Here is a 70,215-nt window from a genome sequence, read left to right as displayed (position 1 = left end):
GGCGTGCCGCGGCAAAAACCGGGCCGGATCCGGCCTGCGAAATGGCGTGCGGCGGCAAAACCGGGCCGGATCCGGCCTGCGAAATGGCGTGCGGCGGCAAAACCGGGCCGGATCCGGCCCCCGGAATGGAGTGCGGCGGCAAAACCGGGCCGGATCCGGCCTCCGAAATGGCGTGCGGCGGCAAAACCGGGCCGGATCCGGCCTCCGAAATGGCGTTTCGCGGAAAAACCGGCCCGGATCCGGCCTCCGAAATGGCGTGCCGCGGCAAAACCGGGCCGGATCCGGCCTCCGAAATGGCGTGCCGCGGCAAAAACCGGGCCGGATCCGGCCTCCGAAATGGCGTGCCGCGGCAAAACCGGGCCGGATCCGGCCTCCGAAATGGCGTGCCGCGGCAAAACCGGCCCGGATCCGGCCTGCGAAACGGCGTGCCGCGGCAAAAACGGGCCGGATCCGGCCTGCGAAACGGCGTGCCGCGGCAAAAACGGGCCGGATCCGGCCTGCGAAACGGCGTGCCGCGGCAAAAACGGGCCGGATCCGGCCTACGAAACGGCGTGCCGCGGCAAAACCGGGCCGGATCCGGCCTCCGAAACGGCGTGCCGCGGCAAAACCGGGCCGGATCCGGCCTGCGAAATGGCGTGCCGCGGCAAAACCGGGCCGGATCCGGCCTGCGAAATGGCGTGCCGCGGCAAAACCGGGCCGGATCCGGCCTGCGAAACGGCGTGCCGCGGCAAAACGGGCCGGATCCGGCCTCCGAAATGGCGTGCGGCGGCAAAACCGGACCGGATCCGGCCTCCGAAATGGCGTGCGGCGGCAAAACCGGACCGGATCCGGCCTCTGAAATGGACTGCCGCGGAAAAACTGGACCGGATCCGGCCCCCGGAATGGCGTGCGGCGGAAAAAGCGGGCCGGATCCGGCCCCCGGAATGGCGTGCCGCGGCAAAACCGGGCCGGATCCGGCCTGCGAAATGGCGTGCCGCGGCAAAACCGGGCCGGATCCGGCCTGCGAAATGGCGTGCCGCGGCAAGACCGGGCCGGATCCGGCCTCCGAAATGGCGCGCGGCGGCAAAACCGGGCCGGATCCGGCCTCCGAAATGGCGTGCCGCGGCAAAACCGGCCGGATCCGGCCTGCGAAATGGCGTGCCGCGGCAAAATCGGGCCGGATCCGGCCCGCGAAATGGCGCGCCGCGGCAAAACCGGGCCGGATCCGGCCCGCGAAATGGCGCGCCGCGGCAAAACCGGGCCGGATCCGGCCCGAGAAATGGCGCGCCGCGGCAAAACCGGGCCGGATCCGGCCCCCGGAATGGAGTGCGGCGGCAAAACCGGGCCGGATCCGGCCTCCGAAATGGCGTGCGGCGGCAAAACCGGGCCGGATCCGGCCTCCGAAATGGCGTGCCGCGGCAAAACCGGGCCGGATCCGGCCTGCGAAATGGTGTGCCGCGGCAAAAACCGGGCCGGATCCGGCCTCCGAAATGGCGTGCCGCGGCAAAACCGGCCCGGATCCAGCCTGCGAAATGGCGTTGCCGCGGCAAAACCGGGCCGGATCCGGCCTGCCAAATGGCGTGCCGCGGCAAAACCGGGCCGGATCCGGCCTCCGAAATGGCGTGCCGCGGCAAAACCGGGCCGGATCCGGCCTGCGAAATGGCGTGCCGCGGCAAAACCGGGCCGGATCCGGCCTCCGAAATGGCGTGCCGCGGCAAAACCGGGCCGGATCCGGCCTCCGAAATGGCGTGCCGCGGCAAAACCGGGCCGGATCCGGCCTGCGAAATGGCGTGCCGCGGCAAAACCGGGCCGGATCCGGCCTCCGAAAGGGCGTGCCGCGGCAAAACCGGGCCGGATCCGGCCTGCGAAATGGCGTGCCGCGGCAAAACCGGGCCGGATCCGGCCTGCGAAATGGCGTGCCGCGGCAAAACCGGGCCGGATCCGGCCTGCGAAATGGCGTGCCGCGGCAAAACCGGGCCGGATCCGGCCTCCGAAATGGAGTGCCGCGGTAAGTCCGGACCGGATCCGGCCTCCGGAACGGCGTGCCGCTGAAAAACCTGACCGGATCCGGCCTGCGAAATGGCGTACCGCGGAAAAACCGGACCGGATCCGGCCTCCGAAATGGCGTGCCGCGGAAAAACCGGACCGGATCCGGCCCCCGAAATGGCGTGCCGTGGAAAAAGCGGACCGGATCCGGCCCCCGGAACGGCGTTTTGTGGAAAAACCGGGCCGGATCCGGCCTCTGAAATGGCGTGCCGCGGAAATACCGGACCGGATCCAGCCCCTGGAATGGCGTTTCGCGGAAAAACCGGCCCGGATCCGGCCTGCGAAATGGCGTGCCGCGCAAAAACCAGACCGGATCCGGCCTCCGAAATGGCGTGCCGCGGAAAAACCGGACCGGATCCGGCCTCAGGAACGGCGTGCCGCGGAAAAACCGGACCGGATCCGGCCTCCGAAATGGCGTGCCGCGGCAAAACCGGCCCGGATCCGGCCTCCGAAATGGCGTGCCGCGGCAAAACCGGGCCGGATCCGGCCCCTGAAATGGCGTGCCGCGGAAAAACCGGACCGGATCCGGCCTCCGAAATGGAGTGCCGCGGTAAGTCCGGACCGGATCCGGCCTCCGGAACGGCGTGCCGCGGAAAAACCTGACCGGATCCGGCCTGCGAAACGGCGTGCCGCGGCAAAACCGGCCAGGATCCGGCCTCCGAAACGGCGTGCCGCGGCAAAACCGGCCCGGATCCGGCCTCCGAAATGGCGTGCCGCGGCAAAACCGGGCCGGATCCGGCCTGCCAAATGGCGTGCCGCGGCAAAACCGGGCCGGATCCGGCCTGCGAAATGGCGTGCCGCGGCAAAACCGGGCCGGATCCGGCCTGCGAAATGGCGTGCGGCGGCAAAACCGGGCCGGATCCGGCCTCCGAAATGGCGTGCGGCGGCAAAACCGGGCCGGATCCGGCCCCCGGAATGGAGTGCGGCGGCAAAACCGGGCCGGATCCGGCCTCCGAAATGGCGTGCGGCGGCAAAACCGGGCCGGATCCGGCCTCCGAAATGGCGTTTCGCGGAAAAACCGGCCCGGATCCGGCCTCCGAAATGGCGTGCCGCGGCAAAACCGGGCCGGATCCGGCCTCCGAAATGGCGTGCCGCGGCAAAACCGGGCCGGATCCGGCCTCCGAAATGGCGTGCCGCGGCAAAACCGGGCCGGATCCGGCCTCCGAAATGGCGTGCCGCGGCAAAACCGGGCCGGATCCGGCCTGCGAAACGGCGTGCCGCGGCAAAAAACGGGCCGGATCCGGCCTGCGAAACGGCGTGCCGCGGCAAAAACGGGCCGGATCCGGCCTGCGAAACGGCGTGCCGCGGCAAAAACGGGCCGGATCCGGCCTCCGAAACGGCGTGCCGCGGCAAAACCGGGCCGGATCCGGCCTCCGAAATGGCGTTTCGCGGAAAAAACCGGCCCGGATCCGGCCTCCGAAATGGCGTGCCGCGGCAAAACCGGGCCGGATCCGGCCTCCGAAATGGCGTGCCGCGGCAAAACCGGGCCGGATCCGGCCTCCGAAATGGCGTGCCGCGGCAAAACCGGCCCGGATCCGGCCTGCGAAACGGCGTGCCGCGGCAAAAACGGGCCGGATCCGGCCTGCGAAACGGCGTGCCGCGGCAAAAACGGGCCGGATCCGGCCTACGAAACGGCGTGCCGCGGCAAAACCGGGCCGGATCCGGCCTCCGAAACGGCGTGCCGCGGCAAAACCGGGCCGGATCCGGCCTGCGAAATGGCGTGCCGCGGCAAAACCGGGCCGGATCCGGCCTGCGAAATGGCGTGCCGCGGCAAAACCGGGCCGGATCCGGCCTGCGAAACGGCGTGCCGCGGCAAAACCGGGCCGGATCCGGCCTCCGAAATGGCGTGCGGCGGCAAAACCGGACCGGATCCGGCCTCTGAAATGGCGTGCGGCGGCAAAACCGGACCGGATCCGGCCTCTGAAATGGACTGCCGCGGAAAAACTGGACCGGATCCGGCCCCCGGAATGGCGTGCGGCGGAAAAAGCGGGCCGGATCCGGCCCCCGGAATGGCGTGCCGCGGCAAAACCGGGCCGGATCCGGCCTGCGAAATGGCGTGCCGCGGCAAAACCGGGCCGGATCCGGCCTGCGAAATGGCGTGCCGCGGCAAGACCGGGCCGGATCCGGCCTCCGAAATGGCGCGCGGCGGCAAAACCGGGCCGGATCCGGCCTCCGAAATGGCGTGCCGCGGCAAAACCGGGCCGGATCCGGCCTGCGAAATGGCGTGCCGCGGCAAAATCGGGCCGGATCCGGCCCGCGAAATGGCGCGCCGCGGCAAAACCGGGCCGGATCCGGCCCGCGAAATGGCGCGCCGCGGCAAAACCGGGCCGGATCCGGCCCGAGAAATGGCGCGCCGCGGCAAAACCGGGCCGGATCCGGCCCCCGGAATGGAGTGCGGCGGCAAAACCGGGCCGGATCCGGCCTCCGAAATGGCGTGCGGCGGCAAAACCGGGCCGGATCCGGCCTCCGAAATGGCGTGCCGCGGCAAAACCGGGCCGGATCCGGCCTGCGAAATGGTGTGCCGCGGCAAAACCGGGCCGGATCCGGCCTCCGAAATGGCGTGCCGCGGCAAAACCGGGCCGGATCCGGCCTGCCAAATGGCGTGCCGCGGCAAAACCGGGCCGGATCCGGCCTCCGAAATGGCGTGCCGCGGCAAAACCGGCCCGGATCCGGCCTGCGAAATGGCGTGCCGCGGCAAAACCGGGCCGGATCCGGCCTCAGGAACGGCGTGCCGCGGAAAAACCGGACCGGATCCGGCCTCCGAAATGGCGTGCCGCGGCAAAACCGGCCCGGATCCGGCCTCCGAAATGGCGTGCCGCGGCAAAACCGGGCCGGATCCGGCCCCTGAAATGGCGTGCCGCGGAAAAACCGGACCGGATCCGGCCTCCGAAATGGAGTGCCGCGGTAAGTCCGGACCGGATCCGGCCTCCGGAACGGCGTGCCGCGGAAAAAACCTGACCGGATCCGGCCTGCGAAACGGCGTGCCGCGGCAAAACCGGCCCGGATCCGGCCTCCGAAACGGCGTGCCGCGGCAAAACCGGGCCGGATCCGGCCTCCGAAATGGCGTGCCGCGGCAAAACCGGGCCGGATCCGGCCTGCCAAATGGCGTGCCGCGGCAAAACCGGGCCGGATCCGGCCTGCGAAATGGCGTGCCGCGGCAAAACCGGGCCGGATCCGGCCTGCGAAATGGCGTGCGGCGGCAAAACCGGGCCGGATCCGGCCTGCGAAATGGCGTGCGGCGGCAAAACCGGGCCGGATCCGGCCCCCGGAATGGAGTGCGGCGGCAAAACCGGGCCGGATCCGGCCTCCGAAATGGCGTGCGGCGGCAAAACCGGGCCGGATCCGGCCTCCGAAATGGCGTTTCGCGGAAAAACCGGCCCGGATCCGGCCTCCGAAATGGCGTGCCGCGGCAAAACCGGGCCGGATCCGGCCTCCGAAATGGCGTGCCGCGGCAAAACCGGGCCGGATCCGGCCTCCGAAATGGCGTGCCGCGGCAAAACCGGGCCGGATCCGGCCTCCGAAATGGCGTGCCGCGGCAAAACCGGCCCGGATCCGGCCTGCGAAACGGCGTGCCGCGGCAAAAACGGGCCGGATCCGGCCTGCGAAACGGCGTGCCGCGGCAAAAACGGGCCGGATCCGGCCTGCGAAACGGCGTGCCGCGGCAAAAACGGGCCGGATCCGGCCTACGAAACGGCGTGCCGCGGCAAAACCGGGCCGGATCCGGCCTGCGAAATGGCGTGCCGCGGCAAAACCGGGCCGGATCCGGCCTGCGAAATGGCGTGCCGCGGCAAAACCGGGCCGGATCCGGCCTGCGAAACGGCGTGCCGCGGCAAAACCGGGCCGGATCCGGCCTCCGAAATGGCGTGCGGCGGCAAAACCGGACCGGATCCGGCCTCTGAAATGGCGTGCGGCGGCAAAACCGGACCGGATCCGGCCTCTGAAATGGACTGCCGCGGAAAAACTGGACCGGATCCGGCCCCCGGAATGGCGTGCGGCGGAAAAAGCGGGCCGGATCCGGCCCCCGGAATGGCGTGCCGCGGCAAAACCGGGCCGGATCCGGCCTGCGAAATGGCGTGCCGCGGCAAAACCGGGCCGGATCCGGCCTGCGAAATGGCGTGCCGCGGCAAGACCGGGCCGGATCCGGCCTCCGAAATGGCGCGCGGCGGCAAAACCGGGCCGGATCCGGCCTCCGAAATGGCGTGCCGCGGCAAAACCGGGCCGGATCCGGCCTGCGAAATGGCGTGCCGCGGCAAAATCGGGCCGGATCCGGCCCGCGAAATGGCGCGCCGCGGCAAAACCGGGCCGGATCCGGCCCGCGAAATGGCGCGCCGCGGCAAAACCGGGCCGGATCCGGCCCGAGAAATGGCGCGCCGCGGCAAAACCGGGCCGGATCCGGCCCCCGGAATGGAGTGCGGCGGCAAAACCGGGCCGGATCCGGCCTCCGAAATGGCGTGCGGCGGCAAAACCGGGCCGGATCCGGCCTCCGAAATGGCGTGCCGCGGCAAAACCGGCCCGGATCCGGCCTGCGAAATGGTGTGCCGCGGCAAAACCGGGCCGGATCCGGCCTCCGAAATGGCGTGCCGCGGCAAAACCGGGCCGGATCCAGCCTGCGAAATGGCGTGCCGCGGCAAAACCGGGCCGGATCCGGCCTGCCAAATGGCGTGCCGCGGCAAAACCGGGCCGGATCCGGCCTCCGAAATGGCGTGCCGCGGCAAAACCGGGCCGGATCCGGCCTGCGAAATGGCGTGCCGCGGCAAAACCGGGCCGGATCCGGCCTCCGAAATGGCGTGCCGCGGCAAAACCGGGCCGGATCCGGCCTCCGAAATGGCGTGCCGCGGCAAAACCGGGCCGGATCCGGCCTGCGAAATGGCGTGCCGCGGCAAAACCGGGCCGGATCCGGCCTCCGAAAGGGCGTGCCGCGGCAAAACCGGGCCGGATCCGGCCTGCGAAATGGCGTGCCGCGGCAAAACCGGGCCGGATCCGGCCTGCGAAATGGCGTGCCGCGGCAAAACCGGGCCGGATCCGGCCTGCGAAATGGCGTGCCGCGGCAAAACCGGGCCGGATCCGGCCTCCGAAATGGAGTGCCGCGGTAAGTCCGGACCGGATCCGGCCTCCGGAACGGCGTGCCGCTGAAAAACCTGACCGGATCCGGCCTGCGAAATGGCGTACCGCGGAAAAACCGGACCGGATCCGGCCTCCGAAATGGCGTGCCGCGGAAAAACCGGACCGGATCCGGCCCCCGAAATGGCGTGCCGTGGAAAAAGCGGACCGGATCCGGCCCCCCGGAACGGCGTTTTGTGGAAAAACCGGACCGGATCCGGCCTCTGAAATGGCGTGCCGCGGAAATACCGGACCGGATCCAGCCCCTGGAATGGCGTTTCGCGGAAAAACCGGACCGGATCCGGCCTGCGAAATGGCGTGCCGTGCAAAAACCAGACCGGATCCGGCCTCCGAAATGGCGTGCCGCGGAAAAACCGGACCGGATCCGGCCTCAGGAACGGCGTGCCGCGGAAAAACCGGACCGGATCCGGCCTCCGAAATGGCGTGCCGCGGCAAAACCGGCCCGGATCCGGCCTCCGAAAATCTTGGAAGGCAAATAGTGCCCTTTTGCTTCTTTATAGACTGCTATAAAATCCACTGTGCAGTATTTCTTGCTGTGGAAGTCTTTAATTACGAAGCAGGTATCCTACTGAACATGCGAACACAGCACAGCTTTGTCATCTGCATCTTGCTGGCTGTGATTATTCTGCCTGATGAACAGTAATAGAAACGTCCCATTCCGGCCTCCGAAACGGCGTGCCGCGGCAAAACCGGCCCGGATCCGGCCTCCGAAATGGCGTGCCGCGGCAAAACCGGGCCGGATCCGGCCTGCCAAATGGCGTGCCGCGGCAAAACCGGGCCGGATCCGGCCTCCGAAATGGCGTGCCGCGGCAAAACCGGGCCGGATCCGGCCTGCGAAATGGCGTGCGGCGGCAAAACCGGGCCGGATCCGGCCTCCGAAATGGCGTGCGGCGGCAAAACCGGGCCGGATCCGGCCCCCGGAATGGAGTGCGGCGGCAAAACCGGGCCGGATCCGGCCTCCGAAATGGCGTGCGGCGGCAAAACCGGGCCGGATCCGGCCTCCGAAATGGCGTTTCGCGGAAAAACCGGCCCGGATCCGGCCTCCGAAATGGCGTGCCGCGGCAAAACCGGGCCGGATCCGGCCTCCGAAATGGCGTGCCGCGGCAAAACCGGGCCGGATCCGGCCTCCGAAATGGCGTGCCGCGGCAAAACCGGGCCGGATCCGGCCTGCGAAATGGCGTGCCGCGGCAAAACCGGGCCGGATCCGGCCTGCAAAACGGCGTGCCGCGGCAAAAACGGGCCGGATCCGGCCTGCGAAACGGCGTGCCGCGGCAAAAACGGGCCGGATCCGGCCTGCGAAACGGCGTGCCGCGGCAAAAACGGGCCGGATCCGGCCTACGAAACGGCGTGCCGCGGCAAAACCGGGCCGGATCCGGCCTCCGAAACGGCGTGCCGCGGCAAAACCGGGCCGGATCCGGCCTGCGAAATGGCGTGCCGCGGCAAAACCGGGCCGGATCCGGCCTGCGAAATGGCGTGCCGCGGCAAAACCGGGCCGGATCCGGCCTGCGAAACGGCGTGCCGCGGCAAAACCGGGCCGGATCCGGCCTCCGAAATGGCGTGCGGCGGCAAAACCGGACCGGATCCGGCCTCTGAAATGGCGTGCGGCGGCAAAACCGGACGGATCCGGCCTCTGAAATGGACTGCCGCGGAAAAACTGGACCGGATCCGGCCTCCGAAATGGCGTGCGGCGGAAAAAGCGGGCCGGATCCGGCCCCCGGAATGGCGTGCCGCGGCAAAACCGGGCCGGATCCGGCCTGCGAAATGGCGTGCCGCGGCAAAACCGGGCCGGATCCGGCCTGCGAAATGGCGTGCCGCGGCAAAACCGGGCCGGATCCGGCCTCCGAAATGGCGTGCCGCGGCAAAACCGGGCCGGATCCGGCCTCCGAAATGGCGTGCCGCGGCAAAACCGGGCCGGATCCGGCCCCCGGAATGGAGTGCGGCGGCAAAACCGGGCCGGATCCGGCCTCCGAAATGGCGTGCGGCGGCAAAACCGGGCCGGATCCGGCCTCCGAAATGGCGTGCCGCGGCAAAACCGGGCCGGATCCGGCCTGCGAAATGGCGTGCCGCGGCAAAACCGGGCCGGATCCGGCCTCCGAAATGGCGTGCCGCGGCAAAACCGGCCCGGATCCAGCCTGCGAAATGGCGTGCCGCGGCAAAACCGGGCCGGATCCGGCCTCCGAAATGGCGTGCCGCGGCAAAACCGGCCCGGAGCCGGCCTCCGAAATGGCGTGCCGCGGCAAAACCGGGCCGGATCCGGCCTGCGAAATGGCGTGCCGCGGCAAAACCGGGCCGGATCCGGCCCCTGAAATGGCGTGCCGCGGAAAAACCGGGCCGGATCCGGCCTGCGAAATGGCGTGCCGCGGCAAAAACGGGCCGGATCCGGCCTCCGAAATGGCGTGCCGCGGCAAAACCGGGCCGGATCCGGCCTGCGAAATGGCGTGCCGCGGCAAAACCGGGCCGGATCCGGCCTCCGAAATGGCGTGCCGCGGCAAAACCGGGCCGGATCCGGCCTGCGAAACGGCGTGCCGCGGCAAAACCGGGCCGGATCCGGCCTGCGAAATGGCGTGCCGCGGCAAAACCGGGCCGGATCCGGCCTCCGAAATGGAGTGCCGCGGTAAGTCCGGACCGGATCCGGCCTCCGGAACGGCGTGCCGCGGAAAAACCTGACCGGATCCGGCCTGCGAAATGGCGTACCGCGGAAAAACCGGACCGGATCCGGCCTCCGAAATGGCGTGCCGCGGAAAAACCGGACCGGATCCGGCCCCCCGAAATGGCGTGCCGTGGAAAAAGCGGACCGGATCCGGCCCCCGGAACGGCGTTTTGTGGAAAAACCGGACCGGATCCGGCCTCTGAAATGGCGTGCCGCGGAAATACCGGACCGGATCCAGCCCCTGGAATGGCGTTTCGCGGAAAAAGCGGACCGGATCCGGCCTGCGAAATGGCGTGCGGCGGCAAAACCGGGCCGGATCCGGCCTGCGAAATGGCGTGCAGCGGCAAAACCGGGCCGGATATGGCCTGCGAAATGGCGTGCCGCGGCAAAACCGGGCCGGATCCGGCCTGCGAAATGGCGTGCCGCGGCAAAACCGGGCCGGATCCGGCCTGCGAAATGGCGTGCGGCGGCAAAACCGGGCCGGATCCGGCCTGCGAAATGGAGTGCGGCGGCAAAACCGGGCCGGATCCGGCCTCCGAAATGGCGTGCGGCAGCAAAACCGGCCCGGATCCGGCCTCCGAAATGGCGTGCCGCGGCAAAACCGGCCCGGATCCGGCCTCCGAAATGGCGTGCCGCGGCAAAACCGGCCCGGATCCGGCCTCCGAAACGGCGTGCCGCGGCAAAACCGGGCCGGATCCGGCCTGCGAAACGGCGTGCCGCGGCAAAAACGGGCCGGATCCGGCCTACGAAACGGCGTGCCGCGGCAAAACCGGGCCGGATCCGGCCTCCGAAACGGCGTGCCGCGGCAACACCGGGCCGGATCCGGCCTCCGAAACGGCGTGCCGTGGCAACACCGGGCCGGATCCGGCCTGCGAAATGGCGTGCCGCGGCAAAACCGGGCCGGATCCGGCCTGCGAAATGACGTGCCGCGGCAAAACCGGGCCGGATCCGGCCTGCGAAACGGCGTGCCGCGGCAAAACCGGGCCGGATCCGGCCTGCGAAACGGCGTGCCGCGGCAAAACCGGGCCGGATCCGGCCTCCGAAACGGCGTGCCGCGGCAAAACCGGGCCGGATCCGGCCTGCGAAATGGCGTGCCGCGGCAAAACCGGGCTGGATCCGGCCTGCGAAATGGCGTGCGGCGGCAAAACCGGACCGGATCCGGCCTCTGAAATGGCGTGCGGCGGCAAAACCGGACCGGATCCGGCCTCTGAAATGGACTGCCGCGGCAAAACCGGGCCGGATCCGGCCTGCGAAATGGCGTGCCGCGGCAAAACCGGGCCGGATCTGGCCCCTGGAATGGAGTGCGGCGGCAAAACCGGGCCGGATCCGGCCTCCGAAATGGCGTGCGGCGGCAAAACCGGCCCGGATCCGGCCTCCGAAATGGCGTGCCGCGGCAAAACCGGCCCGGATCCGGCCTCCGAAATGGCGTGCCGCGGCAAAACCGGCCCGGATCCGGCCTCCGAAATGGCGTGCCGCGGCAAAACCGGGCCGGACCCGGCCTGCGAAATGGCGCGCCGCGGCAAAACCGGGCCGGATCCGGCCTGCGAAACGGCGTGCCGCGGCAAAACCGGGCCGGATCCGGCCTGCGAAACGGCGTGCCGCGGCAAAACCGGGCCGGATCCGGCCTCCGAAACGGCGTGCCGCGGCAAAACCGGCCCGGATCCGGCCTCCGAAATGGCGTGCCGCGGCAAAACCGGCCCGGATCCGGCCTCCGAAATGGCGTGCCGCGGCAAAACCGGCCCGGATCCGGCCTGCGAAATGGCGTGCCGCGGCAAAACCGGGCCGGATCCGGCCTGCGAAATGGCGTGCGGCGGCAAAACCGGGCCGGATCCGGCCTGCGAAATGGCGTGCGGCGGCAAAACCGGGCCGGATCCGGCCTGCGAAACGGCGTGCCGCGGCAAAACCGGGCCGGATCCGGCCTCCGAAACGGCGTGCCGCGGCAAAACCGGGCCGGATCCGGCCTGCGAAATGGCGTGCCGCGGCAAAACCGGGCTGGATCCGGCCTGCGAAATGGCGTGCGGCGGCAAAACCGGACCGGATCCGGCCTCTGAAATGGCGTGCGGCGGCAAAACCGGACCGGATCCGGCCTCTGAAATGGACTGCCGCGGAAAAACCGGACCGGATCCGGCCCCCGGAATGGCGTTTCGCGGAAAAGCGGACCGGATCCGGCCCCCAGAATGGCGTGCGGCGGAAAAAGCGGGCCGGATCCGGCCCCGGAATGGCGTGCGGCCGCAAAACCGGGCCGGATCCGGCCTGCGAAATGGCGTGCGGCGGCAAAACCGGGCGGATCCGGCCTGCGAAATGGCGTGCCGGCGGCAAAATCGGGCCGGATCCGGCCTGCGAAATGGCGTGCCGCGGCAAAACCGGGCCGGATCCGGCCTGCGAAATGGCGTGCCGCGGCAAAACCGGGCCGGATCCGGCCCCTGGAATGGAGTGCGGCGGCAAAACCGGGCCGGATCCGGCCTCCGAAATGGCGTGCGGCGGGCAAAACCGGCCCGGATCCGGCCCTCCGAAATGGCGTGCCGCGGCAAAACCGGCCCGGATCCGGCCTCCGAAATGGCGTGCCGCGGCAAAACCGGCCCGGATCCGGCCTCCGAAATGGCGTGCCGCGGCAAAACCGGGCCGGACCCGGCCTGCGAAATGGCGCGCCGCGGCAAAACCGGGCCGGATCCGGCCTGCGAAAACGGCGTGCCGCGGCAAAACCGGGCCGGATCCGGCCTGCGAAACGGCGTGCCGCGGCAAAACCGGGCCGGATCCGGCCTCCGAAACGGCGTGCCGCGGCAAACCGGCCCGGATCCGGCCTCCGAAACGGCGTGCCGCGGCAAAACCGGCCCGGATCCGGCCTCCGAAATGGCGTGCCGCGGCAAAACGGGCCGGATCCGGCCTCCGAAATGGCGTGCCGCGGCAAAACCGGGCCGGATCCGGCCCTGCGAAATGGCGTGCCGCGGCAAAACCGGGCCGGATCCGGCCTGCGAAATGGCGTGCGGCGGCAAAACCGGGCCGGATCCGGCCTGCGAAATGGCGTGCGGCGGCAAAACCGGGCCGGATCCGGCCCCCGAATGGAGTGCGGCGGCAAAACCGGGCCGGATCCGGCCTCCGAAATGGCGTGCGGCGGCAAAACCGGGCCGGATCCGGCCTCCGACATGGCGTGCCGCGGCAAAACCGGGCGGATCCGGCCTCCGAAATGGCGTGCCGCGGCAAAACCGGGCCGGATCCGGCCTCCGAAATGGCGTGCCGCGGCAAAACCGGGCCGGATCCGGCCTGCGAAACGGCGTGCCGCGGCAAAACCGGGCCGGATCCGGCCTGCGAAACGGCGTGCCGCCGGCAAAAACGGGCCGGATCCGGCCTGCGAAACGGCGGTGCCGCGGCAAAAACGGGCCGGATCCGGCCTACGAAACGGCGTGCCGTGGCAAAACCGGGCCGGATCCGGCCTCCGAAACGGCGTGCCGCGGCAAAACCGGGCCGGATCCGGCCTGCGAAATGGCGTGCTGCGGCAAAACCGGCCCGGATCCGGCCTGCGAAACGGCGTGCCGCGGCAAAACCGGGCCGGATCCGGCCTGCGAAACGGCGTGCCGCGGCAAAACCGGGCTGGATCCGGCCTGCGAAACGGCGTGCCGCGGCAAAACCGGGCCGGATCCGGCCTGCGAAACGGCGTGCCGCGGCAAAACCGGGCCGGATCCGGCCTGCGAAACGGCGTGCCGCGGCAAAACCGGGCCGGATCCGGCCTGCGAAATGGCGTGCCGCGGCAAAACCGGGCCGGATCCGGCCTCCGAAATGGCGTTGCGGCGGCAAAACCGGACCGGATCCAGCCTCTGAAATGGCGTGCGGCGGCAAAACCGGACCGGATCCGGCCTCTGAAATGGACTGCCGCGGAAAAACTGGACCGGATCCGGCCCCCGGAATGGCGTCCGGCGGAAAAAGCGGGCCGGATCCGGCCTGCGAAATGGCGTGCCGCGGCAAAACCGGGCCGGATCCGGCCTGCGAAATGGCGTGCGGCGGCAAAACCGGGCCGGATCCGGCCTCCGAAATGGCGTGCCGCGGCAAAACCGGGCCGGATCCGGCCTGCGAAATGGCGTGCCGCGGCAAAACCGGGGGCCGGATCCGGCCTCCGAAATGGCGTGCCGCGGCAAAACCGGCCCGGATCCGGCCTCCGAAATGGCGTGCCGCGGCAAAACCGGCCCGGATCCGGCCTGCGAAACGGCGTGCCGCGGCAAAACCGGGCCGGATCCGGCCTCCGAAACGGCGGTGCCGCGGCAAAACCGGCCCGGATCCGGCCTGCGAAACGGCGTGCCGCGGCAAAACCGGGCCGGATCCGGCCTCCGAAATGGCGTGCCGCGGCAAAACCGGGCCGGATCCGGCCTGCGAAATGGCATGCCGCGGCAAAACCGGGCCGGATCCGGCCTCCGAAATGGCGTGCCGCGGCAAAACCGGGCCGGATCCAGCCTCTGAAATGGCGTGCGGCGGCAAAACCGGACCGGATCCGGCCTCTGAAATGGACTGCCGCGGAAAAACTGGACCGGATCCGGCCCCCGGAATGGCGTCCGGCGGAAAAAGCGGCCGGATCCGGCCTGCGAAATGGCGTGCCGCGGCAAAACCGGGCCGGATCCGGCTGCGAAACGGCGTGCCGCGGCAAAACCGGCCCGGATCCGGCCTCCGAAATGGCGTGCCGCGGCAAAACCGGGCCGGATCCGGCCTGCGAAATGGCGTGCCGCGGCAAAACCGGGCCGGATCCGGCCTGCGAAATGGCGTGCCGCGGCAAAACCGGGCCGGATCCGGCCTCCGAAATGGCGTGCCGCGGCAAAACCGGGCCGGATCCGGCCTCCGAAATGGCGTGCCGCGGCAAAACCGGGCCGGATCCGGCCTGCGAAATGGCGTGCCGCGGCAAAATCGGGCCGGATCCGGCCCGCGAAATGGCGCGCCGCGGCAAAAACCGGCCCGGATCCGGCCCGCGAAATGGCGCGCCGCGGCAAAACCGGGCCGGATCCGGCCCGAGAAATGGCGCGCCGCGGCAAACCGGGCCGGATCCGGCCCCCGGAATGGAGTGCGGCGGCAAAACCGGGCCGGATCCGGCCTCCGAAATGGCGTGCGGCGGCAAAACCGGGCCGGATCCGGCCTGCGAAATGGCGTGCCGCGGCAAAACCGGCCGGATCCGGCCTCCGAAATGGCGTGCCGCGGCAAAACCGGCCCGGATCCGGCCTCCGAAATGGCGTGCCGCGGCAAAACCGGGCCGGATCCGGCCTCCGAAATGGCGTGCCGCGGCAAAACCGGGCCGGATCCGGCCTGCGAAATGGCGTGCCGCGGCAAAACCGGGCCGGATCGGCCTCCGAAATGGCGTTGCCGCGGCAAAACCGGCCCGGATCCGGCCTCCGAAATGGCGTGCCGCGGCAAAACCGGCCCGGATCCGGCCTGCGAAACGGCGTGCCGCGGCAAAACCGGGCCGGATCCGGCCTCCGAAACGGCGTGCCGCGGAAAAACCGGCCCGGATCCGGCCTGCGAAACGGCGTGCCGCGGCAAAACCGGGCCGGATCCGGCCTCCGAAACGGCGTGCCGCGGCAAAACCGGGCCGGATCCGGCCTGCGAAATGGCATGCCGCGGCAAAACCGGGCCGGATCCGGCCTCCGAAATGGCGTGCCGCGGCAAAACCGGGCCGGATCCGGCCTCCGAAATGGCGTGCCGCGGCAAAACCGGGCCGGATCCGGCCTCCGAAATGGCGTGCCGCGGCAAAACCGGGCCGGATCCGGCCTCCGAAATGGCGTGCCGCGGCAAAACCGGGCCGGATCCGGCCTCCGAAATGGCGTGCCGCGGCAAAACCGGCCCGGATCCGGCCTCCGAAATGGCGTGCCGCGGCAAACCGGGCCGGATCCGGCCTGCGAAATGGCGTGCCGCGGCAAAACCGGGCCGGATCCGGCTGCGAAATGGCGTGCCGCGGCAAAAACCGGGCCGGATCCGGCCTCCGAAATGGCGTGCCGCGGAAAAACCGGGCCGGATCCGGCCTCCGAAATGGCGTGCCGCGGAAAAACCGGGCCGGATCCGGCCTCCGAAATGGCGTGCCGCGGCAAAACCGGCCCGGATCCGGCCTCCGAAATGGCGTGCCGCGGCAAAACCGGGCCGGATCCGGCCTCCGAAATGGCGTGCCGCGGCAAAACCGGGCCGGATCCGGCCTGCGAAATGGCGTGCCGCGGCAAAATCGGGCCGGATCCGGCCCGCGAAATGGCGCGCCGCGGCAAAACCGGCCCGGATCCGGCCCGCGAAATGGCGCGCCGCGGCAAAACCGGGCCGGATCCGGCCCGAGAAATGGCGCGCCGCGGCAAAACCGGGCCGGATCCGGCCCCCGGAATGGAGTGCGGCGGCAAAACCGGGCCGGATCCGGCCTCCGAAATGGCGTGCGGCGGCAAAACCGGCCCGGATCCGGCCTGCGAAATGGCGTGCCGCGGCAAAACCGGGCCGGATCCGGCCTCCGAAATGGCGTGCCGCGGCAAAACCGGCCCGGATCCGGCCTCCGAAATGGCGTGCCGCGGCAAAACCGGGCCGGATCCGGCCTCCGAAATGGCGTGCCGCGGCAAAACCGGGCCGGATCCGGCCTCCGAAATGGCGTGCCGCGGCAAAACCGGGCCGGATCCGGCCTCCGAAATGGCGTGCCGCGGCAAAACCGGCCCGGATCCGGCCTCCGAAATGGCGTGCCGCGGCAAAACCGGCCCGGATCCGGCCTCCGAAACGGCGTGCCGCGGCAAAACCGGCCCGGATCCGGCCTGCGAAACGGCGTGCCGCGGCAAAACCGGGCCGGATCCGGCCTCCGAAACGGCGTGCCGCGGAAAAACCGGCCCGGATCCGGCCTGCGAAACGGCGTGCCGCGGCAAAACCGGGCCGGATCCGGCCTCCGAAACGGCGTGCCGCGGCAAAACCGGGCCGGATCCGGCCTGCGAAATGGCATGCCGCGGCAAAACCGGGCCGGATCCGGCCTCCGAAATGGCGTGCCGCGGCAAAACCGGGCCGGATCCGGCCTCCGAAATGGCGTGCCGCGGCAAAACCGGGCCGGATCCGGCCTCCGAAATGGCGTGCCGCGGCAAAACCGGCCCGGATCCGGCCTCCGAAATGGCGTGCCGCGGCAAAACCGGGCCGGATCCGGCCTGCGAAATGGCGTGCCGCGGCAAAACCGGGCCGGATCCGGCCTGCGAAATGGCGTGCCGCGGCAAAACCGGGCCGGATCCGGCCTCCGAAATGGCGTGCCGCGGAAAAACCGGGCCGGATCCGGCCTCCGAAATGGCGTGCCGCGGAAAAACCGGGCCGGATCCGGCCTCCGAAATGGCGTGCCGCGGCAAAACCGGCCCGGATCCGGCCTCCGAAATGGCGTGCCGCGGCAAAACCGGGCCGGATCCGGCCTCCGAAATGGCGCGCCGCGGCAAAACCGGGCCGGATCCGGCCCGCGAAATGGCGCGCCGCGGCAAAACCGGGCCGGATCCGGCCCGCGAAATGGCGCGCCGCGGCAAAACCGGGCCGGATCCGGCCCGAGAAATGGCGCGCCGCGGCAAAACCGGGCCGGATCCGGCCCCCGGAATGGAGTGCGGCGGCAAAACCGGGCCGGATCCGGCCTCCGAAATGGCGTGCGGCGGCAAAACCGGGCCGGATCCGGCCTCCGAAATGGCGTGCCGCGGCAAAACCGGCCCGGATCCGGCCTCCGAAATGGCGTGCCGCGGCAAAACCGGGCCGGATCCAGCCTGCGAAATGGCGTGCCGCGGCAAAACCGGGCCGGATCCGGCCTCCGAAATGGCGTGCCGCGGCAAAACCGGGCCGGATCCGGCCTCCGAAATGGCGTGCCGCGGCAAAACCGGGCCGGATCCGGCCTGCGAAACGGCGTGCCGCGGCAAAACCGGGCCGGATCCGGCCTGCGAAACGGCGTGCCGCGGCAAAAACGGGCCGGATCCGGCCTGCGAAACGGCGTGCCGCGGCAAAACCGGGCCGGATCCGGCCTCCGAAATGGCGTGCGGCGGCAAAACCGGGCCGGATCCGGCCTGCGAAATGGCGTGCCGCGGCAAAACCGGGCCGGATCCGGCCTCCGAAATGGCGTGCCGCGGCAAAACCGGGCCGGATCCGGCCTGCCAAATGGCGTGCCGCGGCAAAACCGGGCCGGATCCGGCCTCCGAAATGGCGTGCCGCGGCAAAACCGGGCCGGATCCGGCCTGCGAAATGGCGTGCCGCGGCAAAACCGGGCCGGATCCGGCCTCCGAAATGGCATGCCGCGGCAAAACCGGGCCGGATCCGGCCTCCGAAATGGCGTGCCGCGGAAAAACCGGGCCGGATCCGGCCTGCGAAATGGCGTGCCGCGGCAAAACCGGCCCGGATCCGGCCTCCGAAACGGCGTGCCGCGGCAAAACCGCGCGGATCCGGCCTCCGAAACGGCGTGCCGCGGCAAAGCCGGCCCGGATCCGGCCTCCGAAATGGCGTGCCGCGGCAAAACCGGCCCGGATCCGGCCTCCGAAACGGCGTGCCGCGGCAAAACCGGCCCGGATCCGGCCTCCGAAACGGCGTGCCGCGGCAAAACCGGCCCGGATCCGGCCTCCAAAACGGCGTGCCGCGGCAAAACCGGGCCGGATCCGGCCTGCGAAACGGCGTGCCGCGGCAAAACCGGCCCGGATCCGGCCCGAGAAATGGCGCGCCGCGGCAAAAACCGGGCCGGATCCGGCCCCCGGAATGGAGTGCGGCGGCAAAACCGGGCCGGATCCGGCCTCCGAAATGGCGTGGGGCGGCAAAACCGGGCCGGATCCGGCCTCCGAAATGGCGTGCCGCGGCAAAACCGGCCCGGATCCGGCCTCCGAAATGGCGTGCCGCGGCAAAACCGGGCCGGATCCGGCCTGCGAAATGGCGTGCCGCGGCAAAACCGGGCCGGATCCGGCCTGCGAAATGGCGTGCCGCGGCAAAACCGGGCCGGATCCGGCCTGCGAAATGGCGTGCCGCGGCAAAACCGGGCCGGATCCGGCCCTGCGAAATGGCGTGCCGCGGCAAACCGGCCGGATCCGGCCTGCGAAATGGCGTGCCGCGGCAAAACCGGGCCGGATCCGGCCTGCGAAACGGCGTGCCGCGGCAAAACCGGGCCGGATCCGGCCTGCGAAACGGCGTGCCGCGGCAAAACCGGGCCGGATCCGGCCTCCGAAACGGCGTGCCGCGGCAAAACCGGGCCGGATCCGGCCTGCGAAATGGCGTGCCGCGGCAAAAGCGGGCCGGATCCGGCCTCCGAAATGGCGTGCCGCGGCAAAACCGGGCCGGATCCGGCCTCCGAAATGGCGTGCCGCGGCAAAACCGGGCCGGATCCGGCCTCCGAAATGGCGTGCCGCGGCAAAACCGGGCCGGATCCGGCCTCCGAAATGGCGTGCCGCGGCAAAACCGGGCCCCGGATCCGGCCTCCGAAATGGCGTGCCGCGGCAAAACCGGGGCCGGATCCGGCCTCCGAAATGGCGTGCCGCGGCAAAACCGGCCCGGATCCGGCCTCCGAAACGGCGTGCCGCGGCAAAACCGGCCCGGATCCGGCCTCCGAAACGGCGTGCCGCGGCAAAACCGGCCCGGATCCGGCCTCCGAAACGGCGTGCCGCGGCAAAACCGGCCCGGATCCGGCCTCCGAAACGGCGTGCCGCGGCAAAACCGGCCCGGATCCGGCCTCCGAAACGGCGTGCCGCGGCAAAACCGGCCCGGATCCGGCCTCCAAAACAGCGTGCCGCGGCAAAACCGGCCCGGATCCGGCCTCCGAAACGGCGTGCCGCGGCAAAACCGGCCGGATCCGGCCTCCGAAACGGCGTGCGGCGGCAAAACCGGGCCGGATCCGGCCTCCGAAATGGCGTGCCGCGGCAAAACCGGCCCGGATCCGGCCTGCGAAACGGCGTGCCGCGGCAAAACCGGGCCGGATCCGGCCTGCGAAATGGCGTGCCGCGGCAAAACCGGCCCGGATCCGGCCTCCGAAATGGCGTGCCGCGGCAAAACCGGCCCGGATCCGGCCTCCGAAATGGCGTGCCGCGGCAAAACCGGGCCGGATCCGGCCTCCGAAACGGCGTGCCGCGGCAAAACCGGGCCGGATCCGGCCTGCGAAACGGCGTGCCGCGGCAAAACCGGCCCGGATCCGGCCTCCGAAACGGCGTGCGGCGGCAAAACCGGGCCGGATCCGGCCTCCGAAATGGCGTGCCGCGGCAAAACCGGCCCGGAGCCGGCCTCCGAAATGGCGTGCCGCGGCAAAACCGGGCCGGATCCGGCCTGCGAAATGGCGTGCGGCGGCAAAACCGGGCCGGATCCGGCCTGCGAAATGGCGTGCGGCGGCAAAACCGGGCCGGATCCGGCCTGCGAAACGGCGTGCCGCGGCAAAACCGGGCCGGATCCGGCCTGCGAAACGGCGTGCGGCGGCAAAACCGGACCGGATCCGGCCTCTGAAATGGCGTGCGGCGGCAAAACCGGACCGGATCCGGCCTCTGAAATGGACTGCCGCGGAAAAACTGGACCGGATCCGGCCCCCGGAATGGCGTGCCGCGGAAAAAGCAGACCGGATCCGGCCCCCGGAATGGCGTGCGGCGGAAAAAGCGGACCGGATCCGGCCCCCGGAATGGCGTGCCGCGGCAAAACCGGGCCGGATCCGGCCTGCGAAATGGCGTGCGGCGGCAAAACCGGGCCGGATCCGGCCTGCGAAATGGCGTGCGGCGGCAAAACCGGGCCGGATCCGGCCCGCGAAATGGCGCGCCGCGGCAAAACCGGGGCCGGATCCGGCCCGCGAAATGGCGCGCCGCGGCAAAACCGGGCCGGATCCGGCCCGCGAAATGGCGCGCCGCGGCAAAACCGGGCCGGATCCGGCCTCCGAAATGGCGTGCCGCGGCAAAACCGGGCCGGATCCGGCCTGCGAAATGGCATGCCGCGGCAAAACCGGGCCGGATCCGGCCTCCGAAATGGCGTGCCCGCGGCAAAACCGGGCCGGATCCAGCCTCTGAAATGGCGTGCGGCGGCAAAACCGGACCGGATCCGGCCTCTGAAATGGACTGCCGCGGAAAAACTGGACCGGATCGGCCCCCGGAATGGCGTCCGGCGGAAAAAGCGGGCCGGATCCGGCCTGCGAAATGGCGTGCCGCGGCAAAACCGGGCCGGATCCGGCCTGCGAAACGGCGTGCCGCGGCAAAACCGGCCCGGATCCGGCCTCCGAAATGGCGTGCCGCGGCAAAACCGGACCGGATCCGGCCTGCGAAATGGCGTGCCGCGGCAAAACCGGGCCGGATCCGGCCTGCGAAATGGCGTGCCGCGGCAAAACCGGGCCGGATCCGGCCTCCGAAATGGCGTGCCGCGGCAAAACCGGGCCGGATCCGGCCTCCGAAATGGCGTGCCGCGGCAAAACCGGGCCGGATCCGGCCTGCGAAATGGCGTGCCGCGGCAAAACCGGGCCGGATCCGGCCTCCGAAATGGCGTGCCGCGGCAAAACCGGCCCGGATCCGGCCTCCGAAATGGCGTGCCGCGGCAAAACCGGCCCGGATCCGGCCTCCGAAATGGCGTGCCGCGGCAAAACCGGGCCGGATCCGGCCTCCGAAATGGCGTGCCGCGGCAAAACCGGGCCGGATCCGGCCTGCGAAATGGCGTTGCCGCGGCAAAACCGGGCCGGATCCGGCCTCCGAAATGGCGTGCCGCGGCAAAACCGGCCCGGATCCGGCCTCCGAAATGGCGTGCCGCGGCAAAACCGGCCCGGATCCGGCCTGCGAAACGGCGTGCCGCGGCAAAACCGGGCCGGATCCGGCCTCCGAAACGGCGTGCCGCGGAAAAACCGGCCCGGATCCGGCCTGCGAAACGGCGTGCCGCGGCAAAACCGGGCCGGATCCGGCCTCCGAAATGGCGTGCCGCGGCAAAACCGGGCCGGATCCGGCCTGCGAAATGGCATGCCGCGGCAAAACCGGGCCGGATCCGGCCTCCGAAATGGCGTGCCGCGGCAAAACCGGGCCGGATCCGGCCTCCGAAATGGCGTGCCGCGGCAAAACCGGGCCGGATCCGGCCTCCGAAATGGCGTGCCGCGGCAAAACCGGGCCGGATCCGGCCTCCGAAATGGCGTGCCGCGCAAAACCGGCCCGGATCCGGCCTCCGAAATGGCGTGCCGCGGCAAAACCGGCCCGGATCCGGCCTCCGAAATGGCGTGCCGCGGCAAAACCGGGCCGGATCCGGCCTGCGAAATGGCGTGCCGCGGCAAAACCGGGCCGGATCCGGCCTGCGAAATGGCGTGCCGCGGCAAAACCGGGCCGGATCCGGCCTCCGAAATGGCGTGCCGCGGAAAAACCGGGCCGGATCCGGCCTCCGAAATGGCGTGCCGCGGAAAAACCGGCCGGATCCGGCCTCCGAAATGGCGTGCCGCGGCAAAACCGGCCCGGATCCGGCCTCCGAAATGGCGTGCCGCGGCAAAACCGGGCCGGATCCGGCCTCCGAAATGGCGTGCCGCGGCAAAACCGGGCCGGATCCGGCCCGCGAAATGGCGCGCCGCGGCAAAACCGGGCCGGATCCGGCCCGCGAAATGGCGCGCCGCGGCAAAACCGGCCGGATCCGGCCCGAGAAATGGCGCGCCGCGGCAAAACCGGGCCGGATCCGGCCCCCGGAATGGAGTGCGGCGGCAAAACCGGGCCGGATCCGGCCTCCGAAATGGCGTGCGGCGGCAAAACCGGGCCGGATCCGGAAATGGCGTGCCGCGGCAAAACCGGGCCGGATCCAGCCTGCGAAATGGCGTGCCGCGGCAAAACCGGGCCGGATCCGGCCTCCGAAATGGCGTGCCGCGGCAAAACCGGCCCGGATCCGGCCTCCGAAATGGCGTGCCGCGGCAAAACCGGGCCGGATCCGGCCTGCGAAACGGCGTGCCGCGGCAAAACCGGGCCGGATCCGGCCTGCGAAACGGCGTGCCGCGGCAAAAACGGGCCGGATCCGGCCTGCGAAACGGCGTGCCGCGGCAAAACCGGGCAGGATCCGGCCTCCAAAATGGCGTGCCGCGGCAAAACCGGGCCGGATCCGGCCTGCGAAATGGCGTGCCGCGGCAAAACCGGGCCGGATCCGGCCTCCGAAATGGCGTGCCGCGGCAAAAACCGGGCCGGATCCGGCCTGCCAAATGGCGTGCCGCGGCAAAACCGGGCCGGATCCGGCCTCCGAAATGGCGTGCCGCGGCAAAACCGGGCCGGATCCGGCCTGCGAAATGGCGTGCCGCAGCAAAACCGGGGCCGGATCCGGCCTCCGAAATGGCGTGCCGCGGCAAAACCGGGCCGGATCCGGCCTCCGAAATGGCGTGCCGCGGAAAAACTGGGCCGGATCCGGCCTGCGAAATGGCGTGCCGCGGCAAAACCGGCCCGGATCCGGCCTCCGAAATGGCGTGCCGCGGCAAAACCGGCCCGGATCCGGCCTCCGAAACGGCGTGCCGCGGCAAAACCGGCCCGGATCCGGCCTCCGAAACGGCGTGCCGCGGCAAAACCGGCCCGGATCCGGCCTCCGAAATGGCGTGCCGCGGCAAAACCGGCCCGGATCCGGCCTCCGAAACGGCGTGCCGCGGCAAAACCGGCCCGGATCCGGCCTCCGAAACGGCGTGCCGCGGAAAAACCGGCCCGGATCCGGCCTCCGAAACGGCGTGCCGCGGCAAAACCGGGCCGGATCCGGCCTGCGAAACGGCGGTGCCGCGGCAAAACCGGCCCGGATCCGGCCCGAGAAATGGCGCGCCGCGGCAAAACCGGGCCGGATCCGGCCCCCGGAATGGAGTGCGGCGGCAAAACCGGCCGGATCCGGCCTCCGAAATGGCGTGGGGCGGCAAAACCGGGCCGGATCCGGCCTCCGAAATGGCGTGCCGCGGCAAAACCGGCCCGGATCCGGCCTCCGAAATGGCGTGCCGCGGCAAAACCGGGCCGGATCCGGACTCCGAAATGGCGTGCCGCGGCAAAACCGGGCCGGATCCGGCCTGCGAAATGGCGTGCCGCGGCAAAACCGGGCCGGATCCGGCCTGCGAAATGGCGTGCCGCGGCAAAACCGGGCGGATCCGGCCTCCGAAATGGCGTGCCGCGGCAAAACCGGGCCGGATCCGGCCTCCGAAACGGCGTGCCGCGGCAAAACCGGGCCGGATCCGGCCTCCGAAACGGCGTGCCGCGGCAAAACCGGGCCGGATCCGGCCTCCGAAATGGCGTGCGCGGCACGGAAAACCGGGCCGGATCCGGCCTGCGAAATGGCGTGCCGCGGCAAAACCGGGCCGGATCCGGCCTGCGAAATGGCGTGCCGCGGCAAAACCGGGCCGGATCCGGCCTCCGAAATGGCGTGCCGCGGCAAAACCGGGCCGGATCCGGCCTGCGAAATGGCGTGCCGCGGCAAAACCGGGCCGGATCCGGCCTGCGAAATGGCGTGCCGCGGCAAAACCGGGCCGGATCCGGCCTGCGAAATGGCGTGCCGCGGCAAAACCGGGCCGGATCCGGCCTCCGAAATGGCGTTGCCGCGGCAAAACCGGGCCGGATCCGGCCTCCGAAATGGCGTGCCGCGGCAAAACCGGGCCGGATCCGGCCTCCGAAATGGCGTGCCGCGGCAAAACCGGCCCGGATCCGGCCTCCGAAACGGCGTGCCGCGGCAAAACCGGCCCGGATCCGGCCTCCGAAACGGCGTGCCGCGGCAAAACCGGCCCGGATCCGGCCTCCGAAACGGCGTGCCGCGGCAAAACCGGCCCGGATCCGGCCTCCGAAACGGCGTGCCGCGGCAAAACCGGCCCGGATCCGGCCTCCGAAACGGCGTGCCGCGGCAAAACCGGCCCGGATCCGGCCTCCGAAACGGCGTGCCGCGGCAAAACCGGCCCGGATCCGGCCTCCGAAACGGCGTGCCGCGGCAAAACCGGCCCGGATCCGGCCTCCAAAACAGCGTGCCGCAGCAAAACCGGCCCGGATCCGGCCTCCGAAACGGCGTGCCGCGGCAAAACCGGGCCGGATCCGGCCTCCGAAACGGCGTGCGGCGGCAAAACCGGGCCGGATCCGGCCTCCGAAATGGCGTGCCGCGGCAAAACCGGCCCGGATCCGGCCTGCGAAACGGCGTGCCGCGGCAAAACCGGGCCGGATCCGGCCTGCGAAACGGCGTGCCGCGGCAAAACCGGGCCGGATCCGGCCCCTGGAATGGAGTGCGGCGGCAAAACCGGGCCGGATCCGGCCTGCGAAATGGCGTGCCGCGGCAAAACCGGGCCGGATCCGGCCTGCGAAATGGCGTGCCGCGGCAAAACCGGGCCGGATCCGGCCTCCGAAATGGCGTGCCGCGGCAAAACCGGCCCGGATCCGGCCTCCGAAATGGCGTGCCGCAGCAAAACCGGCCCGGATCCGGCCTCCGAAATGGCGTGCCGCGGCAAAACCGGGCCGGATCCGGCCTCCGAAACGGCGTGCCGCGGCAAAACCGGGCCGGATCCGGCCTGCGAAACGGCGTGCCGCGGCAAAACCGGCCCGGATCCGGCCTCCGAAACGGCGTGCCGCGGCAAAACCGGGCCGGATCCGGCCTCCGAAATGGCGTGCCGCGGCAAAACCGGCCCGGAGCCGGCCTCCGAAATGGCGTGCCGCGGCAAAACCGGGCCGGATCTGGCCTGCGAAATGGCGTGCGGCGGCAAAACCGGGCCGGATCCGGCCTGCGAAATGGCGTGCGGCGGCAAAACCGGGCCGGATCCGGCCTGCGAAACGGCGTGCCGCGGCAAAACCGGGCCGGATCCGGCCTGCGAAACGGCGTGCGGCGGCAAAACCGGACCGGATCCGGCCTCTGAAATGGCGTGCGGCGGCAAAACCGGACCGGATCCGGCCTCTGAAATGGACTGCCGCGGAAAAACTGGACCGGATCCGGCCCCCGGAATGGCGTGCCGCGGAAAAAGCAGACCGGATCCGGCCCCCGGAATGGCGTGCGGCGGAAAAAGCGGACCGGATCCGGCCCCCGGAATGGCGTGCCGCGGCAAAACCGGGCCGGATCCGGCCTGCGAAATGGCGTGTGGCGGCAAAACCGGGCCAGATCCGGCCTGCGAAATGGCGTGCGGCGGCAAAACCGGGCCGGATCCGGCCTGCGAAATGGCGTGCGGCGGCAAAACCGGGCCGGATCCGGCCCGCGAAATGGCGTGCGGCGGCAAAACCGGGCCGGATCCGGCCCGCGAAATGGCGCGCCGCGGCAAAACCGGGCCGGATCCGGCCCGCGAAATGGCGCGCCGCGGCAAAACCGGGCCGGATCCGGCCTCCGAAATGGCGTGCCGCGGCAAAACCGGGCCGGATCCGGCCTCCGAAATGGCGTGCCGCGGCAAAACCGGGCCGGATCCGGCCTCCGAAATGGCGTGCCGCGGCAAAACCGGGCCGGATCCGGCCTCCGAACTGGCGTGCCGCGGCAAAACCGGGCCGGATCCGGCCTCCGAAATGGCGTGCCGCGGCAAAACCGGCCCGGATCCGGCCTCCGAAATGGCGTGCCGCGGCAAAACCGGGCCGGATCCGGCCTCTGAAATGGCGTGCCGCGGCAAAACCGGGCCGGATCCGGCCTGCGAAACGGCGTGCCGCGGCAAAACCGGGCCGGATCCGGCCTGCGAAACGGCGTGCCGCGGCAAAACCGGGCCGGATCCGGCCTGCGAAACGGCGTGCCGCGGCAAAACCGGGCCGGATCCGGCCTCCGAAATGGCGCGCCGCGGCAAAACCGGGCCGGATCCGGCCTCCGAAATGGCGCGCCGCGGCAAAACCGGCCCGGATCCGGCCTCCGAAATGGCGTGCCGCGGCAAAACCGGGCCGGATCCGGCCTCCGAAATGGCGTGCCGCGGAAAAACCGGGCCGGATCCGGCCTCCGAAATGGCGTGCCGTGGCAAAACCGGGCCGGATCCGGCCTCCGAAATGGCGTGCCGCGGCAAAACCGGCCCGGATCCGGCCTCCGAAATGGCGTGCCGCGGCAAAACCGGCCCGGATCCGGCCTGCGAAATGGCGTGCCGCGGCAAAACCGGCCCGGATCCGGCCTGCGAAATGGCGTGCCGCGGCAAAACCGGGCCGGATCCGGCCTGCGAAATGGCGTGCCGCGGCAAAACCGGGCCGGATCCGGCCTGCGAAATGGCGTGCCGCGGCAAAACCGGGCCGGATCCGGCCTGCGAAATGGCGTGCGGCGGCAAAACCGGGCCGGATCCGGCCTCCGAAATGGCGTGCCGCGGCAAAACCGGGCCGGATCCGGCCTCCGAAACGGCGTGCCGCGGCAAAACCGGGCCGGATCCGGCCTGCGAAATGGCGTGCCGCGGCAAAACCGGGCCGGATCCGGCCTGCGAAATGGCGTGCCGCGGAAAAACCGGGCCGGATCCGGCCCCCGGAACGGCGTGCCGCGGAGAAACCGGACCGCATCCGGTCTCCGGAACGGCGTGCCGCGGAAAAACCGGACCGCATCCGGCCTCCGGAACGGCGTGCCGCGGAAAAACCGGGCCGGATCCGGCCCCCGGAATGGAGTGTCGCGGTAAATCCGGACCGGATCCAGCCTCCGAAACGCCGTGCCGCGGAAAAACCGGGCCGGATCCGGCCTCCGAAACGGCGTGCCGCGGAAAAACCGGACCGGATCCGGCCTCCGAAACGGCGTTTCGCGGAAAAACCGGACCGGATCCGGCCTCCGAAATGGCGTGCCGCGGAAAAACCGGACCAGATCCGGCCTCCGAAATGGCGTGCCGCGGAAAAACCGGACCGGATCCGGCCTCAGGAACGGCGTGCCGCGCAAAAACCAGACCGGATCCGGCCTCCGAAATGGCGTGCCGCGGAAAAACCGGACCGGATCCGGCCTCCGGAACGGCGTGCCGCGGAAAAACCGGACCGATCCGGCCTCCGAAACGGCGTGCCGCGGAAAAACCGGACCGGATCCGGCCTCCGAAACGCCGTGCCGCGGAAAAACTGGACCGGATCCGACCCCCGGAAAGGACTGCCGCGGAAAAACCGGACCGGATCCGGCCCCCAGAATGGACTGCCGCGGAAAAAGCGGACCGGATCCGGCCCCTGAAATGGCGTTTCGCGGAAAAACCGGACCGGATCCGGCCTCCGAAACGGCGTGCCGCGGCAAAACCGGGCCGGATCCGGCCTCCGAAACGGCGTGCCGCGGCAAAACCGGGCCGGATCCGGCCTGCGAAACGGCGTGCCGCGGCAAAACCGGCCCGGATCCGGCCTCCGAAACGGCGTGCCGCGGCAAAACCAGGCCGGATCCGGCCTCCGAAATGGCGTGCCGCGGCAAAACCGGGCCGGATCCGGCCTCCGAAATGGCGTGCCGCGGCAAAACCGGGCCGGATCCGGCCTGCGAAATGGCGTGCCGCGGCAAAACCGGGCCGGATCCGGCCTGCGAAATGGCGTGCCGCGGCAAAACCGGGCCGGATCCGGCCTGCGAAACGGCGTGCCACGGCAAAACCGGGCCGGATCCGGCCTGCGAAACGGCGTGCGGCGGCAAAACCGGACCGGATCCGGCCTCTGAAATGGCGTGCGGCGGCAAAACCGGACCGGATCCGGCCTCTGAAATGGACTGCCGAGGAAAAACTGGACCGGATCCGGCCCCCGGAATGGCGTGCCGCGGAAAAAGCAGACCGGATCCGGCCCCCGGAATGGCGTGCGGCGGAAAAAGCGACCGGATCCGGCCCCCGGAATGGCGTGCCGCGGCAAAACCGGGCCGGATCCGGCCTGCGAAATGGCGTGCGGCGGCAAAACCGGGCCGGATCCGGCCTGCGAAATGGCGTGCGGCGGCAAAACCGGGCCGGATCCGGCCCGCGAAATGGCGTGCGGCGGCAAAACCGGGCCGGATCCGGCCCGCGAAATGGCGTGCGGCGGCAAAACCGGGCCGGATCCGGCCCGCGAAATGGCGCGCCGCGGCAAAACCGGGCCGGATCCGGCCCCCGAAATGGCGTGCCGCGGCAAAACCGGGCCGGATCCGGCCTCCGAAATGGCGTGCCGCGGCAAAACCGGGCCGGATCCGGCCTCCGAAATGGCGTGCCGCGGCAAAACCGGGCCGGATCCGGCCTCCGAAATGGCGTGCCGCGGCAAAACCGGGCCGGATCCGGCCTCCGAAACGGCGTGCCGCGGCAAAACCGGGCCGGATCCGGCCTCCGAAATGGCGTGCCGCGGCAAAACCGGGCCGGATCCGGCCTCTGAAATGGCGTGCCGCGGCAAAACCGGGCCGGATCCGGCCTGCGAAACGGCGTGCCGCGGCAAAACCGGGCCGGATCCGGCCTGCGAAACGGCGTGCCGCGGCAAAACCGGGCCGGATCCGGCCTGCGAAACGGCGTGCCGCGGCAAAACCGGGCCGGATCCGGCCTGCGAAACGGCGTGCCGCGGCAAAACCGGGCCGGATCCGGCCTGCGAAATGGCGTGCCGCGGCAAAACCGGGCCGGATCCGGCCTCCGAAATGGCGTGCCGCGGCAAAACCGGGCCGGATCCGGCCTGCGAAATGGCGTGCCGCGGCAAAACCGGGCCGGATCCGGCCTGCGAAATGGCGTGCCGCGGCAAAACCGGGCCGGATCCGGCCTGCGAAATGGCGTGCCGCGGCAAAACCGGGCCGGATCCGGCCTGCGAAATGGCGTGCCGCGGCAAAACCGGGCCGGATCCGGCCTCCGAAATGGCGTGCCGCGGCAAAACCGGGCCGGATCCGGCCTCCGAAATGGCGTGCCGCGGCAAAACCGGGCCGGATCCGGCCTCCGAAATGGCGCGCCGCGGCAAAACCGGGCCGGATCCGGCCTCCGAAATGGCGTGCGGCGGCAAAACCGGCCCGGATCCGGCCTGCGAAATGGCGTGCCGCGGCAAAACCGGGCCGGATCCGGCCTCCGAAATGGCATGCCGCGGCAAAACCGGGCCGGATCCGGCCTCCGAAATGGCGTGCCGCGGCAAAACCGGCCCGGATCCGGCCTGCGAAATGGCGTGCCGCGGCAAAACCGGCCCGGATCCGGCCTCCGAAATGGCGTGCCGCGGCAAAACCGGCCCGGATCCGGCCTGCGAAATGGCGTGCCGCGGCAAAACCGGGCCGGATCCGGCCTGCGAAATGGCGTGCGGCGGCAAAACCGGGCCGGATCCGGCCTGCGAAATGGCGTGCGGCGGCAAAACCGGGCCGGATCCGGCCTCCGAAACGGCGTGCCGCGGCAAAACCGGGCCGGATCCGGCCTCCGAAACGGCGTGCCGCGGCAAAACCGGGCCGGATCCGGCCCCCGGAATGGCGTGCGGCGGCAAAACCGGGCCGGATCCGGCCTGCGAAATGGCGTGCCGCGGAGAAACCGGGCCGGATCCGGCCTGCGAAATGGCGTGCCGCGGAGAAACCGGGCCGGATCCGGCCCCCGGAACGGCGTGCCGCGGAAAAACCGGACCGCATCCGGTCTCCGGAACGGCGTGCCGCGGAAAAACCGGACCGCATCCGGCCTCCGGAACGGCGTGCCGCGGAAAAACCGGGCCGGATCCGGCCCCCGGAATGGAGTGTCGCGGTAAATCCGGACCGGATCCAGCCTCCGAAACGCCGTGCCGCGGAAAAACCGGACCGGATCCGGCCTCCGAAACGGCGTGCCGCGGAAAAACCGGACCGGATCCGGCCTCCGAAACGGCGTGCCGCGGCAAAACCGGGCCGGATCCGGCCTCCGAAACGGCGTTTCGCGGAAAAACCGGACCGGATCCGGCCTCCGAAATGGCGTGCCGCGGAAAAACCGGACCAGATCCGGCCTCCGAAATGGCGTGCCGCGGAAAAACCGGACCGGATCCGGCCTCAGGAACGGCGTGCCGCGCAAAAACCAGACCGGATCCGGCCTCCGAAATGGCGTGCCGCGGAAAAACCGGACCGGATCCAGCCTCAGGAACGGCGTGCCGCGGAAAAACCGGACCGATCCGGCCTCCGAAACGGCATGCCGCGGAAAAACCGGACCGGATCCGGCCTCCGAAACGCCGTGCCGCGGAAAAACTGGACCGGATCCGGCCCCCGGAATGGACTGCCGCGGAAAAACCGGACCGGATCCGGCCCCCAGAATGGACTGCCGTGGAAAAAGCGGACCGGATCCGGCCCCTGAAATGGCGTTTCGCGGAAAAACCGGACCGGATCCGGCCCCCGGAATGGCGTTTCGCGGAAAAACCGGACCGGATCCGGCCCCCGGAATGGCGTGCCGCGGAAAAACCGGGCCGGATCCGGCCCCCGGAACGGCGTGCCGCGGAAAAACCGGACCGCATCCGGCCTCCGGAATGGCGTGCCGCGGAAAAACCGCACCGGATCCGGCCTCCGGAACGGTGTGCCGCGGAAAAACCGGACCATATCCGGCCTCCGGAACGGCGTGCCGCGGAAAAACCGGGCTGGATCCGGCCTCCGGAACGGCGTGCCGCGGAAAAACCGGACCATATCCGGCACACGGAATGGAGTGTCGCGGTAAATCCGGACCGGATCCGGCCTCCGAAACGGCGTGCCGCGGAAAAACCGGCCCGGATCCGGCCCCCGGAATGGAGTGTCGCGGTAAATCCGGACAGGATCCGGCCTCAGGAACGGCGTTTCGCGGAAAAACCGGACCGGATCCGGCCTCCGAAATGGCGTGCCGCGGAAAAACCGGACCGGATCCGGCCTCAGAAATGGCGTGCCGCGGAAAAACCGGGCCGGATCCGGCCTCCGAAATGGCGTGCCGCGGAAAAACCGGACCGGATCCGGCCTCAGGAACGGCGTGCCGCGGAAAAACCGGACCGGATCCGGCCTCCGAAATGGCGTGCCGCAGAAAAACCGGCCCGGATCCAACCCCTGGAATGGCGTTTCGCGGAAAAAGCGGACCGGATCTGGCCCCCAGAATGGACTGCCGCGGAAAAACCGGACCGGATCCGGCCCCCGGAATGGCATTTCGCGGAAAAAGCGGACAGGATCCGGCCCCCGGAATGGCGTGCCGCGGAAAAACCGGGCCGGATCCGGCCCCCGGAACGGCGTGCCGCGGAAAAACCGGACCGCATCCGGCCTCCGGAATGGCGTGCCGCGGAAAAACCGCACCGGATCCGGCCTCCGGAACGGTGTGCCGCGGAAAAACCGGACCATATCCGGCCTCCGGAACGGCGTGCCGCGGAAAAACCGGGCTGGATCCGGCCTCCGGAACGGCGTGCCGCGGAAAAACCGGACCGGATCCGGCACACGGAATGGAGTGTCGCGGTAAATCCGGACCGGATCCGGCCTCCGAAACGGCGTGCCGCGGAAAAACCGGCCTGGATCCGGCCCCCGGAATGGAGTGTCGCGGTAAATCCGGACAGGATCCGGCCTCAGGAACGGCGTTTCGCGGAAAAACCGGACCGGATCCGGCCTCCGAAATGGCGTGCCGCGGAAAAACCGGACCGGATCCGGCCTCAGAAATGGCGTGCCGCGGAAAAACCGGGCCGGATCCGGCCTCCGAAATGGCGTGCCGCGGAAAAACCGGACCGGATCCGGCCTCAGGAACGGCGTGCCGCGGAAAAACCGGACCGGATCCGGCCTCCGAAATGGCGTGCCGCGGAAAAACCGGCCCGGATCCAACCCCTGGAATGGCGTTTCGCGGAAAAAGCGGACCGGATCTGGCCCCCAGAATGGACTGCCGCGGAAAAACCGGACCGGATCCGGCCCCCGGAATGGCATTTCGCGGAAAAAGCGGACAGGATCCGGCCCCCGGAATGGCGTGCGGCGGCAAAACCGGGCCGGATCCGGCCTCCGAAATGGCGTGCCGCGGCAAAACCGGGCCGGATCCGGCCTCCGAAATGGCGTGCGGCGGCAAAACCGGGCCGGATCCGGCCTCCGAAATGGCGTGCCGCGGCAAAACCGGCCCGGATCCGGCCTCCGAAATGGCGTGCCGCGGCAAAACCGGGCCGGATCCGGCCTCCGAAATGGCGTGCCGCGGCAAAACCGGGCCGGATCCGGCCTGCGAAATGGCGTGCCGCGGCAAAACCGGGCCGGATCCGGCCTCCGAAATGGCGCGCCGCGGCAAAACCGGGCCGGATCCGGCCTGCGAAATGGCGCGCCGCGGCAAAACCGGGCCGGATCCGGCCTGCGAAATGGCGCGCCGCGGCAAAACCGGCCCGGATCCGGCCTCCGAAATGGCGCGCCGCGGCAAAACCGGGCCGGATCCGGCCTCCGAAATGGCGCGCCATGGCAAAACCGGGCCGGATCCGGCCTCCGAAATGGCGCGCCGCGGCAAAACCGGACCGGATCCGGCCCCCGGAATGGCGTTTCGTGGAAAAAGCGGACCGGATCCGGCCCCCAGAATGGCGTGCGGCGGAAAAAGCGGGCCGGATCCGGCCCCCGGAATGGCGTGCAGCGGCAAAACCGGGCCGGATCCGGCCTGCGAAATGGCGTGCCGCGGCAAAACCGGGCCGGATCCGGCCTCCGAAATGGCGTGCCGCGGCAAAACCGGGCCGGATCCGGCCTCCGAAATGGCGTGCCGCGGCAAAACCGGGCCGGATCCGGCCTCCGAAATGGCGTGCCGCGGCAAAACCGGGCCGGATCCGGCCTCCGAAATGGCGCGCCGCGGCAAAACCGGGCCGGATCCGGCCTCCGAAATGGCGTGCGGCGGCAAAACCGGCCCGGATCCGGCCTGCGAAATGGCGTGCCGCGGCAAAACCGGGCCGGATCCGGCCTCCGAAATGGCATGCCGCGGCAAAACCGGGCCGGATCCGGCCTCCGAAATGGCGTGCCGCGGCAAAACCGGCCCGGATCCGGCCTGCGAAATGGCGTGCCGCGGCAAAACCGGCCCGGATCCGGCCTCCGAAATGGCGTGCCGCGGCAAAACCGGCCCGGATCCGGCCTGCGAAATGGCGTGCCGCGGCAAAACCGGGCCGGATCCGGCCTGCGAAATGGCGTGCGGCGGCAAAACCGGGCCGGATCCGGCCTGCGAAATGGCGTGCGGCGGCAAAACCGGGCCGGATCCGGCCTCCGAAACGGCGTGCCGCGGCAAAACCGGGCCGGATCCGGCCTCCGAAACGGCGTGCCGCGGCAAAACCGGGCCGGATCCGGCCCCCGGAATGGCGTGCGGCGGCAAAACCGGGCCGGATCCGGCCTGCGAAATGGCGTGCCGCGGAGAAACCGGACCGGATCCGGCCCCCGGAACGGCGTGCCGCGGAAAAACCGGACCGCATCCGGTCTCCGGAACGGCGTGCCGCGGAAAAACCGGACCGCATCCGGCCTCCGGAACGGCGTGCCGCGGAAAAACCGGGCCGGATCCGGCCCCCGGAATGGAGTGTCGCGGTAAATCCGGACCGGATCCAGCCTCCGAAACGCCGTGCCGCGGAAAAACCGGACCGGATCCGGCCTCCGAAATGGCGTGCCACGGAAAAACCGGACCAGATCCGGCCTCCGAAATGGCGTGCCGCGGAAAAACCGGACCGGATCCGGCCTCAGGAACGGCGTGCCGCGCAAAAAACAGACCGGATCCGGCCTCCGAAATGGCGTGCCGCGGAAAAACCGGACCGGATCCAGCCTCAGGAACGGCGTGCCGCGGAAAAACCGGACCGATCCGGCCTCCGAAACGGCATGCCGCGGAAAAACCGGACCGGATCCGGCCTCCGAAACGCCGTGCCGCGGAAAAACTGGACCGGATCCGGCCCCCGGAATGGACTGCCGCGGAAAAACCGGACCGGATCCGGCCCCCAGAATGGACTGCCGTGGAAAAAGCGGACCGGATCCGGCCCCTGAAATGGCGTTTCGCGGAAAAACCGGACCGGATCCGGCCCCCGGAATGGCGTTTCGCGGAAAAACCGGACCGGATCCGGCCCCCGGAATGGCGTGCCGCGGAAAAACCGGGCCGGATCCGGCCCCCGGAACGGCGTGCCGCGGAAAAACCGGACCGCATCCGGCCTCCGGAATGGCGTGCCGCGGAAAAACCGCACCGGATCCGGCCTCCGGAACGGTGTGCCGCGGAAAAACCGGACCATATCCGGCCTCCGGAACGGCGTGCCGCGGAAAAACCGGGCTGGATCCGGCCTCCGGAACGGCGTGCCGCGGAAAAACCGGACCATATCCGGCACACGGAATGGAGTGTCGCGGTAAATCCGGACCGGATCCGGCCTCCGAAACGGCGTGCCGCGGAAAAACCGGCCCGGATCCGGCCCCCGGAATGGAGTGTCGCGGTAAATCCGGACAGGATCCGGCCTCAGGAACGGCGTTTCGCGGAAAAACCGGACCGGATCCGGCCTCCGAAATGGCGTGCCGCGGAAAAACCGGACCGGATCCGGCCTCAGAAATGGCGTGCCGCGGAAAAACCGGGCCGGATCCGGCCTCCGAAATGGCGTGCCGCGGAAAAACCGGACCGGATCCGGCCTCAGGAACGGCGTGCCGCGGAAAAACCGGACCGGATCCGGCCTCCGAAATGGCGTGCCGCAGAAAAACCGGCCCGGATCCAACCCCTGGAATGGCGTTTCGCGGAAAAAGCGGACCGGATCTGGCCCCCAGAATGGACTGCCGCGGAAAAACCGGACCGGATCCGGCCCCCGGAATGGCATTTCGCGGAAAAAGCGGACAGGATCCGGCCCCCGGAATGGCGTGCCGCGGAAAAACCGGGCCGGATCCGGCCCCCGGAACGGCGTGCCGCGGAAAAACCGGACCGCATCCGGCCTCCGGAATGGCGTGCCGCGGAAAAACCGCACCGGATCCGGCCTCCGGAACGGTGTGCCGCGGAAAAACCGGACCATATCCGGCCTCCGGAACGGCGTGCCGCGGAAAAACCGGGCTGGATCCGGCCTCCGGAACGGCGTGCCGCGGAAAAACCGGACCGGATCCGGCACACGGAATGGAGTGTCGCGGTAAATCCGGACCGGATCCGGCCTCCGAAACGGCGTGCCGCGGAAAAACCGGCCTGGATCCGGCCCCCGGAATGGAGTGTCGCGGTAAATCCGGACAGGATCCGGCCTCAGGAACGGCGTTTCGCGGAAAAACCGGACCGGATCCGGCCTCCGAAATGGCGTGCCGCGGAAAAACCGGACCGGATCCGGCCTCAGAAATGGCGTGCCGCGGAAAAACCGGGCCGGATCCGGCCTCCGAAATGGCGTGCCGCGGAAAAACCGGACCGGATCCGGCCTCAGGAACGGCGTGCCGCGGAAAAACCGGACCGGATCCGGCCTCCGAAATGGCGTGCCGCGGAAAAACCGGCCCGGATCCAACCCCTGGAATGGCGTTTCGCGGAAAAAGCGGACCGGATCTGGCCCCCAGAATGGACTGCCGCGGAAAAACCGGACCGGATCCGGCCCCCGGAATGGCATTTCGCGGAAAAAGCGGACAGGATCCGGCCCCCGGAATGGCGTGCGGCGGCAAAACCGGGCCGGATCCGGCCTCCGAAATGGCGTGCCGCGGCAAAACCGGGCCGGATCCGGCCTCCGAAATGGCGTGCGGCGGCAAAACCGGGCCGGATCCGGCCTCCGAAATGGCGTGCCGCGGCAAAACCGGACCGGATCCGGCCTCCGAAATGGCGTGCCGCGGCAAAACCGGGCCGGATCCGGCCTCCGAAATGGCGTGCCGCGGCAAAACCGGGCCGGATCCGGCCTGCGAAATGGCGTGCCGCGGCAAAACCGGGCCGGATCCGGCCTCCGAAATGGCGCGCCGCGGCAAAACCGGGCCGGATCCGGCCTGCGAAATGGCGCGCCGCGGCAAAACCGGGCCGGATCCGGCCTGCGAAATGGCGCGCCGCGGCAAAACCGGCCCGGATCCGGCCTCCGAAATGGCGCGCCGCGGCAAAACCGGGCCGGATCCGGCCTCCGAAATGGCGCGCCATGGCAAAACCGGGCCGGATCCGGCCTCCGAAATGGCGCGCCGCGGCAAAACCGGACCGGATCCGGCCCCCGGAATGGCGTTTCGTGGAAAAAGCGGACCGGATCCGGCCCCCAGAATGGCGTGCGGCGGAAAAAGCGGGCCGGATCCGGCCCCCGGAATGGCGTGCAGCGGCAAAACCGGGCCGGATCCGGCCTGCGAAATGGCGTGCCGCGGCAAAACCGGGCCGGATCCGGCCTGCGAAATGGCGTGCCGCGGCAAAACCGGGCCGGATCCGGCCTCCGAAATGGCGTGCCGCGGCAAAACCGGCCCGGATCCGGCCTCCGAAATGGGGTGCCGCGGCAAAACCGGGCCGGATCCGGCCTCCGAAATGGCGTGCCGCGGCAAAACCGGGCCGGATCCGGCCTGCGAAATGGCGTGCCGCGGCAAAACCGGGCCGGATCCGGCCTCCGAAATGGCGCGCCGCAGCAAAACCGGGCCGGATCCGGCCTGCGAAATGGCGCGCCGCGGCAAAACCGGGCCGGATCCGGCCTGCGAAATGGCGCGCCGCGGCAAAACCGGCCCGGATCCGGCCTCCGAAATGGCGCGCCGCGGCAAAACCGGGCCGGATCCGGCCTCCGAAATGGCGCGCCACGGCAAAACCGGGCCGGATCCGGCCTCCGAAATGGCGCGCCGCGGCAAAACCGGACCGGATCCGGCCCCCGGAATGGCGTTTCGTGGAAAAAGCGGACCGGATCCGGCCCCCAGAATGGCGTGCGGCGGAAAAAGCGGGCCGGATCCGGCCTCCGGAATGGCGTGCGGCGGCAAAACCGGGCCGGATCCGGCCTGCGAAATGGCGTGCCGCGGCAAAACCGGGCCGGATCCGGCCTGCGAAATGGCGTGCCGCGGCAAAACCGGGCCGGATCCGGCCTGCGAAATGGCGTGCCGTGGCAAAACCGGGCCGGATCCGGCCTCCGAAATGGCGTGCCGCGGCAAAACCGGCCCGGATCCGGCCTCCGAAATGGGGTGCCGCGGCAAAACCGGCCCGGATCCGGCCTGCGAAATGGCGTGCCGCGGCAAAACCGGGCCGGATCCGGCCTGCGAAATGGCGTGCTGCGGCAAAACCGGGCCGGATCCGGCCTCCGAAATGGCGTGCCGCGGCAAAACCGGGCCGGATCCGGCCTGCCAAATGGCGTGCCGCGGCAAAACCGGCCCGGATCCGGCCTGCGAAATGGCGTGCCGCGGCAAAACCGGGCCGGATCCGGCCTGCGAAATGGCGTGCGGCGGCAAAACCGGGCCGGATCCACCCTCCGAAATGGCGTGCCGCGGCAAAACCGGGCCGGATCCGGCCTCCGAAATGGCGTGCCGCGGCAAAACCGGGCCGGATCCGGCCTGCGAAATGGCGTGCCGCGGCAAAACCGGGCCGGATCCGGCCTCCGAAATGGCGTGCCGCGGCAAAACCGGGCCGGATCCGGCCCCCGGAACGGCGTGCCGCGGCAAAACCGGGCCGGATCCGGCCTCCGGAACGGCGTGCCGCGGAAAAACCGGACCGCATCCGGCCTCCGGAACGGCGTGCCGCGGAAAAACCGGGCCGGATCCGGCCCCCGGAATGGAGTGTCGCGGTAAATCCGGACCGGATCCGGCCTCCGAAACGCCGTGCCGCGGAAAAACCGGACCGGATCCGGCCTCCGAAACGGCGTGCCGCGGAAAAACCGGACCGGATCCGGCCTCCGAAACGGCGTGCCGCGGCAAAACCGGGCCGGATCCGGCCTCCGAAACGGCGTTTCGCGGAAAAACCGGACCGGATCCGGCCTCCGAAATGGCGTGCCGCGGCAAAACCGGACCAGATCCGGCCTCCGAAATGGCGTGCCGCGGAAAAACCGGGCCGGATCCGGCCTGCGAAATGGCGTGCCGCGCAAAAACCAGACCGGATCCGGCCTCCGAAATGGCGTGCCGCGGAAAAACCGGACCGGATCCGGCCTCCGAAACGGCGTGCCGCGGAAAAACCGGACCGATCCGGCCTCCGAAACGGCGTGCCGCGGAAAAACCGGACCGGATCCGGCCTCCGAAACGCCGTGCCGCGGAAAAACTGGACCGGATCCGGCCCCCGGAATGGACTGCCGCGGAAGAACCGGACGGGATCCGGCCTCCGGAATGGCGTGCCGCGGAAAAACCGGACCGGATCCGGCCTCCGGAATGGCGTGCCGCGGAAAAACCGGACGGGATCCGGCCCCCGAAATGGACTGCCGCGGAAAAACCGGACCGGATCCGGCCCCCAGAATGGACTGCCGCGGAAAAAGCGGACCGGATCCGGCCCCTGAAATGGCGTTTCGCGGAAAAACCGGACCGGATCCGGCCCCCGGAATAGCGTTTCGCGGAAAAACCGGACCGATCCGGCCCCCGGAATGGCGTGCCGCGGAAAAACCGGGCCGGATCCGGCCCCCGGAACGGCGTGCCGCGGAAAAACCGGACCGCTTCCGGCCTCCGGAACGGCGTGCCGCGGAAAAACCGCACCGGATCCGGCCTCCGGAACGGCGTGCCGCGGAAAAACCGGACCATATCCGGCCTCCGGAATGGCGTGCCGCGGAAAAACCGGGCTGGATCCGGCCTCCGGAACGGCGTGCCGCGGAAAAACCGGACCGGATCCGGCACACGGAATGGAGTGTCGCGGTAAATCCGGACCGGATCCGGCCTCCGAAACGGCGTGCCGCGGAAAAACCGGCCCGGATCCGGCCCCCGGAATGGAGTGTCGCGGTAAATCCGGACCGGATCCGGCCTCAGGAACGGCGTTTCGCGGAAAAACCGGACCGGATCCGGCCTCCGAAATGGCGTGCCGCGGAAAAACCGGACCGGATCCGCCCTCAGAAACGGCGTGCCGCGGAAAAACCGGACCGGATCCGGCCTCCGAAATGGCGTGCCGCGGAAAAACCGGGCCGGATCCGGCCTCCGAAATGGCGTGCCGCGCAAAAACCAGACCGCATCCGGCCTCCGAAATGGCGTGCCGCGGAAAAACCGGACCGGATCCGGCCTCAGGAACGGCGTGCCGCGGAAAAACCGGACCGGATCCGGCCTCCGAAATGGCGTGCCGCGGAAAAAGCGGACCGGATCCGGCCCCCGGAACGGCGTTTTGTGGAAAAACCGGACCGGATCCGGCCTCCGAAATGGCGTGCCGCGGAAAAACCGGACTGGATCCGGCCTCCGAAATGGCGTGCCGCGGAAAAACCGGGCCGGATCCGGCCTGCGAAATGGCGTGCCGCGCAAAAACCAGACCGCATCCGGCCTCCGAAATGGCGTGCCGCGGAAAAACCGGACCGGATCCAGCCTCAGGAACGGCGTGCCGCGGAAAAACCGGACCGGATCCGGCCTCCGAAATGGCGTGCCGCGGAAAAACCGGCCCGGATCCGGCCCCCGGAACGGCGTTTTGTGGAAAAACCAGACCGCATCCGGCCTCCGAAATGGCGTGCCGCGGAAAAACCGGACCGGATCCGGCCTCAGGAACGGCGTGCCGCGGAAAAAGTGGACCGGATCCAGCCCCTGGAATGGCGTTTCGCGGAAAAAGCGGACCGGATCTGGCCCCCAGAATGGTCTGCCGCGGAAAAACCGGACCGGATCCGGCCCCCGGAATGGCGTTTCGCGGAAAAAGCGGACCGGATCCGGCCCCCGGAATGGCGTGCGGCGGCAAAACCGGGCCGGATCCGGCCTGCGAAATGGCGTGCGGCGGCAAAACCGGGCCGGATCCGGCCTGCGAAATGGCGTACGGCGGCAAAACCGGGCCGGATCCGGCCTCCGAAATGGCGTGCCGCGGCAAAACCGGGCCGGATCCGGCCTCCGAAATGGCGTGCCGCGGCAAAACCGGGCCGGATCCGGCCTCCGAAATGGCGTGCGGCGGCAAAACCGGGCCGGATCCGGCCTCCGAAATGGCGTGCCGCGGCAAAACCGGGCCGGATCCGGCCTCCGAAACGGCGTGCCGCGGCAAAACCGGCCCGGATCCGGCCTCCAAAATGGCGTGCAGCGGCAAAACCGGGCCGGATATGGCCTGCGAAATGGCGTGCCGCGGCAAAACCGGGCCGGATCCGGCCTGCGAAATGGCGTGCCGCGGCAAAACCGGGCCGGATCCGGCCCGCGAAATGGCGTGCAGCGGCAAAACCGGGCCGGATCCGGCCCGCGAAATGGCGTGCGGCGGCAAAACCGGGCCGGATCCGGCCTGCGAAATGGCGTGCGGCGGCAAAACCGGGCCGGATCCGGCCCCCGGAATGGAGTGCGGCGGCAAAACCGGGCCGGATCCGGCCCTCGAAATGGCGTGCCGCGGCAAAACCGGCCCGGATCCGGCCTCCGAAATGGCGTGCCACGGCAAAACCGGCCCGGATCCGGCCTCCGAAATGGCGTGCCGCGGCAAAACCGGGCCGGATCCGGCCTGCGAAACGGCGTGCCGCGGCAAAACCGGGCCGGATCCGGCCTGCGAAACGGCGTGCCGCGGCAAAACCGGCCCGGATCCGGCCTCCGAAACGGCGTGCCGCGGCAAAACCGGGCCGGATCCGGCCTCCGAAACGGCGTGCCGCGGCAAAACCGGGCCGAATCCGGCCTGCGAAATGGCGTGCGGCGGCAAAACCGGGCCGGATCCGGCCTGCGAAATGGCGTGCCGCGGCAAAACCGGGCCGGATCCGGCCTGCGAAATGGCGTGCCGCGGCAAAACCGGCCCGGATCCGGCCTCCGAAATGGCGTGCCGCGGCAAAACCGGCCCGGATCCGGCCTGCGAAACGGCGTGCCGCGGCAAAACCGGGCCGGATCCGGCCTGCGAAATGGCGTGCCGCGGCAAAACCGGGCCGGATCCGGCCTGCGAAATGGCGTGCGGCGGCAAAACCGGACCGGATCCGGCCTCTGAAATGGCGTGCGGCGGCAAAACCGGACCGGATCCGGCCTCTGAAATGGACTGCCGCGGAAAAACCGGACCGGATCCGGCCCCCGGAATGGCGTTTCGCGGAAAGAGCGGACCGGATCCGGCCTGCGAAATGGCGTGCGGCGGCAAAACCGGGCCGGATCCGGCCTGCGAAATGGCGTGCGGCGGCAAAACCGGGCCGGATCCGGCCTCCGAAATGGCGTGCGGCGGCAAAACCGGGCCGGATCCGGCCTGCGAAATGGCGTGCCGCGGCAAAACCGGGCCGGATCCGGCCTCCGAAATGGCGTGCCGCGGCAAAACCGGGCCGGATCCGGCCCCCGGAATGGCGTTTCGTGGAAAAAGCGGACCGGATCCGGCCCCCAGAATGGCGTGCGGCGGAAAAAGCGGACCGGATCCGGCCTGCGAAATGGCGTGCCGCGGCAAAACCGGGCCGGATCCGGCCTGCGAAATGGCGTGCGGCGGCAAAACCGGGCCGGATCCACCCTCCGAAATGGCGTGCCGCGGCAAAACCGGGCCGGATCCGGCCTGCGAATTGGCGTGCCGCGGCAAAACCGGGCCGGATCCGGCCTGCGAAATGGCGTGCCGCGGCAAAACCGGGCCGGATCCGGCCTCCGAAATGGCGTGCCGCGGCAAAACCGGGCCGGATTCGGCCCCCGGAACGGCGTGCCGCGGAGAAACCGGACCGCATCCGGTCTCCGGAACGGCGTGCCGCGGAAAAACCGGACCGCATCCGGCCTCCGGAACGGCGTGCCGCGGAAAAACCGGGCCGGATCCGGCCCCCGGAATGGAGTGTCGCGGTAAATCCGGACCGGATCCGGCCTCCGAAACGCCGTGCCGCGGAAAAACCGGACCGGATCCGGCCTCCGAAACGGCGTGCCGCGGAAAAACCGGACCGGATCCGGCCTCCGAAACGGCGTGCCGCGGCAAAACCGGGCCGGATCCGGCCTCCGAAACGGCGTTTCGCGGAAAAACCGGACCGGATCCGGCCTCCGAAATGGCGTGCCGCGGCAAAACCGGACCAGATCCGGCCTCCGAAATGGCGTGCCGCGGAAAAACCGGGCCGGATCCGGCCTGCGAAATGGCGTGCCGCGCAAAAACCAGACCGGATCCGGCCTCCGAAATGGCGTGCCGCGGAAAAACCGGACCGGATCCGGCCTCAGGAACGGCGTGCCGCGGAAAAACCGGACCGATCCGGCCTCCGAAACGGCGTGCCGCGGAAAAACCGGACCGGATCCGGCCTCCGAAACGCCGTGCCGCGGAAAAACTGGACCGGATCCGGCCCCCGGAATGGCGTGCCGCGGAAAAACCGGACGGGATCCGGCCTCCGGAATGGCGTGCCGCGGAAAAACCGGACCGGATCCGGCCCCCAGAATGGACTGCCGCGGAAAAAGCGGACCGGATCCGGCCCCTGAAATGGCGTTTCGCGGAAAAACCGGACCGGATCCGGCCCCCGGAATGGCGTTTCGCGGAAAAACCGGACCGATCCGGCCCCCGGAATGGCGTGCCGCGGAAAAACCGGGCCGGATCCGGCCCCCGGAACGGCGTGCCGCAGAAAAACCGGACCGCATCCGGCCTCCGGAACGGCGTGCCGCGGCAAAACCGCACCGGATCCGGCCTCCGGAACGGCGTGCCGCGGAAAAACCGGACCATATCCGGCCTCCGGAATGGCGTGCCGCGGAAAAACCGGGCTGGATCCGGCCTCCGGAACGGCGTGCCGCGGAAAAACCGGACCGGATCCGGCACACGGAATGGAGTGTCGCGGTAAATCCGGACCGGATCCGGCCTCCGAAACGGCGTGCCGCGGAAAAACCGGCCCGGATCCGGCCCCCGGAATGGAGTGTCGCGGTAAATCCGGACCGGATCCGGCCTCAGGAACGGCGTTTCGCGGAAAAACCGGACCGGATCCGGCCTCCGAAATGGCGTGCCGCGGAAAAACCGGACCGGATCCGCCCTCAGAAACGGCGTGCCGCGGAAAAACCGGACCGGATCCGGCCTCCGAAATGGCGTGCCGCGGAAAAACCGGGCCGGATCCGGCCTCCGAAATGGCGTGCCGCGCAAAAACCAGACCGCATCCGGCCTCCGAAATGGCGTGCCGCGGAAAAACCGGACCGGATCCGGCCTCAGGAATGGCGTGCGGCGGCAAAACCGGGCCGGATATGGCCTGCGAAATGGCGTGCCGCGGCAAAACCGGGCCGGATCCGGCCCGCGAAATGGCGTGCCGCGGCAAAACCGGGCCGGATCCGGCCCGCTAAATGGCGTGCCGCGGCAAAACTGGGCCGGATCCGGCCTGCGAAATGGCGTGCCGCGGCAAAACCGGGCCGGATCCGGCCCCCGGAATGGCGTGCGGCGGCAAAACCGGCCCGGATCCGGCCTCCGAAATGGCGTGCGGCGGCAAAACCGGGCCGGATCCGGCCTCCGAAATGGCGTGCCGCGGCAAAACCGGGCCGGATCCGGCCTCCGAAATGGCGTGCCGCGGCAAAACCGGGCCGGATCCGGCCTGCGAAATGGCGTGCCGCGGCAAAACCGGGCCGGATCTGGCCTCCGAAATGGCGTGCCGCGGCAAAACCGGCCCGGATCCGGCCTCCGAAACGGCGTGCCGCGGCAAAACCGGCCCGGATCCGGCCTGCGAAACGGCGTGCCGCGGCAAAACCGGGCCGGATCCGGCCTCCGAAACGGCGTGCCGCGGCAAAACCGGCCCGGATCCGGCCTGCGAAACGGCGTGCCGCGGCAAAACCGGGCCGGATCCGGCCTCCGAAACGGCGTGCCGCGGCAAAACCGGGCCGGATCCGGCCTGCGAAACGGCGTGCCGCGGCAAAACCGGGCCGGATCCGGCCTGCGAAATGGCGTGCCGCGGCAAAACCGGCCCGGATCCGGCCTGCGAAATGGCGTGCCGCGGCAAAACCGGGCCGGATCCGGCCTGCGAAATGGCGTGCCGCGGCAAAAACGGGCCGGATCCGGCCTGCGAAATGGCGTGCGGCGGCAAAAACGGGCCGTATCTGGCCTGCGAAATGGCGTGCGGCGGCAAAACCGGGCCGGATCCGGCCTGCGAAATGGCGTGCGGCGGCAAAACCGGGCCGGATCCGGCCTCCGAAATGGCGTGCCGCGGCAAAACCGGCCCGGATCCGGCCTGCGAAACGGCGTGCCGCGGCAAAACCGGGCAGGATCCGGCCTGCGAAACGGCGTGCCGCGGCAAAACCGGGCCGGATCCGGCCTGCCAAATGGCGCGCGGCGGCAAAACCGGGCCAGATCCGGCCTCCGAAACGGCGTGCCGCGGCAAAACCGGCCCGGATCCGGCCTCCGAAACGGCGTGCCGCGGCAAAACCGGGCCGGATCCGGCCTGCGAAACGGCGTGCCACGGCAAAACCGGGCCGGATCCGGCCTGCGAAATGGCGTGCCGCGGCAAAACCGGGCCGGATCCGGCCTGCGAAATGGCGTGCGGCGGCAAAACCGGACCGGATCCGGCCTCTGAAATGGCGTGCGGCGGCAAAACCGGACCGGATCCGGCCTCTGAAATGGACTGCCGCGGAAAAACCGGACCGGATCCGGCCCCCGGAATGGCGTTTCGTGGAAGAAGCGGACCGGATCCGGCCCCCAGAATGGCGTGCGGCGGAAAAACCGGGCCGGATCCGGCCTGCGAAATGGCGTGCGGCGGCAAAACCGGGCCGGATCCACCCTCCGAAATGGCGTGCCGCAGCAAAACCGGGCCGGATCCGGCCTGCGAAATGGCGTGCGGCGGCAAAACCGGGCCGGATCCGGCCTGCGAAATGGCGTGCCGCGGCAAAACCGGGCCGGATCCGGCCTCCGAAATGGCGTGCCGCGGCAAAACCGGGCCGGATCCGGCCCCCGGAACGGCGTGCCGCGGAGAAACCGGACCGCATCCGGTCTCCGGAACGGCGTGCCGCGGAAAAACCGGACCGCATCCGGCCTCCGGAACGGCGTGCCGCGGAAAAACCGGGCCGGATCCGGCCCCCGGAATGGAGTGTCGCGGTAAATCCGGACCGGATCCGGCCTCAGGAACGGCGTTTCGCGGAAAAACCGGACCGGATCCGGCCTCCGAAACGGCGTGCCGCGGAAAAACCGGACCGGATCCGGCCTCCGAAACGGCGTGCCGCGGCAAAACCGGGCCGGATCCGGCCTCCGAAACGGCGTTTCGCGGAAAAACCGGACCGGATCCGGCCTCCGAAATGGCGTGCCGCGGCAAAACCGGACCAGATCCGGCCTCCGAAATGGCGTGCCGCGGAAAAACCGGGCCGGATCCGGCCTGCGAAATGGCGTGCCGCGCAAAAACCAGACCGGATCCGGCCTCCGAAATGGCGTGCCGCGGAAAAAACCGGACCGGATCCGGCCTCAGGAACGGCGTGCCGCGGAAAAACCGGACCGATCCGGCCTCCGAAACGGCGTGCCGCGGAAAAACCGGACCGGATCCGGCCTCCGAAACGCCGTGCCGCGGAAAAACTGGACCGGATCCGGCCCCCGGAATGGACTGCCGCGGAAAAACCGGACGGGATCCGGCCTCCGGAATGGCGTGCCGCGGAAAAACCGGACCGGATCCGGCCTCCGGAATGGCGTGCCGCGGAAAAACCGGACGGGATCCGGCCCCCGGAATGGACTGCCGCGGAAAAACCGGACCGGATCCGGCCCCCAGAATGGACTGCCGCGGAAAAAGCGGACCGGATCCGGCCCCTGAAATGGCGTTTCGCGGAAAAACCGGACCGGATCCGGCCCCCGGAATGGCGTTTCGCGGAAAAACCGGACCGATCCGGCCCCCGGAATGGCGTGCCGCGGAAAAACCGGGCCGGATCCGGCCCCCGGAACGGCGTGCCGCGGAAAAAACCGGACCGCATCCGGCCTCCGGAACGGCGTGCCGCGGAAAAACCGCACCGGATCCGGCCTCCGGAACGGCGTGCCGCGGAAAAACCGGACCATATCCGGCCTCCGGAATGGCGTGCCGCGGAAAAACCGGGCTGGATCCGGCCTCCGGAACGGCGTGCCGCGGAAAAACCGGACCGGATCCGGCACACGGAATGGAGTGCTGCGGTAAATCCGGACCGGATCCGGCCTCCGAAACGGCGTGCCGCGGAAAAACCGGCCCGGATCCGGCCCCCGGAATGGAGTGTCGCGGTAAATCCGGACCGGATCCGGCCTCAGGAACGGCGTTTCGCGGAAAAACCGGACCGGATCCGGCCTCCGAAATGGCGTGCCGCGGAAAAACCGGACCGGATCCGCCCTCAGAAACGGCGTGCCGCGGAAAAACCGGACCGGATCCGGCCTCCGAAATGGCGTGCCGCGGCAAAACCGGGCCGGATCCGGCCTCCGAAATGGCGTGCCGCGCAAAAACCAGACCGCATCCGGCCTCCGAAATGGCGTGCCGCGGAAAAACCGGACCGGATCCGGCCTCAGGAACGGCGTGCCGCGGAAAAACCGGACCGGATCCGGCCTCCGAAATGGCGTGCCGCGGAAAAAGCGGACCGGATCCGGCCCCCGGAACGGCGTTTCGCGGAAAAAGCGGACCGGATCTGGCCCCCAGAATGGTCTGCCGCGGAAAAACCGGACCGGATCCGGCCCCCGGAATGGCGTTTCGCGGAAAAAGCGGACCGGATCCGGCCCCCGGAATGGCGTGCCGCGGCAAAACCGGCCCGGATCCGGCCTCCGAAACGGCGTGCCGCGGCAAAACCGGCCCGGATCCGGCCTCCAAAACGGCGTGCAGCGGCAAAACCGGGCCGGATCCGGCCTGCGAAATGGCGTGCCGCGGCAAAACCGGGCCGGATCCGGCCCCCGGAATGGCGTTTCGCGGAAAAAACCGGACCGATCCGGCCCCCGGAATGGCGTGCCGCGGAAAAACCGGGCCGGATCCGGCCCCCGGAACGGCGTGCCGCGGAAAAACCGGACCGCATCCGGCCTCCGGAACGGCGTGCCGCGGAAAAACCGCACCGGATCCGGCCTCCGGAACGGCGTGCCGCGGAAAAACCGGACCATATCCGGCCTCCGGAATGGCGTGCCGCGGAAAAACCGGGCTGGATCCGGCCTCCGGAACGGCGTGCCGCGGAAAAACCGGACCGGATCCGGCACACGGAATGGAGTGCTGCGGTAAATCCGGACCGGATCCGGCCTCCGAAACGGCGTGCCGCGGAAAAACCGGACCGGATCCGGCCTCCGAAATGGCGTGCCGCGGAAAAACCGGACCGGATCCGCCCTCAGAAACGGCGTGCCGCGGAAAAACCGGACCGGATCCGGCCTCCGAAATGGCGTGCCGCGGCAAAACCGGGCCGGATCCGGCCTCCGAAATGGCGTGCCGCGCAAAAACCAGACCGCATCCGGCCTCCGAAATGGCGTGCCGCGGAAAAACCGGACCGGATCCGGCCTCAGGAACGGCGTGCCGCGGAAAAACCGGACCGGATCCGGCCTCCGAAATGGCGTGCCGCGGAAAAAGCGGACCGGATCCGGCCCCCGGAACGGCGTTTCGCGGAAAAAGCGGACCGGATCTGGCCCCCAGAATGGTCTGCCGCGGAAAAACCGGACCGGATCCGGCCCCCGGAATGGCGTTTCGCGGAAAAAGCGGACCGGATCCGGCCCCCGGAATGGCGTGCCGCGGCAAAACCGGCCCGGATCCGGCCTCCGAAACGGCGTGCCGCGGCAAAACCGGCCCGGATCCGGCCTCCAAAACGGCGTGCAGCGGCAAAACCGGGCCGGATCCGGCCTGCGAAATGGCGTGCCGCGGCAAAACCGGGCCGGATCCAGCCTGCGAAATGGCGTGCCGCGGCAAAACCGGGCCGGATCCGGCCCGCGAAATGGCGTGCCGCGGCAAAACCGGGCCGGATCCGGCCCGCGAAATGGCGTGCCGCGGCAAAACCGGGCCGGATCCGGCCTGCGAAATGGCGTGCGGCGGCAAAACCGGGCCGGATCCGGCCCCCGGAATGGAGTGCGGCGGCAAAACCGGGCCGGATCCGGCCCTCGAAATGGCGTGCGGCGGCAAAACCGGCCCGGATCCGGCCTGCGAAATGGCGTGCCGCGGCAAAACCGGGCCGGATCCGGCCCCCGGAATGGCGTGCCGCGGCAAAACCGGGCCGGATCCGGCCTCCGAAATGGCGTGCGGCGGCAAAACCGGGCCGGATCCGGCCTCCGAAATGGCGTGCCGCGGCAAAACCGGGCCGGATCCGGCCTCCGAAACGGCGTGCCGCGGCAAAACCGGGCCGGATCCGGCCTCCGAAATGGCGTGCGGCGGCAAAACCGGGCCAGATCCGGCCTGCGAAATGGCGTGCGGCGGCAAAACCGGGCCGGATATGGCCTGCGAAATGGCGTGCCGCGGCAAAACCGGGCCGGATCCGGCCCGCGAAATGGCGTGCCGCGGCAAAACCGGGCCGGATCCGGCCCGCTAAATGGCGTGCCGCGGCAAAACTGGGCCGGATCCGGCCTGCGAAATGGCGTGCCGCGGCAAAACCGGGCCGGATCCGGCCCCCGGAATGGCGTGCGGCGGCAAAACCGGCCCGGATCCGGCCTCCGAAATGGCGTGCGGCGGCAAAACCGGGCCGGATCCGGCCTCCGAAATGGCGTGCCGCGGCAAAACCGGGCCGGATCCGGCCTCCGAAATGGCGTGCCGCGGCAAAACCGGGCCGGATCCGGCCTGCGAAATGGCGTGCCGCGGCAAAACCGGGCCGGATCTGGCCTCCGAAATGGCGTGCCGCGGCAAAACCGGCCCGGATCCGGCCTCCGAAACGGCGTGCCGCGGCAAAACCGGCCCGGATCCGGCCTGCGAAACGGCGTGCCGCGGCAAAACCGGGCCGGATCCGGCCTCCGAAACGGCGTGCCGCGGCAAAACCGGCCCGGATCCGGCCTGCGAAACGGCGTGCCGCGGCAAAACCGGGCCGGATCCGGCCTCCGAAACGGCGTGCCGCGGCAAAACCGGGCCGGATCCGGCCTGCGAAACGGCGTGCCGCGGCAAAACCGGGCCGGATCCGGCCTGCGAAATGGCGTGCCGCGGCAAAACCGGCCCGGATCCGGCCTGCGAAATGGCGTGCCGCGGCAAAACCGGGCCGGATCCGGCCTGCGAAATGGCGTGCCGCGGCAAAAACGGGCCGGATCCGGCCTGCGAAATGGCGTGCGGCGGCAAAAACGGGCCGTATCTGGCCTGCGAAATGGCGTGCGGCGGCAAAACCGGGCCGGATCCGGCCTGCGAAATGGCGTGCGGCGGCAAAACCGGGCCGGATCCGGCCTCCGAAATGACGTGCCGCGGCAAAACCGGGCCGGATCCGGCCTCCGAAATGACGTGCCGCGGCAAAACTGGGCCGGATCCGGCCTCCGAAATGGCGTGCCGCGGCAAAACCGGGCCGGATCCGGCCTGCGAAATGGCGTGCGGCGGCAAAACCGGGCCGGATCCGGCCTCCGAAATGGCGTGCCGCGGCAAAACCGGGCCGGATCCGGCCTCCGAAATGGCGTGCCGCGGCAAAACCGGCCCGGATCCGGCCTCCGAAATGGCGTGCCGCGGCAAAACCGGCCCGGATCCGGCCTCCGAAACGGCGTGCCGCGGCAAAACCGGCCCGGATCCGGCCTCCGAAACGGCGTGCCGCGGCAAAACCGGGCCGGATCCGGCCTCCGAAATGGCGTGCCGCGGCAAAACCGGGCCGGATCCGGCCTCCGAAACGGCGTGCCGCGGCAAAACCGGGCCGGATCCGGCCTCCGAAACGGCGTGCGGCGGCAAAACCGGGCCGGATCCGGCCTGCGAAATGGCGTGCCGCGGCAAAACCGGGCCGGATCCGGCCTCCGAAATGGCGTGCGGCGGCAAAACCGGGCCGGATATGGCCTGCGAAATGGCGTGCCGCGGCAAAACCGGGCCGGATCCGGCCTCCGAAATGGCGTGCCGCGGCAAAACCGGGCCGGATCCGGCCTCCGAAATGGCGTGCCGCGGCAAAACCGGGCCAGATCCGGCCTCCGAAATGGCGTGCCGCGGCAAAACCGGGCCGGATCCGGCCTCCGAAATGGCGTGCCGCGGCAAAACCGGGCCGGATCCGGCCTCCGAAACGGCGTGCCGCGGCAAAACCGGGCCGGATCCGGCCTCCGAAACGGCGTGCCGCGGCAAAACCGGGCCGGATCCGGCCTCCGAAACGGCGTGCCGCGGCAAAACCGGGCCGGATCCGGCCTCCGAAACGGCGTGCCGCGGCAAAACCGGGCCGGATCCGGCCTCCGAAACGGCGTGCCGCGGCAAAACCGGGCCGGATCCGGCCTCCGAAACGGCGTGCCGCGGCAAAACCGGCCCGGATCCGGCCTGCGAAACGGCGTGCCGCGGCAAAACCGGCCCGGATCCGGCCTGCGAAACGGCGTGCCGCGGCAAAACCGGCCCGGATCCGGCCTCCGAAATGGCGTGCCGCGGCAAAACCGGCCCGGATCCGGCCTCCGAAATGGCGTGCCGCGGCAAAACCGGCCCGGATCCGGCCTCCGAAATGGCGTGCCGCGGCAAAACCGGGCCGGATCCGGCCTCCGAAATGGCGTGCCGCGGCAAAACCGGCCCGGATCCGGCCTCCGAAATGGCGTGCCGCGGCAAAACCGGCCCGGATCCGGCCTCCGAAATGGCGTGCCGCGGCAAAACCGGCCCGGATCCGGCCTCCGAAACGGCGTGCCGCGGCAAAACCGGCCCGGATCCGGCCTCCGAAACGGCGTGCCGCGGCAAAACCGGGCCGGATCCGGCCTCCGAAACGGCGTGCCGCGGCAACACCGGGCCGGATCCGGCCTCCGAAACGGCGTGCGGCGGCAAAACCGGGCCGGATCCGGCCTGCGAAACGGCGTGCCGCGGCAAAACCGGGCCGGATCCGGCCTGCGAAACGGCGTGCCGCGGCAAAACCGGGCCGGATCCGGCCTGCGAAATGGCGTGCCGCGGCAAAACCGGGCCGGATCCGGCCTGCGAAATGGCGTGCCGCGGCAAAACCGGGCCGGATCCGGCCTGCGAAATGGCGTGCGGCGGCAAAACCGGGCCGGATCCGGCCTCCGAAACGGCGTGCGGCGGCAAAACCGGGCCGGATCCGGCCTCCGAAACGGCGTGCCGCGGCAAAACCGGGCCGGATCCGGCCTCCGAAACGGCGTGCCGCGGCAAAACCGGGCCGGATCCGGCCTCCGAAATGGCGTGCCGCGGCAAAACCGGGCCGGATCCGGCCTCCGAAACGGCGTGCCGCGGCAAAACCGGGCCGGATCCGGCCTCCGAAACGGCGTGCGGCGGCAAAACCGGGCCGGATCCGGCCTGCGAAATGGCGTGCCGCGGCAAAACCGGGCCGGATCCGGCCTGCGAAATGGCGTGCCGCGGCAAAACCGGGCCGGATATGGCCTGCGAAATGGCGTGCCGCGGCAAAACCGGGCCGGATCCGGCCTCCGAAATGGCGTGCCGCGGCAAAACCGGGCCGGATCCGGCCTCCGAAATGGCGTGCCGCGGCAAAACCGGGGGATCCGGCCTCCGAAATGGCGTGCCGCGGCAAAACCGGGCCGGATCCGGCCTCCGAAACGGCGTGCCGCGGCAAAACCGGGCCGGATCCGGCCTCCGAAACGGCGTGCCGCGGCAAAACCGGGCCGGATCCGGCCTCCGAAACGGCGTGCCGCGGCAAAACCGGGCCGGATCCGGCCCCCGAAACGGCGTGCCGCGGCAAAACCGGGCCGGATCCGGCCTCCGAAACGGCGTGCCGCGGAAAAACCGGACCGGATCCGGCCTCCGAAACGGCGTGCCGCGGCAAAACCGGCCCGGATCCGGCCTGCGAAACGGCGTGCCGCGGCAAAACCGGCCCGGATCCGGCCTCCGAAATGGCGTGCCGCGGCAAAACCGGCCCGGAGCCGGCCTCCGAAATGGCGTGCCGCGGCAAAACCGGCCCGGATCCGGCCTCCGAAATGGCGTGCCGCGGCAAAACCGGGCCGGATCCGGCCTCCGAAATGGCGTGCCGCGGCAAAACCGGCCCGGATCCGGCCTCCGAAATGGCGTGCCGCGGCAAAACCGGCCCGGATCCGGCCTCCGAAATGGCGTGCCGCGGCAAAACCGGCCCGGATCCGGCCTCCGAAATGGCGTGCCGCGGCAAAACCGGCCCGGATCCGGCCTCCGAAATGGCGTGCCGCGGCAAAACCGGCCCGGATCCGGCCTCCGAAACGGCGTGCCGCGGCAAAACCGGGCCGGATCCGGCCTCCGAAACGGCGTGCCGCGGCAAAACCGGGCCGGATCCGGCCTCCGAAACGGCGTGCCGCGGCAAAACCGGGCCGGATCCGGCCTCCGAAACGGCGTGCCGCGGCAACACCGGGCCGGATCCGGCCTCCGAAACGGCGTGCGGCGGCAAAACCGGGCCGGATCCGGCCTGCGAAATGGCGTGCCGCGGCAAAACCGGGCCGGATCCGGCCTGCGAAATGGCGTGCCGCGGCAAAACCGGGCCGGATCCGGCCTGCGAAATGGCGTGCCGCGGCAAAACCGGGCCGGATCCGGCCTGCGAAATGGCGTGCCGCGGCAAAACCGGGCCGGATCCGGCCTGCGAAATGGCGTGCGGCGGCAAAACCGGGCCGGATCCGGCCTCCGAAACGGCGTGCCGCGGCAAAACCGGGCCGGATCCGGCCTCCGAAACGGCGTGCCGCGGCAAAACCGGGCCGGATCCGGCCTCCGAAATGGCGTGCCGCGGCAAAACCGGGCCGGATCCGGCCTCCGAAACGGCGTGCCGCGGCAAAACCGGGCCGGATCCGGCCTCCGAAACGGCGTGCCGCGGCAAAACCGGCCCGGATCCGGCCTCCGAAACGGCGTGCCGCGGCAAAACCGGGCCGGATCCGGCCTCCGAAACGGCGTGCCGCGGCAAAACCGGGCCGGATCCGGCCTGCGAAACGGCGTGCCGCGGCAAAACCGGGCCGGATCCGGCCTGCGAAATGGCGTGCGGCGGCAAAACCGGGCCGGATCTGGCCTCCGAAATGGCGTGCCGCGGCAAAACCGGCCGGGATCCGGCCTCCGAAATGGCGTGCCGCGGCAAAACCGGGCCGGATCCGGCCTACGAAATGGCGTGCCGCGGCAAAACCGGCCCGGATCCGGCCTCCGAAATGGCGTGCAGCGGCAAAACCGGGCCGGATCCGGCCTCCGAAATGGCGTGCCGCGGCAAAACCGGGCCGGATCCGGCCTCCGAAATGGCGTGCCGCGGAAAAAGCGGACCGGATCCGGCCCCCGGAATGGCGTTTCGCGGAAAAAGCGGACCGGATCCGGCCCCCGGAATGGCGTGCCGCGGAAAAATCGGGCCGGATCCGGCCTCTGGAACGGCGTGCCGCGGAAAAACTGGACCGGATCCGGCCCCCGGAACGGCGTGCCGCGGAAAAACCGGACCGGATCCGGCCTCCGAAACGGCGTGCCGCGGAAAAACCGCACCGGATCCGGCCTCCGGAACCGCGTGCCGCGGAAAAACCGCACCGGATCCGGCCTCCGGAACGGCGTGCCGCGGAAAAACCGGGCCGGATCCGGCCTCCGGAACGGCGTGCCGCGGAAAAACCGGGCCGGATCCGGCCTCCGAAACGGCGTGCCGCGGAAAAACCGGACCGGATCCGGCCCCCAGAATGGACTGCCGCGGAAAAACCGCACGGGATCCGGCCCCCCGAATGGACTACCGTGGAAAATCTGACCGGATCCGGCCCTCGGAATGGACTGCCGCGGAAAAACCGGACCGTATCCGGCCCCCGGAATGGACTGCCGCGGCAACACTGGACCGCATCTGGCCCCCGAAATGGAGTGCTGCGGAAAAACCGGGCCGGATCCGGCCCCGTAACGGACTGCCGCGGAAAAACCGGACCGGATCCGGCCTCAGAAATGGCGTGCCGCGGAAAAGCCGGACCGCATCCGGCCCCCGGAATGGCGTTTCGCGGAAAAACCGGACCGGATACGGCCTCCGAAATGGCGTGCCGCGGAAAAACCGGACCGGATCCGGCCTCCGAAATGGCATGCCGTGGAAAAACCGGACCGGATCCGGCCTCCGAAATGGCGTGCCACGGAAAAACTGGACCGGATCCGGCCCCCGGAATGGCGTGCCGTGGAAAAAGTGGACCGGATCCGGCCCCCGGAATGGCGTGCCGCCGAAAAACCGGACGGGATCCGGCCTCCGGAATGGCGTGCCGCGGAAAAACCGGACCGGATCCGGCCTCCGGAATGGCGTGCCGCGGAACCACCGGACCGGATCCGGCCCCCGAAATGGACTGCCGCGGAAAAACCGGACCGGATCCGGCCCCCGGAATGGACTGCCGCGGAAAAAGCGGACCGGATCCGGCCCCTGAAATGGCGTTTCGCGGAAAAAGCGGACCGGATCCGGCCCCCGGAATGGCGTTTCGCGGAAAAACCGGACCGGATCCGGCCCCCGGAATGGCGTGCCGCGGAAAAACCGGGCCGGATCCGGCCTCCGGAACGGCGTGCCGCGGCAAAACCGGGCCGGATCCGGCCTCCGCAATGGTGTGCCGCGGAAAAACCGGACCGGATCCGGCCTCGGGAACCGCGTGCCGCGGAAAAACCGCACCGGATCCGGCCTCCTAAACAGCGTGCCGCGGAAAAACCGGGCCGGATCCGGCCTCCGGAACGGCGTGCCGCGGAAAAACCGGACCGCATCCGGCCTCCGAAACGGCGTGCCGCGGAAAAACCGCACCAGATCCGGCCCCCCGAATGGACTACCGCGGAAAAAACTGACCGGATCCGGCCCTCGGAATGGACTGCCGCGGAAAAACCGGAGCTGATCCGGCCCCCGGAACGGATTGCCGCGGAAAAACCGGACCGGATCTGGCCCCCGGAATGGACTGCCGCGGAAAAACCGGACCGGATCCGGCCTCCGGAACCGCGTGCCGCGGAAAAACCGCACCGGATCTGGCCTCCGAAATGGCGTGCCGCGGAAAAACCGGGCCGGATCCGGCCTCCGGAACGGCGTGCCGCGGAAAAACCGGACCGGATCCGGCCCCCAGAATGGACTGCCACGGAAAAACCGCACCGGATCTGGCCCCCCGAATGGACTACCGCGGAAAAAACTGACCGGATCCGGCCCTCGGAATGGACTGCCGCGGAAAAACCGGACCGTATCCGGCCCCCGGAATGGACTGCCGCGGCAACACTGGACCGCATCTGGCCCCCGAAATGGAGTGCTGCGGAAAAACCGGGCCGGATCCGGCCCCGTAACGGACTGCCGCGGAAAAACCGGACCGGATCCGGCCCCCGGAATGGCGTTTCGCGGAAAAACCGGGCCGGATATGGCCTCCGAAATGGCGTGCGGCGGCAAAACCGGGCCGGATCCGGCCTGCGAAATGGCGTGCCGCGGCAAAACCGGGCCGGATCCGGCCTGCGAAATGGCGTGCCGCGGCAAAACCGGGCCGGATCCGGCCTTCGAATTGGCGTGCCGCAGAAAAACCGGGCCGGATCCGGCCTCCGAAATGGCGTGCCGCGCAAAAACCGGACCGGATCCGGCCCCTGGAATGGCGTGCCGTGGAAAAAGCGGACCGGATCCGGCCCCCGGAATGGCGTTTCGCGGAAAAAGCGGACCGGATCCGGCCCCCGGAATGGCGTGCCGCGGAAAAATCGGGTCGTTTCCGGCCCCCGGAACGGCGTGCCGTGGAAAAACTGGACCGAATCCGGCCTCCGAAATGGCGTGCCGCGGAAAAACCGGACCGGATCCGGCCTCCGAAACGGCGTGCCGCGGAAAAACCGGACCGGATCCGGCCTCCGGAACCGCGTGCCGCGGAAAAACCGCACCGGATCCGGCCTCCGGAACGGCGTGCCGCGGAAAAACCGGGCCGGATCCGGCCTCCGGAACGGCGTGCCGCGGAAAAACCGGGCCGGATCCGGCCTCCGAAACGGCGTGCCGCGGAAAAACCGGACCGGATCCGGCCCCCAGAATGGACTGCCACGGAAAAACCGCACCGGATCCGGCCCCCCGAATGGACTACCGCGGAAAATCTGACCGGATCCGGCCCTCGGAATGGACTGCCGCGGAAAAACCGGACCGTATCCGGCCCCCGGAATGGACTGCCGCGGCAACACTGGACCGGATCTGGCCCCCGAAATGGAGTGCTGCGGAAAAACCGGGCCGGATCCGGCCTCCGAAATGGCGTGCCGCGGCAAAACCGGGCCGGATCCGGCCTCCGAAATGGCGTGCCGCGGAAAAACCGGACCGGATCCGGCCCCCGGAATGGCGTTTCGCGGAAAAACCGGACCGGATACGGCCTCCGAAATGGCGTGCCGCGGAAAAACCGGACCGGATCCGGCCTCCGAAATGGCATGCCGTTGAAAAACCGGACCGGATCCGGCCTCCGAAATGGCGTGCCACGGAAAAACTGGACCGGATCCGGCCCCCGGAATGGCGTGCCGTGGAAAAAGTGGACCGGATCCGGCCCCCGGAATGGCGTGCCGCCGAAAAACCGGACGGGATCCGGCCTCCGGAATGGCGTGCCGCGGAAAAACCGGACCGGATCCGGCCTCCGGAATGGCGTGCCGCGGAACCACCGGACCGGATCCGGCCCCCGAAATGGACTGCCGCGGAAAAACCGGACCGGATCCGGCCCCCGGAATGGACTGCCGCGGAAAAAGCGGACCGGATCCGGCCCCTGAAATGGCGTTTCGCGGAAAAACCGGACCGGATCCGGCCCCCGGAATGGCGTTTCGCGGAAAAACCGGACCGGATCCGGCCCCCGGAATGGCGTGCCGCGGAAAAAGCGGACCGGATCCGGCCCCCGGAATGGCGTGCCGCGGAAAAACCGGGCCGGATCCGGCCTCCGGAACGGCGTGCCGCGGCAAAACCGGGCCGGATCCGGCCTGCGAAATGGCGTGCCGCGGCAAAACCGGGCCGGATCTGGCCTCCGAAATGGTGTGCCGCGGAAAAACCGGACCGGATCCGGCCTCGGGAACCGCGTGCCGCGGAAAAACCGCACCGGATCCGGCCTCCTAAACAGCGTGCCGCGGAAAAACCGGGCCGGATCCGGCCTCCGGAACGGCGTGCCGCGGAAAAACCGGACCGCATCCGGCCTCCGAAACGGCGTGCCGCGGAAAAACCGCACCGGATCCGGCCCCCCGAATGGACTACCGCGGAAAAAACTGACCGGATCCGGCCCTCGGAATGGACTGCCGCGGAAAAACTGGAGCTGATCCGGCCCCCGGAACGGATTGCCGCGGAAAAACCGGACCGGATCTGGCCCCCGGAATGGACTGCCGCGGAAAAACCGGACCGGATCCGGCCTCCGGAACCGCGTGCCGCGGAAAAACCGCACCGGATCTGGCCTCCGAAATGGCGTGCCGCGGAAAAACCGGGCCGGATCCGGCCTCCGGAACGGCGTGCCGCGGAAAAACCGGACCGGATCCGGCCCCCAGAATGGACTGCCACGGAAAAACCGCACCGGATCCGGCCCCCCGAATGGACTACCGCGGAAAAAACTGACCGGATCCGGCCCTCGGAATGGACTGCCGCGGAAAAACCGGACCGTATCCGGCCCCCGGAATGGACTGCCGCGGCAACACTGGACCGCATCTGGCCCCCGAAATGGAGTGCTGCGGAAAAACCGGGCCGGATCCGGCCCCGTAACGGACTGCCGCGGAAAAACCGGACCGGATCCGGCCCCCGGAATGGCGTTTCGCGGAAAAACCGGACCGGATACGGCCTCCGAAATGGCGTGCCGCGGAATAACCGGACCGGATCCGGCCCCTGAAATGGCATGCCGTGAAAAAACCGGACCGGATCCGGCCTCCGAAATGGCGTGCCACGGAAAAACTGGACCGGATCCGGCCCCCAGAATGGCGTGCCGTGGAAAAACCGGACCGGATCCGGCCCCCGGAATGGCGTGCCGCGGAAAAACCGGACCGGATCCGGCCTCCGGAATGGCGTGCCGCGGAAAAACCGGACCGGATCCGGCCTCCGGAATGGCGTGCCGCGGTAAATCCGGACCGGATCCGGCCCCCGAAATGGACTGCCGCGGAAAAACCGGACCGGATCCGGCCCCCAGAATGGACTGCCACGGAAAAAGCGGACCGGATCCGGCCCCTGAAATGGCGTTTCGCGGAAAAACCGGACCGGATCCGGCCCCCGGAATGGCGTTTCGCGGAAAAACCAGACCGGATCCGGCCCCCGGAATGGCGTGCCGCGGAAAAAGCGGACCGGATCCGGCCCCCGGAATGGCGTGCCGCGGAAAAACCGGACCGCATCCGGCCCCCGGAACGGCGTGCCGCGGAAAAACCGCACTGGATCCGGCCTCCGGAACGGCGTGCCGCGGAAAAACCGGACCGTATCCGGCCTACGGAACGGCGTGCCGCGGAAAAACCGGACCGGATCCGGCCTCCGGAACGGCGTGCCGCGGAAAAACCGGACCGGATCCGGCCCACGGAATGGAGTGTCGCGGTAAATCCGGACCGGATCCGGCCTCCGAAACGGCGTGCCGCGGAAAAACCGGACCGGATCCGGCCCCTGGAATGGAGTGTCGCGGTAAATCCGGACTGGATCCGGCCTCAGGAACGGCGTTTCGCGGAAAAACCGGACCGGATCCGGCCTCCGAAAAGGCGTGCCGCGGAAAGACCGGACCGGATCCGGCCTCCGAAACGGCGTGCCGCGGAAAAAACGGACCGGATCCGGCCTCCGAAATGGCGTGCTGCGGAAAAACCGGGCCGGATCCGGCCTCCGAAATGGCGTGCCGCGGAAAAACCGGACCGGATCCGGCCTCAGGAACGGCTGCCGCGGAAAAACCGGACCGGATCCGGCCTCCGAAATGGCGTGCCGCGGAAAAACCGGACCGGATCCGGCCTCCGAAATGGCGTGCCGCGGAAAAACCGGACCGGATCCGGCCCCTGGAATGGCGTGCCGCGGAAAAACCGGACCGGATCCGGCCCCCGGAATGGAGTGTCGCGGTAAGTCCGGACCGGATCCGGCCTCCGGAACGGCGTGCCGCGGAAAAACCGGACCGGATCCGGCCTCAGAAATGGCGTGCCGCGGAAAAACCGGACCGGATCCGGCCTCAGAAATGGCGTGCCGCGGAAAAAGCGGACCGGATCCGGCCCCCGGAATGGCGTGCCGTGGAAAAAGCGGACCGGATCCGGCCCCCGGAATGGCGTTTTGTGGAAAAACCGGACCGGATCCGGCCTCTGAAATGGCGTGCCGCGGAAAAACCGGACCGGATCCAGCCCCTGGAATGGCGTTTCGCGGAAAAAGCGGACCGGATCCGGCCCCCAGAATGGACTGCCACGGAAAAACCGGACCGGATCCGGCCCCCGGAATGGCGTTTCGCGGAAAAAGCGGACCGGATCCGGCCCCCGGAATGGCGTGCCGTGGAAAAAGCGGACCGGATCCGGCCCCCGGAACGGCATTTTGTGGAAAAACCGGACCGGAACCGGCCTCAGAAATGGCGTGCCGCGGAAAAACCGGACCGGATCCGGCCTCCGGAACCGCGTGCCGCGGAAAAACCGGACCTCATCCGGCCTCCGGGACGGCGTGCCGCGGAAAAACCGGACCGGATCCGGCCTCCGGAACCGCGTGCCGCGGAAAAACCGGACCGGATCCGGCCTCCGGAACGGCGTTTCGCGGAAAAACCGGGCCGGATCCGGCCCCCGGAATGGCGTGCCGCGGAAAAACCGGGCCGGATCCGGCCCTCGGAATGGACTGCCGCGGAAAAAACGGACCGGATCCGGCCCCCGGAATGGCGTGCCGCGGCAACACTGGACCGCATCTGGCCCCCGAAATGGAGTGCTGCGGAAAAACCGGGCTGGATCCAGCCCCGTAACGGACTGCCGCGGAAAAACCGGAGCGGATCCGGCCCCCGGAACGGACTGCCGCGGAAAAACTGGACCGGATCTGGCCCCCGGAATGGACTGCCGTGGAAATTCCGGACCAGATCCGGCCCCCGGAATGGCGTGCCGCGGAAAAACCAGACCGGATCCGGCCTCCGAAACGGCGTGCCGCGGAAAATCCGGACTGGATCCGGCCTCCGAAATGGCGTGCCACGGAAAAACTGGACCGGATCCGGCCTCCGAAACGGCGTGCCGCGGAAAAACCGCACCGGATCCGGCCCCCGGAATGGACTGCCGCGGAAAAACCGGACCGGATCCGGCCCCCGGAATGGCGTTTCGCGGAAAAAGCGGACCGGATCCGGCCCCCGGAATGGCGTGCCGTGGAAAAAGCGGACCGGATCCGGCCCCCGGAACGGCGTTTTGTGGAAAAACCGGACCGGAACCGGCCTCAGAAATGGCGTGCCGCGGAAAAACCGGACCGGATCCGGCCTCCGAAATGGCGTGCCGCGGAAAAACCGGACCTCATCCGGCCTCCGGAACGGCGTGCCGCGGAAAAACCGGACCGGATCCGGCCTCCGGAACCGCGTGCCGCGGAAAAACCGGACCGGATCCGGCCTCCGGAACGGCGTTTCGCGGAAAAAGCAGACCGCATCCGGCCTCCTAAACAGCGTGCCGCGGAAAAACCGGGCCGGATCCGGCCTCCTAAACAGCGTGCCGCGGAAAAACCGGGCCGGATTCGGCCCCCGGAATGGCGTGCCGCGGAAAAACCGGGCCGGATCCGGCCCCCGGAATGGAGTGCCGCGGAAAAACTGGACCGGATCCGGCCTCCGGAACGGCGTGCCGCGGAAAAACCGGACCGGATCCGGCCCCCAGAATGGACTGCCGCGGAAAAACCGCACCGGATCCGGCCCCCCGAATGGACTACCGCGGAAAAAACTGACCGGATCCGGCCCTCAGGAATGGACTGCCGCGGAAAAACCGGACCGGATCCGGCCCCCGGAATGGACTGCCGCGGCAACACTGGACCGGATCTGGCCCCCGGAATGGACTGCCGCGGAAAAACCGGACCGGATCCGGCCCCCGGAATGGCGTTTCGCGGAAAAACCGGACCGGATACGGCCTCCGAAATGGCGTGCCGCGGAATAACCAGACCAGATCCTGCCCCTGAAATGGCATGCCGTGGAAAAACCGGACCGGATCCGGCCTCCGAAATGGCGTGCCACGGAAAAACTGGACCGGATCCGGCCCCCGGAATGGCGTGCCGTGGAAAAACCGGACCGGATCCGGCCCCCGGAATGGCGTGCCGCGGAAAAACCGGACCGTATCCGGCCTCCGGAATGGCGTGCCGCGGAAAAACCGGACCGGATCCGGCCCCCGGAATGGAGTGCTGCGGAAAAACCGGACCGGATCCGGCCCCCGGAACGGACTGCCGCGGAAAAACCGGACCGGATCCGGCCCCTGAAATGGCGTTTCGCGGAAAAACCGGACCGGATCCGGCCCCCGGAATGGCGTGCCGCGGAAAAAGCGGACCGGATCCGGCCCCCGGAATGGCGTTTCGCGGAAAAACCGGACCGGATCCGGCCTCCGGAACGGCGTGCCGCGGAAAAACCGCACTGGATCCGGCCTCCGGAACGGCGTGCCGCGGAAAAACCGGACCATATCCGGCCTCCGGAACGGCGTGCCGCGGAAAAACCGGGCTGGATCCGGCCTCCGGAACGGCGTGCCGCGGAAAAACCGGACCGGATCCGGCCCACGGAATGGAGTGTCGCGGTAAATCCGGACGGGATCCGGCCTCCGAAACGGCGTGCCGCGGAAAAACCGCACCGGATCCGGCCCCCGGAATGGAGTGTCGCTGTAAATCCGGACCGGATCCGGCCTCAGGAACGGCGTTTCGCGGAAAAACCGGACCGGATCCGGCCTCCGAAAAGGCGTGCCGTGGAAAAACCGGACCGGATGCGGCCTCCGAAACGGCGTGCCGCGGAAAAACCGGACCGGATCCAGCCCCCGGAATGGCGTTTCGCGGAAAAACCGGACCGGATCCGGCCCCCGGAATGGCGTGCCGCGGAAAAAGCGGACCGCATCCGGCCCCCGGAATGGCGTGCCGCGGAAAAACCGGACCGCATCCGGCCTCCGGAACGGCGTGCCGCGGAAAAACCGCACTGGATCCGGCCTCCGGAACGGCGTGCCGCGGAAAAACCGGACCATATCCGGCCTCCGGAACGGCGTGCCGCGGAAAAACCGGGCTGGATCCGGCCTCCGGAATGGCGTGCCGCGGAAAAACCGGACCGGATCCGGCCCCCGGAATGGCGTGCCGCGGAAAAAGCGGACCGGATCCGGCCTCCGAAATGGCGTGCCGCGGAAAAACCGGACTGCATCCGGCCTCCGGAACGGCGTGCCGCGGAAAAACCGGGCTGGATCCGGCCTCCGGAACGGCGTGCCGCGGAAAAACCGGACCGGATCCGGCACACGGAATGGAGTGTCGCGGTAAATCCGGACCGGATCCGGCCTCCGAAACGGCGTGCCGCGGAAAAACCGCACCGGATCCGGCCCCCGGAATGGAGTGTCGCGGTAAATCCGGACCGGATCCGGCCTCAGGAACGGCGTTTCGCGGAAAAACCGGACCGGATCCGGCCTCCGAAACGGCGTGCCGCGGAAAATCCGGACCGGATCCGGCCTCCGAAATGGCGTGCCGCGGAAAAAGCAGACCGGATCCGGCCCCCGGAATGGCGTGCCGTGGAAAAAGCGGACCGGATCCGGCCCCCGGAACGGCGTTTTGTGGAAAAACCGGACCGGATCCGGCCTCTGAAATGGCGTGCCGCGGAAAAACCGGATCGGATCCAGCCCCTGGAATGGCGTTTCGCGGAAAAAGCGGACCGGATCCGGCCCCCGGAATGGCGTGCCGTGGAAAAACCGGACCGGATCCGGCCCCCGGAATGGACTGCCGCGGAAAAACCGGACCGGATCCGGCCCCCGGAATGGTGTTTCGCGGAAAAAGCGGACCGGATCCGGCCCCCGGAATGGCGTGCCGTGGAAAAAGCGGACCGGATCCGGCCCCCGGAACGGCGTTTTGTGGAAAAACCGGACCTCATCCGGCCTCCGGAACGGCGTGCCGCGGAAAAACCGGACCGGATCCGGCCTCCGGAACCGCGTGCCGCGGAAAAACCGGACCGGATCCGGCCTCCGAAACGGCGTGCCGCGGAAAAGGAGACCGCATCCGGCCTCCTAAACAGCGTGCTGCGATAAAACCGGAGCGGATCCGGCCCCCGGAACGGCGTGCCGCGGAAAAACCGGGCCGGATCCGGCCCCCGGAATGGCGTGCCGCGGAAAAACCGGGCCGGATCCGGCCCCCGCAATGGAGTGCCGCGGAAAAACCGGACTGGATCCGGCCTCCGAAATGGCGTGCCGTGGAAAAACCGGACCGGATCCGGCCCCCAGAATGGACTGCCGCGGAAAAACCGCACCGGATCCGGCCCCCCGAATGGACTACCGCGGAAAAAACTGACCGGATCCGGCCCTCGGAATGGACTGCCGCGGAAAAACCGGACCGGATCCGGCCCCCGGAATGGACTGCCGCGGCAACACTGGACCGCATCTGGCCCCCGAAATGGAGTGCTGCGGAAAAACTGGGCCGGATCCGGCCCCGTAACGGACTGCCGCGGAAAAACCGGAGCGGATCCGGCCCCCGGAACGGACTGCCGCGGAAAAACCGGACCGGATCTGGCCCCCGGAATGGACTGCCGCGGAAATTCCGGACCGGATCCGGCCCCCGGAATGGCGTGCCGCGGAAAAACCGGACCGGATCCGGCCTCCGAAATGGCGTGCCACGGAAAAACCGGACCGGATCCGGCCTCAGAAATGGCGTGCCGCGGAAAAACCGGACCGGATCCGGCCCCTGGAATGGAGTGCCGCGGAAAAACCGGACCGGATCCAGCCCCCGGAACGGCGTGCCGCGGAAAAACCGGACCGGATCCGGCCTCCGAAATGGCGTGCCGTGGAAAAACCAGACTGGATCCTGCCCCCGGAATGGCGTGCCGCGGAAAAACCGGACCGGATCCGGCCCCCGGAATGGCGTTTCGCGGAAAAACCGGACCGGATCCGGCCTCAGAAATGGCGTGCCGCGGAAAAACCGGACCGGATCCGGCCCCTGGAATGGCGTGCAGTGGAAAAACCGGACCGGATCAGTCCTCCGAAATGGCGTGCCGCGGAAAAACTGGACCGGATCCGGCCCCCGGAATGGCGTGCCGTGGAAAAACCGGACCGGATCCGGCCCCCGGAATGGCGTGCCGTGGAAAAACCGGACCGGATCCGGCCTCCGGAATGGCATGCCGCGGAAAAACCGGACTGGATCCGGCCCCCAGAATGGACTGCCGCGGAAAAACCGCACCGGATCCGGCCCCCCGAATGGACTACCGCGGAAAAAACTGACCGGATCCGGCCCTCGGAATGGACTGCCGCGGAAAAACCGGACTGTATCCGGCCCCCGGAATGGACTGCCGCGGCAACACTGGACCGCATCTGGCCCCCGGAATGGAGTGCTGCGGAAAAACCGGGCCGGATCCGGCCCCGTAACGGACTGCCGCGGAAAAACCGGCGCGGATCCGGCCTCAGAAATGGCGTGCCGCGGAAAAACCGGACCGGATCCGGCCCCCGGAATGGCGTTTCGCGGAAAAACCGGACCGGATACGGCCTCCGAAATGGCGTGCCGCGGAATAACCGGACCGGATCCGGCCCCTGAAATGGCATGCCGTGGAAAAACCGGACTGGATCCGGCCTCCGAAATGGCGTGCCACGGAAAAACTGGACCGGATCCGGCCCCCGGAATGGCGTGCCGTGGAAAAATCGGACCGCATCCGGCCCCCGGAATGGACTGCCGCGGAAAAACCGGACCGGATCCGGCCCCCGGAATGGCGTTTCGCGGAAAAAGCGGACCGGATCCGGCCCCCGGAATGGCGTGCCGTGGAAAAAGCGGACCGGATCCGGCCCCCGGAACGGCGTTTTGTGGAAAAACCGGACCGGAACCGGCCTCAGAAATGGCGTGCCGCGGAAAAACCGGACCGGATCCGGCCTCCGGAATGGCGTGCCGCGGAAAAACCGGACCTCATCCGGCCTCCGGAACGGCGTGCCGCGGAAAAACCGGACCGGATCCGGCCTCCGGAACCGCGTGCCGCGGAAAAACCGGACCGGATCCGGCCTCCGGAATGGCGTTTCGCGGAAAAAGCAGACCGCATCCGGCCTCCTAAACAGCGTGCCGCGGAAAAACCGGGCCGGATCCGGCCTCCGGAACGGCGTGCCGCGGAAAAACCGGGCCGGATCCGGCCCCCGGAATGGCGTGCCGCGGAAAAACCGGGCCGGATCCGGCCCCCGGAATGGAGTGCCGCGGAAAAACCGCACCGGATCCGGCCTCCGAAATGGCGTGCCGCGGAAAAACCGGACCGGATCCGGCCCCCAGAATGGACTGCCGCAGAAAAACCGCACCGGATCCGGCCCCCCGAATGGACTACCGCGGAAAAAACTGACCGGATCCGGCCCTCGGAATGGCGTGCCGCGGAAAAACCGGACCGGATCCGGCCCCCGGAATGGCGTGCCGCGGCAACACTGGACCGGATCTGGCCCCCGAAATGGAGTGCTGCGGAAAAACCGGGCCGGATCCAGCCCCGTAACGGACTGCCGCGGAAAAACCGGAGCGGACCCGGCCCCCGGAACGGACTGCCGCGGAAAAACCGGAGCGGATCCGGCCCCCGGAACGGACTGCCGCGGAAATTCCGGACCGGATCCGGCCCCCGGAATGGCGTGCCGCGGAAAAACCGGGCCGGATCCGGCCCCCGGAATGGAGTGCCGCGGAAAAACCGCACCGGATCCGGCCTCCGAAATGGCGTGCCGCGGAAAAACCGGACCGGATCCGGCCCCCAGAATGGACTGCCGCAGAAAAACCGCACCGGATCCGGCCCCCCGAATGGACTACCGCGGAAAAAACTGACCGGATCCGGCCCTCGGAATGGCGTGCCGCGGAAAAACCGGACCGGATCCGGCCCCCGGAATGGCGTGCCGCGGCAACACTGGACCGGATCTGGCCCCCGAAATGGAGTGCTGCGGAAAAACCGGGCCGGATCCAGCCCCGTAACGGACTGCCGCGGAAAAACCGGAGCGGACCCGGCCCCCGGAACGGACTGCCGCGGAAAAACCGGAGCGGATCCGGCCCCCGGAACGGACTGCCGCGGAAATTCCGGACCGGATCCGGCCCCCGGAATGGCGTGCCGCCGAAAAACCGGACCGGATCCGGCCTCCGAAACGGCGTGCCGCGGAAAATCCGGACCGGATCCGGCCTCCGGAACCGCGTGCCGCGGAAAAACCGCACCGGATCCGGCCTCCGGAACGGCGTGCCGCGGAAAAACCGGGCCGGATCCGGCCTCCGAAATGGCGTGCCGCGGAAAAACCGGACCGGATCCGGCCCCCAGAATGGACTGCCGCGGAAAAACCGCACCGGATCCGGCCCCCCGAATGGACTACCGCGGAAAAAACTGACCGGATCCGGCCCTCGGAATGGACTGCCGCGGAAAAACCGGACCGGATCCGGCCCACGGAATGGACTGCCGCGGCAACACTGGACCGGATCTGGCCCCCGAAATGGCCTGCCGCGGAAAAACCGGAGCGGATCCGGCCCCCGGAACGGACTGCCGCGGAAAAACCGGACCGGAGCCGGCCCCCGGAATGGCGTTTCGCGGAAAAACCGGACCGGATCCGGCCTCTGAAATGGCGTGCCACGGAAAAACTGGACCGGATCCGGCCCCCGGAATGGAGTGCCGCGGAAAAACCGGACCGGATCCGGCCCCCGGAACGGACTGCCGCGGAAAAACCGGACCGGATCCGGCCCCTGAAATGGCGTTTCGCGGAAAAACCGGACCGGATCCGGCCCCCGGAATGGCGTTTCGCGGAAAAACCGGACCGGATCCGGCCCCCGGAATGGCGTGCCGCAGAAAAACCGGACCGCATCCGGCCTCCGGAACGGCGTGCCGCGGAAAAACCGCACTGGATCCGGCCTCCGGAACGGCGTGCCGCGGAAAAACCGGACCATATCCGGCCTCCGGAACGGCGTGCCGCGGAAAAACCGGGCTGGATCCGGCCTCCGGAACGGCGTGCCGCGGAAAAACCGGACCGGATCCGGCCCACGGAATGGAGTGTCGCGGTAAATCCGGACCGGATCCGGCCTCCGAAACGGCGTGCCGTGGAAAAACCGCACCAGATCCGGCCCCCGGAATGGAGTGTCGCGGTAAATCCGGACCGGATCCGGCCTCCGGAACGGCGTTTCGCGGAAAAACCGGACCGGGTCCGGCCCCCGGAATGGCGTTTCGCGGAAAAACCGGACCGGATCCGGCCTCCGGAACGGCGTGCTGCGGAAAAACCGCACTGGATCCGGCCTCCGGAACGGCGTGCCGCGGAAAAACCGGACCGGATCCGGCCTCCGAAACGGCGTGCCGCGGAAAAACCGGACCGGATCCGGCCCCCGGAATGGACTGCCGCGGCAACACTGGACCGGATCCGGCCCCCGGAATGGCGTGCCGCGGAAAAAGCGGACCGCATCCGGCCCCCGGAATGGCGTGCCGCGGAAAAACCGGACCGCATCCGGCCTCCGGAATGGCGTGCTGCGGAAAAACCGGACCATATCCGGCCTCCGGAACGGTGTGCCGCGGAAAAACCGGGCTGGATCCGGCCCCCGGAACGGCGTGCCGCGGAAAAACCGGACCGGATCCGGCCCACGGAATGGAGTGTCGCGGTAAATCCGGACCGGATCCGGCCTCCGAAACGGCGTGCCGCGGAAAAACCGCACCGGATCCGGCCCCCGGAATGGAGTGTCGCGGTAAATCCGGACCGGATCCGGCCTCAGGAACGGCGTTTCGCGGAAAAACCGGACCGGATCCGGCCTCCGAAACGGCGTGCCGCGGAAAATCCGGACCGGATCCGGCCTCCGAAATGGCGTGCCACGGAAAAAGCGGACCGGATCCGGCCCCCGGAATGGCGTGCCGTGGAAAAAGCGGACCGGATCCGGCCCCCGGAACGGCGTTTTGTGGAAAAACCGGACCGGATCCGGCCTCTGAAATGGCGTGCCGCGGAAAAACCGGATCGGATCCAGCCCCTAGAATGGCGTTTCGCGGAAAAAGCGGACCGGATCCGGCCCCCAGAATGGACTGCCGCGGAAAAACCGGACCGGATCCGGCCCCCGGAACGGCGTTTTGTGGAAAAACCGGACCTCATCCGGCCTCCGGAACGGCGTGCCGCGGAAAAACCGGACCGGATCCGGCCTCCGGAACCGCGTGCCGCGGAAAAACCGGACCGGATCCGGCCTCCGAAACGGCGTGCCGCGGAAAAGGAGACCGCATCCGGCCTCCTAAACAGCGTGCCGCGGAAAAACCGGACCGGATCCGGCCCCCGGAATGGCGTGCCGCGGCAACACTGGACCGCATCTGGCCCCCGAAATGGAGTGCTGCGGAAAAACCGGGCCGGGTCCGGCCCCGTAACGGACTGCCGCGGAAAAACCGGAGCGGATCCGGCCCCCGGAACGGCGTGCCGCGGAAAAACCGGACCGGATCCGGCCCCCAGAATGGACTGCCGCGGAAATTCCGGACCGGATCCGGCCCCCGGAATGGCGTGCCGCGGAAAAACCGGACCGGATCCGGCCTCCGAAATGGCGTGCCACGGAAAAACCGGACCGGATCCGGCCTCAGAAATGGCGTGCCGCGGAAAAACCGGACCGGATCCGGCCCCTGGAATGGAGTGCCGCGGAAAAACCGGACCGGATCCAGCCCCCGGAACGGCGTGCCGCGGAAAAACCGGACCGGATCCGGCCTCCGAAATGGCGTGCCGTGGAAAAACCAGACTGGATCCTGCCCCCGGAATGGCGTGCCGCGGAAAAACCGGGCCGGATCCGGCCCCCGGAATGGCGTTTCGCGGAAAAACCGGACCGGATCCGGCCTCAGAAATGGCGTGCCGCGGAAAAACCGGACCGGATCCGGCCCCTGGAATGGCGTGCAGTGGAAAAACCGGACCGGATCCGGCCCCCGGAATGGCGTTTCGCGGAAAAACTGGACCGGATCCGGCCCCTGGAATGGCGTGCCGTGGAAAAACCGGACCGGATCCGGCCCCCGGAATGGCGTGCCGTGGAAAAACCGGACCGGATCCGGCCCCCGGAATGGCGCGCCGCGGAAAAACCGGACCGGATCCGGCCTCTGAAATGGCGTGCCGCGGAAAAACCGGATCGGATCCAGCCCCTGGAATGGCGTTTCGCGGAAAAAGCGGACCGGATCCGGCCCCCGGAATGGCATGCCGTGGAAAAAGCGGACCGCATCCGGCCCCCGGAATGGACTGCCGCGGAAAAACCGGACCGGATCCGGCCTCCGGAATGGTGTTTCGCGGAAAAAGCGGACCGGATCCGGCCCCCGGAATGGCGTGCCGTGGAAAAAGCGGACCGGATCCGGCCCCCGGAATGGCCTTTTGTGGAAAAACCGGACCTCATCCGGCCTCCGGAACGGCGTGCCGCGGAAAAACCGGACCGGATCCGGCCTCCGGAACCGCGTGCCGCGGAAAAACCGGACCGGATCCGGCCTCCGAAACGGCGTGCCGCGGAAAAGGAGACCGCATCCGGCCTCCTAAACAGCGTGCCGCGGAAAAACCGGAGCGGATCCGGCCCCCGGAACGGCGTGCCGCGGAAAAACCGGACCGGATCCGGCCCCCGGAATGGCGTTTCGCGGAAAAAGCGGACCGGATCCGGCCCCCGGAATGGCGTGCCGTGGAAAAAGCGGACCGGATCCGGCCCCCGGAACGGCGTTTTGTGGAAAAACCGGACCGGAACCGGCCTCAGAAATGGCGTGCCGCGGAAAAACCGGACCGGATCCGGCCTCCGGAATGGCGTGCCGCGGAAAAACCGGACCTCATCCGGCCTCCGGAACGGCGTGCCGCGGAAAAACCGGACCGGATCCGGCCTCCGGAACCGCGTGCCGCGGAAAAACCGGACCGGATCCGGCCTCCGGAACGGCGTTTCGCAGAAAAAGCAGACCGCATCCGGCCTCCTAAACAGCGTGCCGCGGAAAAACCGGGCCGGATCCGGCCTCCGGAACGGCGTGCCGCGGAAAAACCGGGCCGGATCCGGCCCCCGGAATGGCGTGCCGC

The sequence above is a fragment of the Phalacrocorax aristotelis genome, chromosome 11 (genome assembly GCF_949628215.1).
Source record: "Phalacrocorax aristotelis chromosome 11, bGulAri2.1, whole genome shotgun sequence".
NCBI lineage: Eukaryota > Metazoa > Chordata > Aves > Suliformes > Phalacrocoracidae > Phalacrocorax > Phalacrocorax aristotelis.
The sequence above is the reverse complement of the archived record's forward strand: the minus strand, read 5'-3'. Positions refer to the sequence as shown.